The 72,089-nt window shown below is 38.4% G+C and overlaps 1 protein-coding gene and 1 non-coding gene across 3 annotated transcripts; both read right to left on the bottom strand.

Moving 5' to 3' along the window:
• Nucleotides 1-15,035: 15,035 nt before the first annotated feature.
• Nucleotides 15,036-31,823, bottom strand: LOC104609080 (nucleoporin). 2 transcript variants are annotated; one of them, XM_010275294.2, is made up of 10 exons: nucleotides 31,622-31,823; nucleotides 31,279-31,405; nucleotides 30,484-31,110; nucleotides 24,363-30,331; nucleotides 20,167-21,058; nucleotides 19,367-20,049; nucleotides 16,237-16,366; nucleotides 16,018-16,099; nucleotides 15,808-15,922; nucleotides 15,036-15,376 (listed from the first exon to the last, which is right to left on the bottom strand). In XM_010275294.2, the coding sequence occupies exons 4-9, from the start codon at nucleotides 30,324-30,326 to the stop codon at nucleotides 15,820-15,822; spliced, it is 7,854 nt and encodes a 2,617-aa protein (XP_010273596.1). In that variant the 5' UTR covers nucleotides 30,327-30,331; nucleotides 30,484-31,110; nucleotides 31,279-31,405; nucleotides 31,622-31,823; the 3' UTR covers nucleotides 15,036-15,376; nucleotides 15,808-15,819. The 2 variants fall into 2 exon arrangements, with proteins under 2 accessions (XP_010273596.1, XP_010273595.1); XM_010275293.3 differs by having other exon boundaries at nucleotides 24,363-30,320; nucleotides 31,622-31,806.
• An 891-nt stretch (nucleotides 31,824-32,714) lies between these two features.
• Nucleotides 32,715-32,873, bottom strand: LOC148789967 (U1 spliceosomal RNA). The gene has a single exon (XR_016079907.1). It is a non-coding gene; the product is annotated as a U1 spliceosomal RNA (small nuclear RNA).
• Between the last annotated feature and the right edge of the window lie 39,216 nt (nucleotides 32,874-72,089).

The following is a 72,089-nucleotide window of genomic DNA, read 5'->3' as shown; positions in this document are numbered from 1 at the left end:
TATAATAATATTCATATTAGTAATTATTTTATAGTTTTACAAAATTCAACACAAAATTATTTACTAACAATATAAATTATAATTTTATGGGTTATTCAATTTAAATGTTATTCAAATCATAAAGATTTAACATTAAAAAATAAAATATTAATTAAATATTTAAATAACTAAATATCTTAAATAACAAAATATTTTCTATTACGTAATAATTTTAAAATAAATAAATTTAAATAAAAAAATATAAATATTTTAAATATTAGTTAAATATTTAAATAACTAAATATTTTAAATAACAAAATATTTAACATAAATAAATTTTAAATAGTTAAAATAACAAAATTATGTAATAATAGTTGACATTATAATTTTATGGATTCAGTAGATAATTAATATTTTAATATATAAATAACTAAGTAATATTGTAAATAACTAATTTCGCATATATCAATTAATAATTATAGAAAATAACTTTCAAAAAAAATAATATTTATTATTAATAATTTTAAAATCTTAATCTATATTTATTATAAATTTATATATGAAAATTAATATTTATTGTATTTTCAGTAATTATTTATTATTTTTTGTGATAAATATATTTTCAATAATCATGTATAAATCTAATTTTGTTCTATTATTTATTAGAAAAGTTTGAACAATTATTGGAGATTAAACTACTGTTATTTAACTTTTTTAAATTTAATTTGTTGTGCTTATTGTATTTATGGTATTTTTGTTATAATTTATTTTTATTAATTATATGTTTTTGTTATATTTTTTTGATTAATATTTATTAGAGATCAAACTATTATTTGACATTACACTATTTATTGACTAATTTACTATATTTTTAGTATTTATTGTATTTCTATAACTATTGTATTTATTGTATTTTTTATTAGTTATTTGTTGTATTTTCATTATAAATTTATTTTCAATAATTATGTGTTTTTGCTTTAAATTTTCAATAATTATTAGAGATTAAACTATTGTTATTTATTAGAGATTATACTATTAATTTAGATGAAATTATGAGTGTTCATGGGTTGGTTTGATTTGGTTGCAGGCTGTTTTGCCAACCAAATTGACCTGGTTAAGTTGGGGAGTTGGTCACCCAAAATTGACTAACCATTAGTGAAAATTGGCTAACTTAAATTGTATCGGTTTGGGTTGGTTAGTCGATTCAAAAGATTTAAACTTAAAAAATTAAATTTAAATTTAAAAAATTATAGTGGTATTATTAAAAACATAAATTTATGATATAAAATATTTTAGTCTAAGAAATATAGGAATTCTCCTACTTTCCCATATTAAAAGGTTATATTTTAAATATAAAATATTAATATATATCTATGATTGGGTCATTTCGGTTTTGGTCGATTTACAAATGGCCAAACCAAAACTAATCCAACATGATTGGATTGGAAAATTGTTGAACCAAAGCCTATTGGAAATACTAGAAAACTAACCAAGTCGGTTTCATCGATTGATGAACAATCCTAGCTAAAATTAATAATTGCTATTTTGTATTGTAAAAAATTATTAAAAGTAATACATAAAGTATAAATGATTTTTAATTAATTAAAAGGTTAAAACATAAAACATCTGTGTATACTCTTATGTGTTTTTATTGCTTAAAGAAATTTGATTTTATTTGCATAATAGTAATCCCATTTCTCTATGGGAAAGACAGTCAACCCAGAGACCTTAGATTCAAATGGATTTTTAGTGGAAATGAGTTCTCATTTCAGCTTCGGAAATTTGATTTTATTTGCATAATAGTAATCCCATTTCTCTATGGGAAAGACAGTCAACCTAGAGACCTTAGATTCAAATGGATTGGGAGAGGGAAGATATTAGACACCCCTATCTCCAAGTTGTTGTAGCAACCTAATATAAGAGTTGTTTAGGATTAAACTTCAACGAGAATTAGCAAGAAAGACTGCTAAAAATTTCCAAAATTTTGTGGAAAAATGCTTCCAACTTCTAAAACTTGTTTGAGGAGTACACCCAGGCATATCGATATCGGACATGGGGGATATGAGAAATGCTACAATTAAACCCGCATACGTATCGGGCTGTATCATGTTGTATCGGTAGATATATACTAATAATACAGACCTATAGACGTGTGATTCACGTTTCAACACTTTCACTTGTGCGTCTAATTCAAAAAATTGTAGATGGCATCACTTGAACCCAAATTAGCCAACCCACATAAGACTTAAACAGGCCCCTAAACCACTAAGCCACCTATTACTCATGATGATAAGCGAAATAAAATAACTCCTATAAATTTTAAAGTCCACATGTAGTCTTAACAAATAATATATATTTATATTCGACAATTCCAACTAAAGATTAAAAAATATTATTCAAAATTAATATTTTGTAAACAAATGGAATAAATAATTTCTCAAATAAATTTGAAAGTGATAAGTATCTTAAAATTTTTATAAATTATTAATTAATATTTTAATTTTCATTAAATAAAAATATATTTTTATTTACAAAAATAAAAATATTGTTTACAAAATACTTAGGGATATAATATAAATTTAACTTGTCAAATCCACTAATCTAATTTTATATCAACAATTTTTTTTTTCATTTTCTAAGATTTGTAAAAATAAAATATTAATAATGAAACAATTATTTTAGTAATTAAAAATTATGAATTTTCATATGATATGTATCTTAGAGAAATTTTATTATATTTGATATATTTTAAGTTAAGATTATATATTTTTATAAGTTATTAATTGATATTTTAATTACATTTTATAATAACATTTTTACTGTTTACAAAACTAAAAATATTGTTTACCAAATTATGGAGAATTAGTTTTTAGTTGATTGTTTTGTTATTGTTATAAACTAAAAATAAAAAATAAAAAATAAATGATATAATAATTCATATATAATAGTTGCATGTGTTTTGTGACTTGAACTTCGAAAATAATAATAGCTTTGCATATGTATTAATTTGTAAATATTTATAATAATATGTTCTAGGACTCTGGATTGATACATTATCAACAAATTTGTATGATATCTATGGATGCCACTATATTAATTGTAATATATTTATTCATAAATACCATTGGAATATACATTTCTTATGTCTTTATATATTAATTTTGGCTATTTTGACCTTAAATATAATGTTATTAATATATTTATGGAATTTATATTGTTTCCCAGTGTATCGAAGTGTCTCCATACTTTTTCATCCATATCTGTGTATTTTCAAAGTGTATCCATATCCATATTTAAGTGGTCTAATACAATACTTGATACCAATACTTTAATCCTTGAGTGGAATATAGTGAGATGGATTTAAAGCTTAAGGCTCAAGGCTTGGATACTTTTTACAATAAAATGAAAATGGGAACTCTATAGAGGTTGAAAATGCTTTCAGATTCTCTCTTCTCTCTCTAGGTTCGATTGGGTCCCTTTTATAGAGATAAGAGGAAAAACATAGTTTTGAAACTCATCCAATCACATTAGGATTCTAGAAAAAATAGAGATAAATACCACTTGGTCTTTTTTAAGCCCTAAGTAGGGGTACTTTTGGGTTTTTAGATTTTTTAAAGTGTATTAGGATCAATTGTATTGGTTCATGTGGTTTAGGGGTGACATCAATCCCTACCCTCTTGAGATCTTAGATTGGGATTAATGATAGGGAATTTTGATTTAGTGCATCGAAAGAAAATCTTTCTTGTTTAATGGTCAAATAGAGGAATTAGGTTGTAAAACTTGATAGATTGGGGTTTTCTGGGTCTTTAAACATGGTGGTGAGGTCTAATTGGTGAAATGAGGTTTGGATGATAGAGATCTGTGGTTGATAAGTTCTAATTAATGAAATTAACTGAAATGAAATCTTAGCTTGATAGTGAGTCAAATGAGGGAATCTTGGGATGAAATTTGGTAAGTAGACAATTTTTAATGTCCTTAATTTGATGAAAATGACAAATTATTGACCATAGATGTGGACTGAAAGATTTGATCCACATTAAGGTTTTATCTTATGGCTCATTAACCAATAACAAGGCTTGTAACAAAAATTTTGCTTGTTTTAGAAGGAAATGTAGGAGTTTAAGGCTGAAATTGGATAGGTGTGCTATTTTGATGATTTTAGAGTTAATGGGAGGGATTTGATTGCTTGGGTTATAATTTCTTATGTAATTTAATCATAAACATCAAATTAGAGTCTTTGTTAATTAAATGGTTAAATAGAGGAAATTTGAGTTAAAATTTGGTGTATGGACATTAATTAGGATGATGAATTAGATAGAAGGTGCAAATTTGAGAAAGAATTTGTTGATCTTGATTGTGTAGTTTTATTCACTCAAACACTATTGAAATAGAATCTTGGCATTTTTATGATTAATCATTATAGATTTGAGGTGGGATTTAGGGGTGGATTGTATCTTAGTATTTGTAAGGTAATAGATGTGTCAGATTTGATTTTGTGAAGTTAAGGTTCAAATATTGTGTAGGTTGGGATCATCAAAAAGAAAATTGGAATGTTGAACGGTGAATCTTTGGAGTTTGGTTATGAAATTCAATGTGCGACTAAGTTTTAGTTTCCTAAATGTAGGGATTGTGTTTGATCAGGGTACTAAAGCCTATCTAGTGTTAGATGTTGATCTCAATGTTCTCATTAATCAAAGATTAAGTTTATTGGAATAGTTTGATTGAGTGTTCAACGTGCAAAAGAGGGTATAAAGAGGTAGGGTGAAGGGGCCATGCAAAAATTGGGTATTAACACTAGAAATGGAAATTTCTATTAGCGTTTGTTAATGGAAATATATGAATATTTTATCCATCATTTTTCCTTAAATTTTCAAAATGAGACATTTGGCACCTTGATCGATGTGGGGACCAATGAAAGTATGATATATTAACCACACTTTAAATTTTCAAAATGAAAAACTATTTTACCTAAATGAAAGAATGCTATATTTAACAAACTTTTCACTGCCATAAAAATCACATATTGGGATATTTTTTACCTTCCAAAGGGAAAGGACCTTCCTATTTCTCTCCATAAGGGTGTGAGGTCATATACCAAGCACCTAATTGCCTGATTTACTTCTACTTGCTTCGTTGCCTCCTAATTACCATACTTCTATTTTTCTTATTTGTAGCGTGTCTATCCTAAAAGTGTTGTAAAGGCTTTAGAATTACTATAAACGGAAGAATGCTATATTTGAGGAAACTCACATCCTTCATGAAAGTCACAAATGGGATCTTGTTGACCGTCCAAAGGGAAAGAAGTTAATTGGTTATAAAAGGGTGTGTACTATGAAGTATTGCGTAGATGGTTCCATGGAAAGGTATAAGACAAGAATGGTAGCTAAGGGGTTTTCTTATACATATGGTGTGGACTATAATGAAACTTTTGCTCCAATGGCCAATATGAACTCAATTTGAATTCAATCATCTCTAGCTATAAATCTTTAATTGCCTTTTCATCAAGTAAATGTGAAGATATCTTTTTTAATGGTGATCTTAATGAGGAGGAATATATAGTTAAACTTTAAGGAAGTGAAGAGGCTTGTCATCTAAAGAAATCATTGTAGGATTGAACTAGTTCCTCATAGCATAGTTTGAAAGGTTCAACAAGGTAGTTTAACAGGTTGGTATTGTTAGTGTTATGTTGGCCACATATTGTTTGTGAAAAGAATGAGGGATCTTGTCGCTATTTTGATTGTGTATGTAAATGACATCATGATTTCTAGAAATTAGGAAGAAGAGATTCAAAAGTTTAAAGAATTTCTAGCTTCAAGCTTAAGTTAAAGATCTTGAACCTATTAGGTACTTCCATGGTATAGAAGAAGCTTAGTTTGATAAGGATATTTTTACCTCCTAAAGGAAGTACATTCTTAATTTATTGAAAGATACTAGTGTAAGTCAATAGAGGTAATGATGAACTTAGAATCCTAGAAGTGGATAGGAAGATGTCACTAAGGGAACAATAAATGGTGCTTCGTTTGGAATAGAATGAGGTCAGATCTCTTTCATAGAGGATGGTTTCCTTATTTATAGAAGTAAGGGAAAGGGTTACGTTGCATGAAGCAAAAATTTTGGAATATTCTTCACCTTAGGCATTGTCTAGTAATCAATCTCATCTATTCCTCCTCTTAGGCTTCATGTTCCTCAGGACCACAAGGTTATTAGAGCATGATCTTAGGTTTTCTCCAAGGGTGGAATATGTTAGTATGGTACTTAGGTACAACTAATTGTGGTTTCCCAAAGGTATTGGTCACACGTTTGACACCCTCAGAGCCATCTTCGCACTTTATACCCCAGATTTGGTCTCACGAGGTTCAATTAAATTAATGACATTTTATCGACCTTACAGGATTTAACTCATAAGATTAAATTAGTCCTACCTTGTGATGTCAAATTAGTCTTGTCTCGTAAGGTCCAACTTGTGTTATTAAATCAAGAGGTCAAATTGGTTTCACCTTATAAGATTGAATTATCTTTGCCTTACAAGGCTTGGTTCATGAGCATTTGTTGTTTTACTTCTTAGTGCATTGAGTCTCAATTTTGTTGTTTATCATAAGTCTCATTATACATGTTGGCGGGGAATTTTCCTCTTTACCCTTGAATATATATCCACTATCCCACATTATCCGGTCCCTACTTAATGATAGGGGATCTATATGCTAAGTAGAAAAATGGATCAAATTATTCGACTCTTGTTACTAGTCATTGGCCCCCATTTTGGGAGTAAAATTTGAATGATTGAAATATCCAAAATGAATATGCTTGCTAAAGAATTTTCCAAAAGATTAGCTACCAAAAATTTTGAAACAATTAAGCTTAGAAGGATTATTGAAAGATTAGACACCAAAAGTTGAAGGAAATTTATTTAAAAGATTGCCTCGAATATTTGAAGATTTTTTAAAAAGATCATCCCTAAAATCCTCAAGAGACTTATTTGAAAGGTTAGCCCCCAAAATTTTGAATCAATTCAACTTTTAAAGGTTTTTGAATTATTAGCCCCCAAAATTTTGAGGAAATTTATTTGAAAGGTTAGCCCCCAAATATTTGAAGAATTTTTAGAAAGATCAACTACAAAATCATGAGATTTATTTGAAAAGATTAGTCCCCAATTATTTAAAGAGATTTTAGAAAGATCATCTCCCAAAATTATGAGGAGATTTATTTGAAAGATTAGCCCCCAAATATCTAAAGAAACTTTAGAAGGATAAGCCCCTAAAATTTTAATGAGGTTTATTTGAAAGATTATTCCACAAGTATTTGAAGAATTTTTAGAAGGACCGGCCTCTAAAATTCTAATGAGATTTATTTGAAAGATTATTCCACAAGTATTTGAAGAATTTTTAGAAAGATTAACCTCCAAAATTTCGAGGAAGTTCATTTAAAATATTACCCTCCAAGTATTTGAAGTATTTTTGGAAAGATCAACTTCAAAAAAAAGGTTATTATCCAAACTTATGAAGAGATTTTAGAAAGATGTTTGTTCGTACAAGGCTATTAGTTATAACCAATGCATAACTACGAGGATGACTATTATTTTTGGGGCTATTATTAATGATTGAATGCCATTGTAGATCTTAATAGCGCTGAAAGGTTATCAATTATGTTTGTAGAGTTGTGGATTTATGGGAGATGTGTGTTGTTTAAGGGGGAGAATTATTTTTGATAGATGACAAAGGTGAATTTATCTTTGTTAGACAGTGTATGCCGTTAGCTCCAATCAGATTAGTGTATAGATACATTTATTGTAAATGAATAAAAGTACATTATTATTTCATGTTGATATTGGTATGTTTCTGTGTCATTACCCCTTGAACTGAACACTTATGAGACTTGTGTTAGTTTAGAATGTTCTTAGCCATTGTATAGACTTTGGGAGTTTATCCTGCCAAGACTGACACTGATGTGCTGCCAAAGAAGTTGAGGCAGCTTGTCTCAGCTGCTATGGTTAGATCCAAAGCACATGCAGTGTGTGTTTGGATGAAACACTGAACCCAAACCATTTTCCAATCATGCCTTGGACCTTGGAAATTGATGGTAAAACTACAAAGTTACACATAACCCCTAGACTTGATTATGGTACTACACTGAACTCAAACCATTTTACAAAAACACTTTTATAAAAGTACTTTTACAAAAGGACTTCTACAAAAGTACTTTTATAAGTCTATGGAAGTACTTTTCGAAAAGTACATTTATGAAAGTACTTTTATAAAAACACTTCTACGAAAGTACTTTTATAAAAACACTTATACAAAAGCACTTTTACAAAAGTGCTTTTAAAAAAGTACCTAATCATTGTTTTATGTTATGTACCATAGAAATGACTTTTATTTACATTCTATTTCCATTTGTTCATTTATAAGATTTTCCTCTATCTCAGGGACGAAGATATTATTCATATCTCTAGAAATGTGGGAAATCACATAGGTGCATGGGGTCAACTGTTTTAGTTGCATAACCCCATCACTTTTTGTGAAGGATCATGTATCAACCAATCTAATGAGCTTTCCCTTTGGCCCCTATCAGACAAGGTTCATTGCCATTTTAGGTTAAACCTTTCTAATTGTGAAGTGTTGACCTGTTATATTGGAAGCCCTAAGGTATTGTGAAAGAACCTTCCATTTTATGATAGGCCCCTCCCACTAGTCTATGACTCCCCTATCATCTTATGAAGAGATCCCATTGACTGTCTTAGTGAAATGGATAGTCCAATTTTATGGTGGATCTTTGCCCACAAATTCAGTCTGTTTTCATGCTAATGATGAAAGGCCTTTAAAGATATCATCTTATGATATTCCCTATCTTGTTGCACTTATATCAATCATGAGGGAACAAGTATATCTGTCCCTAGGTCAAATTTAGGTCTTACCATAGTGGCTTTCACTGACTTTCATATTGTCATATTCAAATGGGCTCTAAATGGGCTAGGGTTCCCGCGAGGTTCCTCTTTGGAGAGGAAACAAGAGAATGGCCCATTAAAGGGAGATCATATAATGATCCATAGACGTCATGGCAATGATGTACATTCAACCATAATGGGTGTGCAGAGCCACCTAAGTCTTTTCATGGGTCAAGTACTTATGGCCCATGTACGAATCACATTCACATAGTACACCACACATAAATGATCAAAATCAAATTAAATCTTGAAAAACCCTAATCAATTTAGACTAACACATGATCACCTCATTAATGGACCCAATTATCTAATAATAATCTTGGTATAAAAGCCCAACTACAAAAAGCAGCTCGACCCATATAGTTGTTATCAACATCCGATTTTCGCTCGGTCTGCCGCCTAAACCTCCAATTTACCTCAAACACTCCCGATCTCTCTGAAACACACAAAAACCCAAAAAACCCGAATTTCACCCCGAGAGCCCTCAGATCCACCATTAAACATGCCTGATACCTATCCGATTGCCCCGATTAACTCCCACTTGCACCTCAACCATTAGATCAGACACAACCACCAGATCCAGGACCTTCCAAAATACCTACCCATGAAGTTTGAGCCCAAAGAACCTTAATTTACCCTTTAATTACACCAAGATTCCATTTCAAGGTCTCATATTGACTGGATTCTAAATCCACCCAATCTGGGCCTAGTTGGCCCAATATAACCTTACCAATAACCTCAGACTACCTAGAAGTCCTACCATATGAAATTTTATCCAAAACAAACCTTGTTTGCCCCTCGATCACACAAAGATTCTGTTTCGAACCCCTACATTGATTGAATCGAACCCTATTCAGATCTGACCAATCCGAGCTTAGTTGGGCCAATCTGACCCCACCAATCAACTCAGAATGTCCAAAGACCTCCATCCTCATATCTTTAAAAAGATTCCATTTTGGCCAATCTCACTAGCCCATACACGCACGACCCCACTCCTCAGTCAAACCCATTCAACCCTCCATTGTTTGTCCCAAAAATCCCCACCATTGAACCAGAAGACCCGGTTTGACACATTTTCTCAAAATTACGAAAATAGCCCTCAAAACCCCAAAATTACGTAACTACCATTACCACTGTTATAAGTGCAGCCCTAAGTTTTCAATTTATGAGGATCGACTATTCACCTCCCCTTCCTCTCGAAAGAGCGGCATTGAACCAATGGTAATAACTAACCTCCGAGCTTCTCTCCCTCCCCACCTCTCTCTCTTCTTCTTCTTCTTCTTCTTCTTCTTCTTCTTCTTCTATGTTCCACCAGTTGTCGCCCCCTTCTCCCCACTATCATCCCACTCGAACCACCACTGTAGCTCCTAGCAGCGGCAGCGTTCTTCACTACCTCCCTTGAAGATTTGTTGTTCACCTCCCCCAACCTTGTAACACCCGAACGGCAATGACGACAGCCCCCTCCATCACCTCTCTCACTGTTGTCACAAACTGAGCAATCCTCTCTCATTGCTGCAATAAATTGTAGTGGCAGGTTTGAACCCAGTCAACAGCAACTCAGTGTTCCCAGATTGTGTCGTCAAAATGACTTCCCTGCATCACCAAATGAACCAAGAATGTGTAGTCTGATGTAGTTAATCTTAAGTGATTAATTTCCCAGCAACCCAACAGCATTCAACGTTCTAAGGCTACACCGTGGTAACGGCCTTACCTCACACTCAAACATTTACATTTGATTTGGTTCAATTTCTTTTTTAGCTTTCTCTTTTGTTCTTTATCTTCTAATTGCATTTTTTGTATTTTATCCTTGTGAGTGCGAGAACATTCATGCTTTCCGGTGTCATGCTTTCCGGTGTCTGAAGGGATTGACATGCTCCCTCAACACGTCCAACCGGCTAACCAAGTCTGAATGTGAGGGTTATGATAGAAAAGGGGTGGGTTTCCTATCCTTTCTCAGGCCCTTGCGTCCAAAAGGGGTTGGTCTAAAAGTGAGGAGGAGCGTTATTCATATCCTTCTTGGTTGTCATTGCCGAAGAGTATAGATTCTTAGCTCAAGTTTGAATCTAAAATTTGAATCCAGAACAAAGAAGAATTTGGCATTCACACTGACCAGAGAAAGGGGTGCCTAACCCCTTCCCTTTCTCTCTCTCTCTCTCTCTCTCTCAACTTACCCAGATTAGCCTTATCTTGGTTGATTGATATGGAGTCATTAATTCAAAAAGTTATCTGAAATTTAAATCCGAGAGGCCCATCACTCCTAGTAATGTATTCTGATGGGTGGTGACTCCATATATTTGGCCATAAAGTAAACTGGCGAAGGTATTTTCCCGATGTTCACAGTTGTCCATACTAAAATGGACTTATTTTGCTTTAATATAATTCTAATTAGATTTTACAAGAATGAGGCAAATTAGTCCATGTAATGGCCCATCAAACCCATCCATATTTGATCACTTAATCAATGATCCAAGGGGCTATAATCAATTCCCAACCAACCATAGGTTCATCCTATGTAGGTTGGACCAAAACTATGTCAAATCGACCTAGGGTTTGGTGCCCAAAACATGCATCAATCCACCAATTATGATCTAAAAATTCTTAGTTATAATTTACAATAATCTCACCAAATAAATAGTAATTAGTCAAATTAAATAACTAGGGTCGATAGTGTGATGATCCGAATTCATGAATTTAGCATAAATCTTGCCACCATCAAATAATCAAACTGAGCATAAATCTTGCCACCATCAAAGAATTCGATCTCCATCAGACTTTTAGCCCAAGAATTCAAGAATTTAGCATAGAACAATTCTATAATATATCAGAAAAAATAAATATTGATTTTTAGACCATTGGCCCCCAAATCTAATAACCAAATTCTTAGTTTTTCATGTTGATTAGGTCAAATTGGCTTGACTAGTTCTTGCCGATTTGATCTTTCTCTCAAATCCAATTTGGTTCGGTTTAAGAACTGAACCTTTGGCTTTGATACCATTGTTGGAAGGGTTAGAATCCATCTTATGGATGACTAAACCATGAAAAATGATTTGGCAAAATTTCAAAAATTTTCTAACCCTTAGAGGAACCGATTTCTCAGTGTTTTGAAAAACTATATTTTTTTGGATCGATCTTACATTGAATCAGACCAAATTTGAAATCAAATCAAAGAAGGGAAATTGTACCTAATACAAATACCACAAGCACAGATTCTAAGGTGAAAGTTCACGCCCAAATCTGTCCTAAAATCAGCCTCCATTGAAGATAGCGTGTATAGGTGACGTTGGTTCCATAACACTGTTTTCTCCAAAACTGCTATCCAACTTGCCTGGATTGAATGGGGTGAGTGAGCCTGATCTTCTTCAACGTTTTTTCTTATAAAAACTAAAAGAAAAACTTATCAAAAATCAGTTCTTGAAAGCTTAGGTCGAATTAGGGTTTCTTGGAAGATAAGAGAGAAGAAGAGAGAACAAGAGAGTGAAAAGTCATAATCTAGTTCCCCCTCTTCTCTTTTATTTCCTTATAGAGCACTCTCCTAATCTGATTAGGAGATTATCTAAATTTAATTTGGGTCTATACTATTAAGAGATAAGTCTTATCATCTTAAGATGATAGGTGCTCCATACCCAATACCAAACTTAGATTCAACCCAAAGCACATGACAACTTAAGTTGAAATATGACTACTTAATGAATTTTATTAATTATGGGCGTTTGGCCCATTTTCTTTAAAGGCTAAGGACCCAAGGTGTTGTATAGCCACTTTAGGCTTGATATTGTATGGTGTGGGACCCCACAATGACCTTAAACGAGTCTATATGGGTTCGACCGACCCTACCCCTGAAAAGAGCTAGGCCAAATTCATTACTCAAGGCAATGAACCCTTGACCCAATCAGCATTGGTTCAGTTTGGGCCCAACATTTACACCTAAGGATTCAGCTACCCTATGAAGACCCAAGGATAATGGACTCATGTAAGACAAAGCCCATTAGGTAATTAGCCCTGTAATGGTCTCTTACACTTAACCTCTCGATCCATAATGATCAAAACACTCGTTAAGGAAGGACCTCTCCCCTGACTGTAAGGTGCAGTGTCACACTCTCTACTCGGATGGATCCTGGGATTAAAACCTTTTGCAAACCCTTTTTATAATATAATAGTATATAACATATAAATATATTTTGCAAAACCAGATTTCAAATACAAGTGAAATTCACTACTAACAGTTCATGTTTCTATCAGAGAAAGTGTAAACCCTAATATTCACTTTGTCCGGCAAAGGGAGTGATCCTATCACTATGATCACCCACTCAGGTAAATTTTTTGGTTGCCCTAACATACTCAGGTATTTGATCCTTGATAGATCTCATTGGTTGGCATATCAAAGACAACCCAGTCTAACGCCTAGTGCAATACCATAATCAAGTCTAGGGTTATGTGTAACTTTCCAATTTTGCCCATCTATCTCCAAAATCTAGGGCATAACTAGAAATTGGCCTAGGTTCAGTGCTTCTGATAAACACCCACTGGCTGTGCTTAGGGTCTAACCCTAGTAGTTAAGACAATTTACTCCAACTCCTTGGTAGTACACTAGTGTCAACCTTATCAAGATAAACTCCCCAAGTCTATCTAATGGCTGAGAGCATTCTAAACTAAGACGAATCTCTTAAGTGTCCAGTTTAAGAGGTAATACACAAAAACATATCAATATTAACATTAAGCAACAATGTACATATTTATTCATTTACAAATAAATGCTTATATACATCAATCTGATTGGAGCTAAGGACATACACTATCTAACAGAAAAATCCCATGGGTAATTACCACATTATCCAGAATTTGCCTACTAAGGACAAAATGCATTTTGATAGGGAGACACATTTATCTAATAGAGGTTTTAATCCATTTGTCAAAATTTTGGAAATAACTTTGTAGACAACACTACACAAATTTATGGGCTGAAAGTCTTTAACTTAACTGCAATCAAGCCGTTTAGGAATTAGAGTAATGAAAATGTAATTCGGGGATTTAGCAAAACACCCATTCTTGAAGAATTTCTAGACCCGATCCACCAAATCTTCTCTTATTACTTCCCAAAAAGTTAAAAAAAATACAGTCGGGTAACCATCCAGTCCAGGAGCCTTGAGGCTCTTAATGCTGCAAAGGACATCCTTTATTTCCTCTTCTGGGGAGATTATTATGAGGTCTGCAATCTCCTAATCAGAAATAACTGGGGTTAACAACTCTTGGAGATACAATAAAGAACCCAAACTAGAGCCCTACAACTTAGCATTCAGCAAGCCATCTGAGATATGTCAGTGGTTCAATCGTCGTCTAGGTCTAATGAATTAATCCATGATATTATAAAATATACGAAATATACAAAGAAAGTATAAAAATCAGATATTTCTCTAATATTATATATTAATCACATTAAACAAAAAATGTTAACTAAAAAAAATAAATACATAACCCATTCATCAAAGTTGTAAAACAGTTCAACAGTTCAACAGTTCAACTGATCACGTCATTGTGCCATTGACCAAAAACTGTTCCACACTCTAGTTGACCGAACTAATGCTGGCTAATAATATCATTGGACCGGTTTTAGAATGGACCCCGTCCAATCCAAATTGAATTTGGACAGATTGGATGGACCAACAAGACATATTGGATGTCCAAATTATGTATTAGATTGGATTGGACCTGGTCAATTTATATTAGATTAGGTTAGATTAAGTCAATATCTGGTCCATTGCTATAAGATAAGAATATAGATGTCAATGGACTGGATTTGGGTTGAAACCAATCTAAATTAAAATGAATTTGAACAGATTGGACGGTCTAGACATTGAATTGAACCAGTCCAAAATGGTCCAAAATATTCATTGGATTGAATTGAACCTGGTCCACTTATAATGGACTCACATTAGACTGGATTGGATTGGACCAAATCCAGTCTAATTGACACACCTGATTATGCGGTTATTCTTCAGTTAGGTCAGTTTAGAAACTTCAAAAAAAAAAAAATCATATTCAGGCATCAACATTTACAAGGAGAACGAGGCAACAGAATCGAGAGGATAACTCGAACACTACTAGTACAATGCCAAGATTCAAAAGTAAATTGAGTCCTTTGTAATAAAAAGAATCCATTGTAAGATATATCGTAAATATACAACTTCTGATTGTGATGAACTAACGAAGGCTTAAATTTTTCATTCTATCTGTGATGGTAATATGATTTTATTGAATTCAACCAGAACAGACTGAGATTTGTAATGGACAAAAAAAAGGGACAATCACAGCTGCATGGTTGAGCTAGCAAAAATAAATCAATCAACCCGATCCATCCTAAATCTAGAAAGAATCAATGTTATACAGATTAGTATGAATTCCCTTTAGAAGCATAATTTTGACTTGAAACTGCACTTGTTCATGTAAACAACTAGGTAGCTGCAAAATCACAAAGCACAGGGCTTCAGTATCCACAAAATGATAAGGTGTCAAATTAAATGAGACTAAACTTAAGGATTGAGAGGAAGTCAAGAATCCAAGAGAAAAGACGTGCAGTCTATTCAATCAGATGCTTGATGAACAGCATTTTCTTTTTTAAATTCCCCCAAGGCAAAATGCCAAGGAAACTTGTGTTATCAGGTGGGCATTTTCATCAATGCATCTATGGAACCACAGCAGAGGAATTAGGTGTCCGCTGTTTAGTCATTTTTCCGAGGTGGTATTACTGCTCAAGTGGTAACTTACTCAAGTTTCAGTGGCACTCCCCAGATGGAGAAATAATTAAATGTTTGCTTATACATAAGAATGTACGTGACAAACCAGAAATTTAGTTATTTACTTATTAAGAATGGGAAAGAAAAGTCACTAACCAATGAAAACCCTTAAACTATGAATGTTGCGAGTAGTGTATGCATTACAGCCCAATAGATTATAATTCCAAGACGTAGAGCAGGTTGCCTCATTAATGCTCTGTCGCATGAAACCCTGTACATTACAAACAAGAAATACTTGAACTCAGGTCACAAATCCAAATTAAAGTTCTACTGAAGATTAAGTTGGGACAATTAAGTTGTGCCTACCATAAGCCATCAATCATATCAGTTACAGGCCTTGTAAACCTTGGGACAATCTTTGATGTGGAAAGTGACTTGAAACCATGCACTTCAGGCAGAACCAACCAAAGAAGAAAAGAGAATTAGTAAAGAAAAAACATGTACTGTTATCGATCATCCTACAATATTAGTGATTCATGCGAACCAGAATTGGTGCAAAATATAAAAGAACAAAGGGAAGCTAACCTTTGTCATCATCTTCATCATTTAGAACACCATCAGCAGGATCCATGTCTATTCCAATGGCAACTTGATCATTATTAACCTTGCGCAGACTGCGAACATGAGATGCCCCAGTAACTGTCCTTTTGTTTATCTGCAACAAAAGTACAACAGATGTTACTTTATAGAAATAACTACAGTTTATAAATCAGTCTTGAAGTTGGTCAATTTGAAATGAAGGGAAAAGAATTGAGGAAGACAAATCCTCTAGGAACCAAAGAATGGATACCCAATTGCATCATCAAAAACAAATTGCACTAGACTAGACCTGTTCACAGGCTGGGTTTCGGGCTCAGCCCATGAACATTTTACACTACTTCAGGCTAGTGCTTCAGGCCAGACCCATTCAGATTTTAGCAGAGGTTCAACCTGAGCCCGGCCAATCTAATTGTAAATATAGTCTTCATCATACTACTGTTTTCTATTCATCAACCATTCTGCATCGTAATAGTCAATACATATAAAATACATTTTTATGTGAAGTAATGCCTGGAAGACCACAAACTAGATGTGCATATGCTTATTCAATTCTTCTCATATAAGCCTCATTCTTACACAATTCAAGAATAAAGTTACGGATGAATTCGGTGGATCAGTAGATAACATATGGTCAAGACACCTCAAGGAGGATTGGCAAAGGACATGGCTGGTCTCCTATGCACTAGGGCAATTGCCCAGTGAATGAGATAAACATGGGAATTTAAGAAGTTGGGTATTTTCCTCATTCATGTGTTAATTAAAGCAAAATATTTCTCCATCATGTAATACTTTGACAGAGTGAATATATGCAATATTCTACATTTCTGTGAATTGAAATTAGGTGCAACTATGAAATCATATAACTATTCATTTTCAGCCACCTAAATTCATGTTGAGGGATCCAACAGCTGACTAAGTTCACCTAGAACACCAGTAAGTGAAAAAAGGCATGGTGATCTACACAGCCATGCATTTATAAGGAGTCAGGATTCCTATAAGGATCATCTCAAGGTATTATTACTAACATCTTTACTATATAATGCTGATGCTTGTCTTTATTAATTATTATTATTATTATTATTATTATTATTATTTTAAAAATTTGCGTGACTTGGCTGGGCTGGTCAGCATAGCTTGTGGATATCAATTGACCTGCCATGAGGCAGGGGGCCAATGCCAGGGCCATGATTTATAAAACTTGGCCCATTGCTAATATAGGTGATACAGGAGCTGTGTAAGAGTTTAGATAGCCACATTTCACATGAATATAACACCTGCATTTGTATCAACCCAAGACAATCATAATGTCATGTAGAAAACTAGAAATAAATGGTTATGCCAAAAGTTCATAAACCGTACCCTTTAGCTTTATTTTCTTTTTATTTGAAAAAGTGGTGAGGTATTCTATTCATATGAAAGATCATCACCCATGTACAACATGGGACTTACATTCGGGAATATATATACAAAAAGAGAAAAAATCTAAATGGGACATCTAATTACAAAACAGGTCAGGATCAAAAAAGGAGTTGTAGTCTCTTCCTTTGACAAGTTATGTGTGCACAACCAAGAATAATAGCATTTCTTTGATTTTCTCAACAACCATTATCTCCTCACTTGCTTTTCTTTTTTCAAAAATCCACAAATTTCTTTCTTCCCAGATGGTCCAACAAATAGCAGTCAGTATCATTCCCCAAACCACATATGTTTGGAGGATTTATAAATATAGAATCCAAAAGTCTGATTGAAACCTGGCTTATATTTTGAAGCTACGATCATTGTCTGAATAATTATTGGATTAAGCCTAAACAGGTTAAATGATCTGCTGCCTAGCTTCAGTCTAATGTGTAGACCTGTCAGGTGGAATCCTGCCTAAAGTCACAATTGCAGAACTAGCTTGTACTAAAGTCATTTTATCCACTTTTAACTTTAAATAAGAGTTCAATATTTTTCCTTTGAATCCTAGTTTGAAGGCTAAGGTAGAAGTATCTGGATAATTGAGTTTGCTGAGGAAATTTACGGTTTCTCATCATTTTGAGAAAAACATTAGACCCTTAAGTGGGTTGAGATATATTATTTTGAGCTATTCTGGCCCATGGGGTGGAGGAAACTGCTCATGTGCCAAACTTCTATCCCTTTTTACAAGGGCTTCAACTAGTTATATCAATAAGTTGGTAGGGAGCTTTGATAGAAGGTTATTTATTGCAGGGTAGAATCAGTTGGATGGCTTCAAATAATTATAGCCCTTCAGCATTCTTTATATTCAAGAAGCAAAGCCATTGGTATCTGGACTGAACATCTCATTCAATTAGATCCTAGGTTCCTAGATCTGCTAACAACCTAGCTTATCCAATGGAAAGAGATGGGTCAAGTATGGAATGGGGTACTCCAGCACCTGGGGCTGATGAATATGAACTCTTTTTGAGAGTCAGCACATATCTTTGTTTCATCTCCTGTCTTTAGTCACTTTAAACAGAAGGAATTTCGACATTGGATTATGACATGATTGTATTTTCATTTCTTATCTGATCAACAAAGCTCTCTTTTTGTACTTAAAAAAAAAAAAAAAAAAACGAAGAATGTCTTTCACAGCAAGGAAGATGAATTCCTGAAGATTAATCTCAAAATGCACGATGTTCTTCTATGATCATGTCAAGATAAGAAGTCAAACTGATAGGCATAGTTTTATACTTCTTCTGAAGGTTCATTCACAATTCCACATATTCAATGTTTGCTTTGTGCAATGGCAGAACAAGATTTTGTAAATAAGGCTTTATTTAGTTAAATAGAAATGAATTGGGGTGACAAGGTTATTCAAAAGAAACTGGTGTTGTCTTACTAAAAAAGCACAGTTTGATCTCAAACTTTCAGCTCTAACATATATGCGGGAATATTTCATCTTTTTAAGAACACATCACACATGAAAGCTCAGTTCTACTAGTAACATAATTAATAAGTAACTTCCATCTAAAATATGGAGGGAGCAAAAACAACATACATGCAAGTCTTTTTTTTTTTTATCAGTGACATACATGCAAGTCTTCTTACACAAGTCCCTGAAAAGCACTTCATTTGGTATAAGAAAAAGAAAATAGTGCATGAGGAGATGACTTACAAATGGTTCAACCTCCAAAATCTCAGTGGTGGTCATATTGTTTGATGGGCCAGAAACTCCTGAACCTTGAAGCAAAGCCAGTTGGGTTTCCTTCTCTTGTAAAGACCTCTCAAGAGTTTCTTCTTTGTGCAAAAGTTCTTCTATCCTACTCTTTTCTTCTTGTAACAGAGCTTCTTTGCTTTGAGCCATTACCCGTAGATTTTCAGATTCTGACATGATAGACGTGATCTGCTTATCAATAATATCTTTGTATGCATGCATCCGGTTGCAATCGCTATCACCAAGATGTAAATCATGCACCCCAAGACGTGAAATGATCATGTCCAACCATGTCATCACCTCATTGATCTCATCCGAATTTTTCTTGTTATGTGATGAAGCTAGAAGATTATCAGTCAACTTTGTATTCTCTTGACGTAGGAATGATATCTCTGCATCTCGACCTTGCAATTGCGATTGAAGACTCTCAACCTCAGAGAGGAGGCTTTTAAATAGATGATGAAGGTCATCAAACTTGGTCACAGTGATAGAAAGATTTTCCATAGCCTTCGCATGAGAAGCTTCAAGGTTCTCCAAATCTAGATTCTTTTGTTGCACTACTTTCTCCAACTCCTCTATCCTTTTTGTCAATTCTTCCATCTGTAATTCCTCTTCATCAAGTGCTTGCATGAGTGCCTCATTTTCTGCCATGCAACAAATTGTGACCGTCAAAAGATTGCATTGATAAACATCATATATGTATATGTTGTGTGTGTGCAAGACAGACAGACAGACAGACAGACAGAGTGTCATAAACATACCTTGTTCTTTGGAAGTTAGCTTATCTGCTAATAATTTGTTTCTCTCCTGCAATTCCATTGAGGAGGCTTCCTCATGCCGTAGCTCTTTTATCCTCAACTCTAATAAGTTTCGCTGTTCCTCCAGCATCTCTAACTGCTTCTCCAATTTATGCACCTGGTCTTTAGCAGATTCAAGATCTAGTGAGTACCTCCTAGCAACAGCTTCAGCTTCCTTGATTTGACTTACAAGCTCCCCACAGACCATATTACTCTGGATGTCCTTCTCCTGAAGTTCTTTCTGCAGATTAAATATGGTGGATTTCAGATCCTTTTGTCTGTCCTCTAACATACTTGTCAAACCCCTAACTGCTGTTAATAAGCTTTCTGCTATTTTCTTAATGCATTCTTCTGTTGTAACAAGAACTTGTTCATCAACAGGGTCTCGTCCATTGATGTATGTTGGCAATTTCAAGTCCATCCCCATGTTTGCTAACACATTTACTTTAGATTCCAAAACATTTCCAACCATTTGGGTTTTCTGATTCTCAATTTCAAAAATTGAGGTAGTGAATGCTTCATAAAGCAAGGCAACACCTCGACGCATCACAAAAATTTCAGTATCTTGTCCCTTTTTCATCAACTCTGAACAAGTGACGTCTTTCTTCAGGTGTTCCAAGGATTCTTTCTGAGAAACTATTTCCCCATGAAGAGTCTCCATGACTTTAGACAGGCTTACAGCTTGTTGGTCAGCAGAGATGGAGTGTTTGTGAATTTTTTCTTTCAGAGAATCAATTTCTCTATTGCATTCACGCAATCCGTTACCAACATGATGAAGCACTTCATTTATAATGCTCTCATCAAAATGATCCTGCATCTTCATCTCTGAGAAAGTACCAGTAGTAGGAAATTTCCCCTGAACAAGCAAATCAAGATCAGAAAGGCAGATTTTCTATTACTTTGTAGCTTACATATGGAAGCATGTCAGGATTGAGAAGTTGGTACGAACACATCTCATCTACTTCAGTCTATCCAACCAAAAGAAGATTAACATCCAGAGAAAAGAGAGATCCTATACCACACAAAAATAAGTAATAACACTATAAATTTATAGCAAGATGTGGAAAAGCCCATATCAAACAAATGCCAAATTTTACAATGCAACCCTAATAATTAATCTTTCATTAATTTTGTTTTGCTTCAAATTCATGCAGAAGAGATTGAAATGGAATTTTCGACTTTGACAAATAAATACAAATACATATAATAAGCCACATACAATGGTCAAGGAGAATACATTTTTAATTGTACAGAGTGGTGAGAATAGCTTGGTTCTCCGGTGCAGTTTAATGTTTGCACTTAAGAACATTGGGTGTCAGGTAAGAAAGGCAAAAGATTAAAGAGGAGCATTCTACTTAAAACTAAAAAATCAGCTAAAAAGTTGTCTACAGAGTAGAACCTACTCAAATTAATTGGGTAATAAAGGGGAACAAGGTACGAGTTATTTAGTTACTTTATAATACAGAATGCATCTTTATAAACCTAAAGATCCTTCAATAGGAGAATTCCTGTTTCCCAGAAAACCAGAACATAAATGCACATCTAAGTTCAACAAAGCAATGAAGTTGGTGTGTATATGTGTACACCATGTAGTTAACACCAAACAGTTGAATAAAGCTTTGTCGAGTTGGGGTTAGTGGGTATACATTTGGACACTGGGCAGGAATAAAAGGTTTCCTAATAGGGTCAATCTCACTAGACAACCCAAGGTGGAGAAACTATTGTCAATATGAAACCATCCAATAAATAAAGGGGCCCTCTAGATTGTCTGTGTATTAAAATTTTTCCCTAAGCCAAACCAGGAGTTCAAAATTTCATGTGTTAAAATACCGCTAAAAACAATATCCTATTTAGTCAAAGTCAAATTTCTTTACAAATGAAAGATTGAGGGTTGGGGGGTACACAACTAGGAAAAGAAGGAAGAACACAAAAAGATACCTAAAGAGTTGGGAGTCCAATTTCTGGCATCAAGCTTGGAGTTGGAGTGGTCTAAACAAACCAGGTCAAGGGTTTTAAGAAACAGAGCAGCTTGGTCTAGCTCAGAGACTCTCAGATCCCTTCTAAAACCCAGATTCCAACTTAATCCAGAAGACTGGGAGAAAGACAGAAACCTCTGAATGGGTTCATTTTTAAGAAGGGAGAGGGAATACAAGGAGGGAAAGAGGTCCAAGGGTGGAATTTCCAATCCAGGTGTCTTCCCAAAAGAGAACCCTTTCTCCAATACAAGCATCATACCTGATAAGGCTCAGAAAAGGGGGAAGAATGCCATTAATAGCCTTCCACTGAGAGTTCAGAGTAGCCCGCCAAGACACTCCAGCATCCCAACCATTCTCTGCGTGTCCATGAATACTCCCTATAACCTTGTGCCACAGCCTATCCATCTCTAATGGCCATCTCCACAATATTATATTACTATAGAAAAACACTAATACAAGCAAGGGTACAGGGCAGATTTAGACTAGAGGACTGAACAGGTGGCACATAGAGAGGTCCTTTATGTGGTGGGTAATTCAGATCAGTACATCTATCCACACAGCAAAAATAGAGCAGGCTTTATAGGAAAGCCCCCTAATCAACCTAATAGATAACATTTCTCCTATTTACTATATATGACATATGAGAGTGGACTGGCTAGTCTGGTCATTAAAGAAGTCAAAATGGTCCAGGATGACAAGAAGGTTGGAGCCTGAAAAGGGCCTCACATATCCCACTTATGACACTATAGTTCATTGGAAAATTTCAGCCCAAATACCCTTTAACATATAACCTGAATAAGCACTTTCCTACACTTAATTAAAAATTAGGAACTTTGGTTGGCTAATCAATCTGTATGGCTCCGCTTGAGAAGGGCGTAAATACAAATATGTTCAGTTCAAATACAAATTGTCATTTTCATGAACCTTGCACATTTGTATTTGCACTGAACATATTTCTATTTAAACTCTTTCCAAATGGAGCCTATAGGAAAGCCTCCTAATCAACCCAATTCGGGAACTTTTTCCTATTTAGTATATAAGACATATATGAGACTGGACCGGATTGTCTGGTCATTAAAGAAATCCAAATGGCTCAGGATGATAAAAAGGTTGTGGTGTGAAAACAGCATCATGTATCCCTCTTAAGACACCTTATTCAAGGGAAAATTTCAGCCCAGACAACCTTACATAATAGACAGAATAGGCTCTTCCTGCACACTCCATTTATTAATGTTAAATTAAAAATTAGAAACTCCAGCTGAGCATGATGGATGGATACAGCAGGCTGAATAGGAAATCCCCCCAAGTGATATATAGAAAGATATGGATGCAACAGTTCATGATATAAATAAATTCTTCCATTTGCTTTGCTAACCCTTTCTCAAGTACAGCAGTCAGATTAGCGCTCATTTTTGCTCTTTTCTTTCTCCCCCATAATAATAATTCCATTACTTATTCAAAAATAAAGGAAAAAGAAAAGGAACTTTATTCTTTCAGAATCAATGTTGATCCTTATAAGGATGGACAAAATCTTAAGCCCCTGATAAAGACAGAGCAAATCCAACTGCATACACAAAAAGCACCCAAATTTGATAGGAACCACTTGTCGTAGGCTACTAAATAGGATGGAGAATCACCCATAGGCATCCAAAGTAGTCTTTCTAATTTTTCTTCTTTTACTGAACAAAGGTAAAGTATATTGTATTAAATCAAAAAAGTATATGGTCCTCTGTACAATGAGTTTCTGTACATGTATAACAGAAAAAGAATTCCTCATGCTTGATCATAGAACCGCATTTTGTGTTATATGTCCCATGTCAAAAAAAGAAAATATATGTATATCAAGACCATGATTTTGTATTACAATTTCAGACTAGGCCTTATAATCAATCCTATTTCATCTCTATCCCAATTTTATATTGTATTGCCCCTTAAATCCTACCTATTTCTGGCCATTTTTTTATTATTTGATCAATGCCAAAATTAGCACGCCATATTATTCACATACCAATGAGGTCTGAAACCAAAATGGAATTACAATATTTATGAAATTCCATCAGATCTTTAACTCTTGAACTGATGCAAAACAAAAAAAAAGACAGTCCAATAAAACACATCAAAAGACAAGCAAGGTAGACAACAATACAACAAACTGAAAAATGTGCAGGCAAGAATGGAAATTACCTCTTCCATTGAGTTGCTGGAAAGAAATCCATGAGATGACTTGAGAGGAGAGAAAAGCACATTATTGCTATTCATTTGTTTCAACAATGTGCTCATACTAGCATCTACATCATTTAAAAGCCCCAACTCCTTGATAAGAACATCTTCTACCAATTTTTTAACACCAAAGCATCCATTCCTGAGTTGATCAATGGCAGCTTTCAACTCCATAGCTTCTGAATACTGGTTCTTTCTTTCTTCTGAATGAAGAGTAATCAACTTTTCAAGATGTGAAAGGGCTTCATCTCTTTGAGAAACCATCACATCTCTTTCCTTGGAAACTTCTGCAAGAAAAGCCTCTGCCTTTGCTAACTCCTCATGTAGGCCATCAGCCCTTTCATTGACCTCATTCAGCTCTGCTAGAAGCAGTTCAGTTGCCCTTTTAGACTTCTTTGCTTCATGCTCTGTTGATGCTAAAGCTGCATGCAAATCATGATACAGTTTCCCTATTCCTTCCAGCTTCTGTACAGGATCAATGACACTAAAGTCACCCTCAACAGAAATTCCATGTAAAGTATTTAATAACCTGTTCAAGGTCCGATTGCTATCCTCCAAATTGTGCTCAGTCTCTGACAGACGATTCCTTAAGAACAAACTCTCAGATTCTAGAGTCTGTACCTTCTCTGCATAGGCAGACAATTCTTTTATTCTCTGTTCATAATGCACAAGAACATCTCCCCGATGGTTAAGCTCACTCTTTAAGTGTTCCATCTCAGTGTTCATCGCTTCAATGGTTTGTTTTAGACTGTCCCTCTGTTGCACCAACCCCTTCCCTTTCCTAACTGCAACATTTAACTTCTCTCTTGTGGAAATCAACTTCTGTTCCTCCTGATTAAGTCTCTCTTTCAGGTCATCTCTTTGTGCATTTAGCACATCAACTTCAGAAATCAAAGATTGAAGCTTCTCCATAGTTTTGTCCCTCTCCTCCTTCACATGAGACAGATTACTCAAAGCCTCCTCAAGTTCTTTCTTATAAACTGTCATATTCAGCTCTGCGGAATCTAATACATCTTTACCTCTCCTTTCATAGTTTGATGCATCAACTTCTTTCGGAACAATTTCCTTCACTGTGCCTTCAAGTGCTGATTTATCCATGGAGAGGGCTCTATAGTTGTCTATAAGCTTCCTCAGAAATCCTTCTAGACATTCAGTATTACTACTGCCAGGCACCATGTGTTCTGTACCATAATCCTGCAGTACATCACTAATTAAAACCTGCAATCTCCTAATCTCATCCTCCATATGGCGATGATACTCCTCAATCTCAAGCTTCTGAACCAACTTCTCTTGCAAACCAGTTAGTTCATTCATCAAATTATATTTCTCAAGTTCATATTGAGTCGCTTTCTTGGAGACATTTTCAAGTTCAAGAGTGAGAATTTCCAGATTTTCAGAAAGGAGGCCCTTTTCATGAGTAACCGCTTGAAGTGTCACTTCAAGCTCAGATATTTTCCTTTGCAACTCTTCCAAGTCAGCTGTGACTGACCCACAATGACTTTCAAGGTTCCCAATCTTCCTCTGGAGAAGATCCTTATCTTGGTAAACCTCAGAGAGTGCACCTCCTAACCACTCAATCCTATCTTCTGGCTCCATCGACCGCAACTGCAAGGGCATATTTATCCTGTCCAAGATTTCTTCCCACCTTTGCACAAGGTTGTTCCTTTCCATTAATGACTGTTCCAGCATCTCATTTTGCTCAGCCAAGCCATAGAACTTATTCTGAAGCTCCTCATATTTTATTCTCAATTCATCAGCTGGATTTGAGCTCTGCTGTACATCTTCTTTCCAGGCATCCATAACAACAAAACCTGCATCAGAATAAGACCCACCACCTACAGAACTTTTCTGATCCCAGTCAGCCAGAGGCAATGAGTTCCCCATTACTGATCTTACCAGCCACTCAATCTTCTCAATTATATCTCTGGAGTGAAAATGCTCTGGAAGATCAAGGTCTTCCAATAGCTCTTCTATCCTCTGAAGAATGGAATCTTTAACGAGAAAAGATTCTCTTAATGCAGTAGCCGAGTTCCGAATGTACGAGAGTTCAGATTCTAGAGCTTCGACACGCTCACCTGCCTCAGAATAAGCCTTAAGTTTTATCTCAGCCTCATGAAGCCGAGTGTCTTTCAACTGTAATTCCTGTGAGCACCTCTCAAGTTCACTGGATGTCTCTGCCAATGACTGTTTTAGACCGTCTCGCTGTGTGATCAAGCCTTTGCCTTTTGCAACAGCTATACTAAGTTTCTCTCTAAGAGAAGATACCCTCTGCTCTGACTGCTCTAGTTCAGTTACTTTTGCTTGTAAATCAGTACATACAGCTTGAAGGGCCTCCTCTGTCTTGCTTAAACTTCCCTTTAGAAGGTGAATTTCATCTTCTTGTTGAAGATTCAAGGAGCTTATTTCAAGCATCCTTCCCTTCAGTTCATTCAGTTCTGTTACCTTAGACTCGAAACTGTCCTTTGACAAGCTGACCTGCTCACTAGCTTGTCTGTACTTTTGGATAAGAACAGCAATTGAAGACCCCAGGAGTGAAACCGGTGACTTATCTGAGTCAATCTCCCTGGCTTCCGCCTTAATTATGCCCTCAACATCTTCAACCAACTCAAGAACAGCTTTTGTGTCAAGGTTGCTTTTATTCATATCTTCAAGTTCTTGTGTTCGCTTTGTCAATTCCAACTCGAGCTCATTCTTTGCATTCTCCAGTTGTAGCCTCTCATCTAGCAACTTGCCCAACTGTTCTATGAGGTTGCTTTTATTCATATCTTCAACTTCTTGTGTTCGCTTTGTCAATTCCAACTCGAGCTCACTCTTTGCATTCTCCAGTTGTAGCCTCTCATCTAGCAACTTGCCCAACTGTTCTATGAGGGCTTCATAGTGATTTGGTTGTAAAGGATCAAGCAATATTACATCATTCATATCCATATCATTTTCTTCTACATCTCCATGTGAGGCATTAATAAGTTCTCTTAGATCTCCATAAATTCTATTTAATAGCACTACAGCCAATTCGTTTCTTCTATGCAAATCAGAAAACTTTTCACTTAATTCTTCATGTAAGCAACGTGTCACTTCATGATCTGTGCAAGCTGATTGAAGTTTCATATGCAGATCCTCAATAACTTTGATCGCAGCATTTACAGAAGCAGAAATACGGGAATCTACATCAAAACCATCAGAAAGGAACATCGAACCATGGGGAGGACAGAATCTTCCAATAGATGCATCAAGCTCCTCAACTGTCTTGTAAATTACAGCAACAATAGAGTTCCATTCTTGATCAACAATGGATGCTTTCTCATCCACCTCCTTCTGCAGATTTTCTACTTGACTGAACATCATGGCTGCCATCTCATCTAAACTTTGCTTTACTTCATGCAACTGGCTCTGCAAATCACCAATTCTTGATTGATATACAGCTAACTTTTCATCCACCACATTTTCCAGGTTTACTACTTGACTGAACATTGTGGCTGCTGTCTCATCTGAACTTCGCTGTATTTCATGCAACTGGTTCTGTAAATGACAAATTCTTGATTGATACACAGTCAGCTTATCAACAAGCTCACTGTTTTTTGCTTCAAGATCCCCGACTTGTTGCTTTAAAGCATTGCAGAGAACCTTAAGTTCACTGTTCTTTGTTCCAAGATTATTGCTTTGTTGCGTTGAAGCTTCATATAGTGCCTTCAGCTCCTTGTAAGCAACAGCAGATAGTTTCTTATTGTTTTGCTCTTCCTTGAATAGTTCATCAACCTTGATAAAATTAAGATTCAACTCCTTGAGCACATCTCTCATGTGGCCAATTTGCACCTTTGCCAATTGAAATGGATCTGGTGCTGATCGTTCTCCTTCAAGCAGAGGTACCTCTTCTGGTTCACTGTCATCTTGGTGAACTTTCAACTCAAATGCTTGAATCAATTTTGATACTCCAGCGGACGACGCTATACCACCTGATCTACTTAAGGATGTTGACTGAGAGTGCAACCCTTCAATCGCCTTTTCAAGTTGCATAATTATTCCCTCAGCCTCCTCCACCAGCTTCAAGTGATCCATCAATTCTATAGTTCCAACAGAAACATCAACCACTTCCTTTTCCATAATGCTCAAGTCTGCAGATTTCCCCATGACACCAGAAGCAATCTCTCCATCACATTTTTCCTGAATTTGCTGAGAAGTTTCATCTAAAGTTGAATTATAATGACCCATGCTTAGCATATCAGAACTGTCTAGCCGATTTCTACGTTCTCCAGCCTGACTGATTGGTTGCATAGCATTAATTTCTTTCGTCTTAGCTTTATGCATCTCTAGGCTGCTTGAAAGAAACACATTTTCTTCAGTGAGTTGTTCAAGACGTCCAATTGCTTCTTTATGATCAACCTCAAGCTGCTTGTATTTACCACATTCCTTAGCTAGCTGATCTTGATAAAGAGCAAGCTCAGCTAAAAATTTCTCATGTTCATGTGCAAAATACCCTTTCTCCTGCTCAAGCTTCTTGTTCTTCTCTGTCAGTGATGTGAGACTCCCATTTAAGTTGGCATTTTCAACAGTGAGTTGTTCAAGGTGCACTATTGCCTCTTCATGGTCAACCTCAAGTTGCAAATATTTACCAGATTCCTTATCTAACTGTTCCCGATGATCAGCAAGCATGGCTAGGAGTTTCTCATTATCATGTGAAAAATACCCTTTCTCCTCTTCATACTTATTTTTCTCCTCCATAAGTGACATAAGGCTCCCATTTAAGTTGGTATTTTCCACAGTAACTTGTTCAAGACGTGCAATTGCTTCTTTAAGGTCAACCTCAAGTTGCATATATTTACCACGTTCCTTCACCAACTGTTCCTGATGATCAACAAGATCGGCTGAAAGTTTCTCATTCTCATGGACAACATGCATTTTACCCTCCTGAAGCTTCTCGTTCTCCTCTTTCAGCGATGTGACACTCCCATTTAAGTTGGTATTTTCCTTTTGTAAAGATGCCACTAAGCTTTTGAGTTCATCCAACTCTGCCAATAGAACCCCATAATCCTCCTGTGATCTTTCCAGTTTAGCCTGCAAATCATGAGCCCTGGAAGCAGTTTCCTCAATCCCTCCTCTTGCAGTGAAAAGTTGTGTTTCAAACTGCTCCTTCTCCTCTACTCTCACAGCCTGAATATCAGATTTATACTCTACAAGTTCGTTATTGAGACTTAGGTTGGCTTTCTGAGTTTCTTTGAGTAGAGCATTGAGCCTGCAAACTTCGTCAACCAACTGACAATTATGCTGATCAAATTCAAGTTGTAGCTCGATCTGTTCTGCCAGTTGCAATTGGAGGAGTTCTTTTGCAACATATGTGAAGTAAAATTCCTCCTTAAAACTCTCTAAAACATCAGCAGAGCCACCTCTCAGCACAATGAAATTACTCACATCCCCTTGATCTGAATCCCTCCCTATTACTTCCAAGGGCTTTTGATGAATTTTAGTAGCATGTAAACCAGCTCCACCAGGAAAAGCCAGTTGTTCATTTACTTCATGCATTTTCATTCCTCGTTCCATATCAGGTTGAACCCCTTCTTTCCATTCACACACTAGATCACATGATGCTGATAAACTTCCCAAATTATTTTTGTGAGAAGAAGCTGCAACTAGATCTTCCTTCTGCACTTCTGATATCAATAGAAGATCAGAAGCTCGGGTACCTTCTTGCTTGTGAGTTGTCTCAGTGGAAATAGAAATACCACCCATCCCATGGATTGGCTTTCTCGTGTCTTCCCCATCTGGAACTGCCATTGCAAGATTTTCACCACTTCCCTCATACTTGGTTTCAAGAACTCCCCCATCTATTTCATGCTCTACCTTCACGTATCCAACTTCTGAACTCTCATCATCATGTAAATATTTTTCATCATTCCCATCATATTGATTTGAACCCGAACCAGCAGCTTCCTGCATTGCCCCTACCCAGCAACAAATGAGAATTTAATTATACATCAAATTCAAAAATTACATTTTCTAATCTGACCAACTTATCCTGCTTACTTTTAATAGAAACAAAAAATAAGACATTGATGAACAATAAAAGAAATCGAGCAAAACCTATTTCCCTTACCTGATCTTCCCTTGAATTAATCATCGACGAATAGGTTTCTGCCATTTTGACTGCAACAGCAACACCCTCAGTAGTTTCCACTGTAGCAGGTGAAGTCAGCAACTCAACAGACACCAGCTTTGCATCATTGACAGACTCCCCTCCCACCACCATTTCCACGGGTGGAGTCCCTGGTGAATTAACCCATGATGCATCAGCCTCAAAAGAATTAAGTTTACCCGTAACAAGTGCAGATGATGGATCAACTCCAGGTTGTATTTTAGCATCAAGGGTTGGCAAAGTTTCTTCCTTTCGCAAATCAACAGATGCCAATACAGAACCACTAGCTGATAAACTTTCCCCTCTGTTCAACTCTGCTCCAACAGATGAACCCGATGACTCAAGTGTTGACATATCAGTATCAAGAACAACTGAACTCCCCACAGAAAGTGACAACGACGAATCAACAGAGTCCACATCAGCATCTTGAGGTGACAACGGATCCCCATCAGCCAAGGCCGAGGCTGACGGTTTATCAGCAGCTGATGCGAGTTCAGCATGCACCTCACGTTCGGACTTACTACTCTTACGAGTAGATTTTCCTTGGCCACTCCCTTTAGTCCCCTTCGTCTGCCTATATTGTTGGAACTGATACACAAAATCAGAGAGAAGGTTAAATTCTGATCTCCCTTAATTCACAGGCTCCCCAGCTACTAAAACCAAAGCTTAATTGAATTAAAACAAAACCTAGGTTTTCCAATTCAGAAAATCTTCAGATATTACACAGATCCAGAGTTCAAAAATATCGACAGTAACCTTTTTCATCCCCGCGGCGAGCATATCGTTCTTCTTTTTATTCTTCTCCATCTGATCTACTCCGTAATCAATCCCTCGTCCACACCACGTATCAATAACAACTCATCCTCCCCATCAAATCTCCACTCTTAAGCACAAAAAACAATAAAAACACTTCATATTATCAAAAATGTAATCGAACAAGGAAATCAAACAAAACCCTAATTCAATTCAAGGGCTTCTTCAACAGTTTCAAAATAAACATTCACACTCCTAATCCTTCTCGAACACTACGAAAATTTTGAAAAAAATATATATAAAAACTAAAAAATGCAAATAAAAATAACAAGGAAAGACACCATACCTCGATCCAATACAGAGTAGAACGAGGGAAGAAACCCTAATTTTCCTTCTTTTTCTTCTTCTTCCTCGTCGTCGTCGTCGTCGTTATTCTTTTGTTCTTGCCTTCGCTGTGTCGGTTGATTATACTCTGTGAAAGCTCTCTTCCTCTCTTAGATCTGACGCAAGCCTTCTGGTGAGATTTTGTTTGTTTTTTTCCATCGAACAGAGGCAAAACCATGGTCGTTATTTTTTTTTTATCCGGTTCGGGTAACGGTTAAATTAGGGATCAAACCCATGAAGGCATGAAGCGACGGTTGGGATTGTTATCATTCGTCAACGTCAATAAAGAAGAATAGATGCGGTGGGTTTGGGCTTTGGGTTGTTGGGCTTGAAAAGTAAGGGCAATGGGCTAAAATATTTGAGCCCAGATGATGAATCCACTATGTATTTGTTTGTATTCATAGTGGGCTACAATTGTGAGCCTACAAATACCACTCAATTAAACATATTGATTAAAGTTTGACTTGATTAGTGAAGATTACAGATTTTGATCTATCACATCTTGATAGAGGTGAGCATTTGATTTATTTGGTAAAAAATTGAACCGAATAAATCAAAATAGAATAAATTAAAATCAAAATAACTAAATCAAAAACGGATTTTTATATATTGATATAAAACCAAATTTTATTTATTTATTATTATTATAAATGAAATTTGGTTTTTCCAATTAACTGAATTAACCGAACCGAAATTCCCTAAAATTGGAAATTTTAGTTCGGTTTTAACCAAATGATACTCACCCCTATCTTGAGGGAGTTTCAACTTGTACCTAATTAAGAAGCTCACAACCTACTTAATGACTTATTCGCTATAAATAGATATCTGAATCCAATTCAATAGAAATTCGAGAAATCCAAACTCATCTCATATTTTGATGGATATGTAAAATATATATTTGAGTTTGATATATTTACATATCCAGAATTGTAGATATATTTGATTTGATTAAGTATCAATTAATTTATGAAAAGTTAGCATAAATTTATAAAATTAAATATCTATATTATATAAAATAAATACTTGTCTTGGTTTCCATGCAGGTCATCCAATTGATAGGGGCTGCACAAACGCATATCCCTACTACCACAAATTATGACGTACACTCTCCCACTTGGGGAGATGTTAGGCGGGCACCCCTCCCTTGTGCAATGGAGGTTGGCAACCTAAGTCATAGGCCTTCTTGATCACCCATTGACTCCGCCTCTATCTATCTATCTATCTATTTATCTATCTATCTATATATATATATATATTGGATTACATGGTTTGTTTATTTTTCATTTTATAAACATATATTATCAAAGAAAATGGCATTTTGTTTACATTAGACATAATATGTTCAGTTGCTTAAATCACTATTTACTACTTATATTTGTAGTTAGCTATTTGCATCCATTAGGTTTTGGCAATGGGTCCCAATAGGTTTTGGTTGAATTTGTGATGCAGCTTCTAGGTATTATTTGCTTCAAAGTCAAATGTTTCAAGCAGTATTATTTTTCTACTGAATATCATTTTGGTTCAACTAGGACAGTTTGCTGAACTGAATGACTTATTAATTTTTGTTTTAGCTGATAAAATAGTAATGTAACAAAATGTTAAAGGGCATGGTAATTGACCCCACGTATCATTCAGCCATTAAGGAGATCATAACCTACTTAATAGCTTATCCACTAAAAGACAATGTATACAACCATTCAATTTAAGAACTTCAACCATTATCAACATTAACAATATTGTAACTGTAGAAAAAAGTTTTCTATTAGGTTAATATAAAAAACACACAAAGAAGAAAAGGAAAAAGTCATTTCTCTACACCAAGATAACATACAAGTTTAAAAAACAAGCATTATGCACATGGATTTATATGAAAACCATCAGCTGGAATCAATACTAGCAATTGAACAATACTTCTCTTTTTTATACTGGTTGCCATTTAGATCAAGTTAATTGATGGAAATTGGTAATCTATTCAGATGTGAAAACTTAAAACCAAACAAAAAAAGTAAGTAAAATCTAAGGGCCCATTCATCTTTTGTATTTTGAGAGGGGGGAAAGTTGGTTAATGGGATTTTGGTTCCCATTGATCAAGATATTCATGTTCTTTTTTCATATTTATGTGGGGTCTATGGAAAATTTATTTTCCCTGGGTATCACTTACTAAATTTTCCATGGTATCCATCTCCCAAGTGGATAAGTAACTTTCCCACCTTGTCAGGAGAGGGGGGTGAATTTTCCAACACTTGGACGGGACAAAATTGCCCCTTTTAATAATGGATTTTTATGGCTAAAATAGTCATCGTCTTATTTACCTAGGAAATATAGCATGTAAGTAACTTCCAGAAAGTGAACATGGCCTAAATTTCTAGTTCATACAAAGTTCTTGATGGTCAAATTTATTTTATGTTATTTTCAATGACAAAATCAATTTAGAATTTTATTAAGCAAAAAAAAAAAACTACTTAAAAAAACAACTTTAAGACTTGAAAGGACAGATGAAATTTACAATCTTAAATCCCATGGCATAGAATATGAAAACTTTTGCACTAACTAAACATGCAAATAAAAAAAGAAATATTTTTGCATTCCTACAAAAATGCCCAAAGGCATTGATCCAAAAGAAAAAGAAAAACCTAGAAGGCAATAAGAAATTACAAAAGGTGATCATGAAAATAAATACCGATTTCTTTAAAAAGGTGGGGTATCCAATATATGTAATGATAAAATGGAGAGTATAGATTTTTCAGCCACATGGTTTGGTTAATAATGTGAGGCCATGTGATGCAGCCCAATTGCCAAGAGAGTGATTGTTTAAGCTACTATCAATGTTTATTGATTCGGTTTGCACCTAAGGCTGCGTTTGGAAGGAATGCAAATGCAGAACCATTGCAAATTTGGGCTCCGGTTCAGCTTTGCATCTGTTTAGTAAAGGTTCAAATATCCTTCGCTTTTTCGATGTAAAAATGCATATGGGCCAGGTTTGTATCGAAAATAATTGCAATTTCCGCTTTCATAAAAGCAAAGCAACCTTTGTTATCATTCTCGGTCGAACCAAATAGCATGTTGTCTGCATTTCTAAAGATCTAACAAGAGAGAGAGAGAGAGAGAAGGGGGGGAAGGACAACTCTGAACTAGAACTCCACTATAAGATCTTCTGAAAAAGCTTGTGATCGAACAACTCCAAATTGGAACTCCACCATTCAGATCTTCTGAAAAAGCTTATGACCGAACTACTCCAAGTTGGAACTCGACCATTCCGATCTTCTGAAAAAACTTGTGATCAAACTATTGCCTTTGATCTCTAAGAGAGGCAACTTTGTTCTCGCTCAATATGGCATTTGATTTTATTTTTGGTTTCTCATTTTATTTTATTTTTTCTTCTTTTTCAAGTCACCTACCTTGTCAGAAGAGAGGTTCAACCTTGTTTTGAAAATCCATTGGAGTAATTGAAGTATCTCAAGCAAAACCCTCGTTAGGAGCTGAAATCAGCCCCCCACAAGATAGTTTCCCACGTCCCACAGCACATCCCCGCCATGTATTGGGAACATCTCCTGGTGATGTCTCATCATTTCTGATATTATCATTGGGAGATATTCCCAATATACAGTAGGGATGTGCAGTGGGAAACTATCTATCTTGTGGAGGGCTGATTTGAACTCCCTCGTTAGTCATAAACCTAAGAAGATTTTTCTATGTTTGTGTATTTCCCTTTTCCCAACCTAATAGAAAAAGGAAGGAGAGGGTGATACAGTAGTGAACATGTGGGGATAAAAGTCATTGAACTATTCTAGTTAATCATTCCATGTTGTAGAGAACTTCCTATACAAAAAAAAAAAAATGCATTTGAATATATGATCCTAACAAATAATTAATATTTATTGATGCCCAAAGATTACAAAAATTTTTGTGCCCAAATACACCAAAAAGGAAAATCTTGGTGAAATATGCCCCAATACCAAAAAAAAAAAAAAAAAATCCTAGTTATCAAATGCTTTGAGAAACAAGTCAGACATTTATCAAAAAAAAAAAAAAAAAGGCCAGACTCCCATTAGCAAATTTTTGGATCCAATCATAGCGCAAAGTTGTACTGACCAAATTGATTGGTTGATGCTCTATTCTAGCTAGACAAGAAAAAGAAAGAATGGAGTAGTGGAGGCTAATTAGTAGGAATGGCAACGGAGCGGGGTGGGGACAGGGAGCCTCTCCCCACCCCCGTCTCCGGGGACAAGGTTATCCCCATCCCCACAGGGATCTCATCCCCGCAAGGATTCCTATTCCCCGTAATTTCCTACTAATTAGTTTTGTAGGGGTGCTTGGCACATATACAAACTAAATGCTATTATTTACTAGAATTAATAGAATCACTACTTAGTTATTAATAAAAAAAAAAAGGAACTCTAATCCCTGATCAACCATGATTTCCTATCAAATATTAGGCTTTCTAGCATGATAGACAAGGAGAGAGGACCCAAGGAATAAATGTTTGCATTCATGATGATACTCCTTTTTTTTCCATTTTTGGTCAATAATGAGATGATAGGTTTCATTAAATACAAATCTATGAAATGTTTACATTGGAGAACAAGGTGACATCCAACTGTAATGTATAATACCATACAAAATACAGAGATATTTCATCAGTTCGTCATAATTTCCACCTAATTCTTGTAGAAGTTTGCTTGCATCATATCTTGAACTCTTTATGTGTGGATGCCCAAAATTTAATAAGAGAATATTATTAGAGAATTTGGTAAAATAGTGTCATTGAGAAATCTTCAAAAATTCTTTTATTTTGTTCATCCAAAATACCTAGAATATAACAAACTAATTCTCCATTTCGTGGTTAGTTGAATATACTATTTGAAGGAGAAGTGTGTGTTCATTCTATGGCATATATGGAAGAAGAGAAATAGGAAAATGTTTAAAAATAAAGAGGATGATCCATTTCTTATTGCTGCGAAGGCGGGTAAGGCATTCTCAGAGTATCAAAAGCTTATTGATAAGACAGGTCCCACCATAGAAAGGAAAAAATGTAATCTTATTGCATGGATCCCCCCAAGTATGGTGAAATTAAGATCAATTTTGATGCCTCTCGATTAAGGGATGGTTTTGGTTCCGTTGTGGAAATTGTTAGAGACCATTTGGGGAAGGTCTTGGATTTCAAATGCTCAACTATTGGCACTACTTCCATTAATGCGGCTGAGGCTTGAGCTGCGTGGGAAGCTCACAATCTGCCCTTTAACTTTAATGACCATCCAATTACGTTTGAGGGGGACTCGAAGAATGTTATTGATTGTTTAAAAGGACAGATTTCTCCCTCGTGGAATCTTAGGAACATCATCTTGGGTTGCTTGAAGATGGAGTGGCTAGAGAGAGGTGTATGATATAGGCACGTGTTTAGAGAGGCAAACCAGGCCACGAATTGGCTCACTCACAAGGCAATGTCTTCTTTTTCTGCTTTTTCTTTTAACTATTGTAATCTTCCTAGAGACCTATATACTGTCATCCATCCAAGCATCTCTTATGCATCATCATGTTATGCATTTTTATTTGTCATGTTATAATTTGTTTTATTTTTTCTTCTTTTATTGTTGATGTTTGTTTGGGCATCTAAATTAAACATAAGTCACTTGCATGATTGGAAATCAATATTTATTGTCCAACATACGATGTCTATATATTAGTAATAGTAGGTAGATTAATTTCAGATGGTCCTCATATCCCAACAATTTTGACGTCAATTGGATTTAACTCCTAGAAACATACCTAGTCCATGTAAATAGATCCTTCTAGAACAAAGAAAAGCAAAGAATTGCAGAACTTCCATATCATATTGTCTCAAAAAGAACTCTAATTCCTAAACTATTGAATCAATGACTATGAAATTTCAAACACAACTAAACTATGACTAGACAAATTAGAAAACTGGACCCCATAGAAACCATGCAAAATAATCAAAATATACTTACTATCTAAAACTACAAAATACATGAAAATTCAGGAATTCCATTTATGACTTATTGCTCTTACATCAATACTCAATAGCATTGCCAAGGGAAAGGGATTAATGGAGAGCAGATGACAAAGAACAGAAAAGGAGGTTTTGTGTCTATGTGTGTAGGTTGGATTTATAAGTTGTTCTCTGATGAGGGGTAATTTGGCCTCACCTATCAACACCCAGACACGTGGAAGCGACCTACTGATTGGATGATGACTCGACATTCCCTACCACCTCAGCAAGCCAGGTCAGCTTGGGTATCTCCGGCACCTTGGCCATGACTGAGGTCCGAGCAGCTCGTGATGGCCCAACCTGCCGAAATGACACGTAGCCAACTTCTAGAAGCTAGCTAGCTGTCTTTGAGCTCTCCGAGATCACGCCGCACATTTGCAAACCTTATCCTTATCCCACCCGGACTGAACGGACTCGATAAGCCTTATCGGCTAACACGAAGTCCACCTCCTGGTGAAGAATGGATTCCTAGTAGCACGGGTTGGGGATCTCGGAGATGTTTCGTAAGGCTTACGGTAGCTCACCTATATAAGGGCACCAACCCCAACGGCACAAGGTACGTACGATTATTTGTTCAATAGCTTTCTAGCATTAAAGTTTCTAGCTTGCACACAGAGTATTAACTTAAGCATCAGAGCACCCACACCGGGTAAGCCACCCTGGGTCCTCTAAGTCTTCTTCTTTTGCAGTTCAACCAGCTAGCAAAGCAGGCTGACATCCGAGCTACCCTCTAGCTAAGAACATCCAGATCACACACTATCATTCTCCAAAGCCTAAGATACTGCAGTCAATTACCAAAACCCTACTTTCAAACCAGAAATTGAAAGATCACATACAACTACACCTGTCTCAAAAACACCCACAAGTACTTTGTCACCCACTGAGCACCATATTCACTCACAATGTAGTCTACGTGGTTAGTTGGCATCCCTCTCATTGACAAACTATGTGGCTGTGTTGGCAGTACCTCGTTAGAGGCTTTTCTTAGGTGGTCCTATCTCCCAAATATACATTTACAGTTCACAACACTATTATTCATTGAATGGTTTAGAAAACAGTTCGTAGCATAGAAATAGACAAAACTTGCACTACTTGTAAAACTATTAATTGCAACAAACCCCAATTAATGTTTTTAGTGCAAAAACAGGCTAACATAGAAACCCAGATCATCACTCTAAAGGAGAAGCACAAACAAAGAAACCTAAGCCAAAACTTGGCAAAATCTTGGGTGGGGTCAACACCCTAACCATCCTCTGGGGCAGGGTAATTGCTTAGAATTGTTATCCTAGCTCTCATGAAGTGCATGAATTCTAAAAGAAATCTAAGTTCTCATTTTCTTCTTCCCAACTAGTTTATTTTTCTATTTTGTGGTTGTTTTGTTGCTTTTCAATTAATTTTCACTTTACAACAATTGTAAGATTTTTACAAGACAAGCAATGATTCAGTGACATTTAGAAGGATCCAAATTGTCAACGGCATTCAGGTCCTCTGACAATATGGGTTGTCCTAAGTAGGGGTGTCAATTGGACTGGATTTGGTCCAATTTGATCCAGTCCAATATGAGTCTATTATAAATGGACCAGGTCCAATCCAATCCAATCCAATGAATGTTTTGGTCCAATTTGGACCAGTCCAATTCAATGTCTGAACTGTCTAATCTATTCAAATTCATTTTGATTTAGATTGGTTTCAACCCAAATCCGGTCCATTGACACATATATTCTTATCTTATATTAATGGACCAAATATTGACTTAATCCAACCCAATCTAATATGAATTTGTTATGAATAGATCAGGTCAAATCCAATCTAATAAATATTTTGAACCGGATTGGTCCAATCCAATATATCTTGTTGGTCCATCCAATCCATTTAAATTGATTTTGGATTAGACGGGGTCCAATCCAAAACTGGTCCATTGACACCCTTAGTCCTGAGATCATTCACCCCTCTGTTTGTAGTAAAAGCATGTCGTCAGCATTCTTTCTTAAACCCAAGTCATTAAAGTAGTAATTTACAGGTTGAACCATCTATGAGTTGAGGGAAAATACTCATATTTAAATATTAAGGTAGTTGAGTTGTAATTTGCATATTGAAGTGTGAGTAACGCTCAAGTGTTTGGTGTATGTTAGCGACGGTCAAGTGAATTGAGGATGGTGATCAAGTGTTTTGTATCAGCCGAGACAAATGCTGACAAATATGTATTTGGTATTTGCACTGACTGTGCCAAACAAGATCCAAACATTTCATACATGTAAAACCAAGCCAATTTTGCATTCCACTAAACCGGACAACTTTGCATTATACTGTTCATTTTTGTATTTGTACTCTTTGCAAACGTAGCCTAAGGCTCAGTTTGGAAGGAATACAAATACAAATATGTACAGTGCAAATACATACGAAATAATATAAAATGTAAGGTTTTGCACTCTACATATCTGTACTTGTACTCGGTTTGAAAAGAGTACAAATACAAATATGTAGAGTGCAAAACCTTACATTTTGTATTATTTTGTATGTATTTGCACTGTACATATTTGTATTTGTACTCCTTCCAAACTGAGCCTAAACAAGCAATTCATAGCTATGCACTAGGCTTTGCAACATTTGATGGTTGGACCAAAACACCACTCTAGTAGTTAACTAGGATTTACTTGTTCTTTGCAACTCTAAATAGGTATTTTTGGTAATCTAACTCTAAATAGTTTGAGACAAAGAGATAGAGAAAATGCAATTGTGCACAAACAAAGATTATTCCATTCAACAATCAATTAAGAGCCCATTACAAAGGGTGAGAGTTAAATTAAATTATTGCTAATTGAGTTTCCCATACCAAACCCTAATTCAGCCCATTATTCGTACCCAAAACTTACTATAATAGCTTAATATAGGAAGAGAAAATTTCTAAGAAAAAGATAAAATCAAGTAATATCTACCACCAAGAGGAGATTGAATATGTGTTGTGTCTTCCTAGATGAACTCAATCTTCTTGCCCAAGATTTGAGAATGTACCATCTAGACTTTCCTTATTTGTTTGGTTTATTTTTAATCTACCTACCATATTCTTCATATCTCCTATTTGTTTGATAGAAAAAAAAGGTGCTGCTCAGATATTGAACCAAGGAGGTGTAATTAATTAGGTTCTTTCACATAAATTTCGCCTAAAGTCTCCCTAAAACACTATGAGTGTGTGTGATGGTTGGTGGAAGTGTTGTGTCAAGAAATCAATATAACGCAATGGAAATAACAAATCAATGCAAGAAAGTAGAGCACAAGGCACAAGAAATTTATAGAAGTCAGTAATCCCAGCCTACATCCTCTCCCTAGGCACACCACCTACAATCCATTATAATCAACTGAGTTTATACAAGATGCCAACAAGACCACTGTAACCATCTAGGCATATAAGGGTTCCAACAAGACCACTCCAATTAGCTGGGCTTATACAGGTGCCAACAAGACCACTTCAACCGAATAGTTTACTAGGTGCTATCGAAACTTTCAACCAATGTTCACACATTAAACACCAAATAGCTAGCCAACTGATAGCTTGAATGTGCTATCAACCCTTTCACAAATAATAATAGATACATTAATGAAGGCCAAAGATCATATGAAACTTCAAGGCAGATAAGAAACTCAGATCAATGGGCTCCTTGGGATTCAATCACACACTTTAAACTCTTTAGCTTTGAGAAATCTCTCCATTTAAATCAAGGGAATTTCAAAGGATAAATCTCTTGGTTTCCTCATGTTTCCCTCTAACTTTTCAAGTTCTAGCTCAAGATATTTCTTTAAGTTCTTGTCTTCTATCTTTTATTGAGAGATTTTATAACTAGGATTCAAGCAACCACAAATATGACTGTTGTAACCAATTAGCTCACTATGTTTCCTCATTAGAAGAAGTTCATCGAAAGAACCATTGAAGATCAAAACTAACCATTATACATGAGGTCTCAAAGACATTTTTTGCGTGAAGTAGTCAACTATTAAGTTAACTAGTCAACTATTAAGTTAACTAGTCAACTATTTGATTGTAGGAATGGCAATGGGGTGGGTTCGGGGCAGGGATCATATTCCCCATCCCCGATCCCCGTTGGAGATAAAATTTGTCCTCCATCCCTGATCCTGACGAGGATGGGTTCCCCGTGGGGACTCGAATCCCCAAAATGTTTTCAAATAATATTGTTTTTTAAATAAATTTACTTAAAATAAATAAAAAATTTAAATTATAAATAAAATTTTAAATATGTTTTGATATATATAATATAAATAATATAATAGTATATTTAATATAGATAATATTTAATGTATATTTAATATAAATAACTTTTAATGTATATATAATCGGGGTCGAGGTGAGGTGAGGACCTCAATCCCCGACCCTGACCCCGACCAGGGATTCCTATTAATCCCTGCCCCCATCCCCACCCTGCCAAAACAATCCCCATCCCCGGCCCCATCTGGTCGGGGAAATCAGGTCCCCGTCGGGGATGGGGAAAATTGCCATCCTATTTGATTGTTCATGTCTAGCAATTTAAACAACTAGTCGACTATATAGCATAAGTAGTCGATACTTAGACAAGGCTAGAATCTTTAGATTTAACTAGTCAACTATTTGTCATAACTAGTCAACTATATAAGCATTATTCACTTGGTTAAGTTGTATGTAGTTGACTCCTTAAGTTTCAAGAATTGATATTTTTAAATATTTTGATTTCTAACCTTTAGGAAATGAGTTCTTAGCCTCCTAAAAGGTCCAATCAACTTTTAAGCCCAACAAGATCTAGAAATATTCCTAAGTCTAGCTAAGCTAACCATTGGTCTCTAAGGTATTGGTTTAACTATGGTTGGTCAAGTTTGAGCCCAAGTTATGATACTTGTTGTAGATTACATCATGTCCCTAAAGATATGGCCTTTTCACATTCTTGAACTTAATATTCTTTCATGGGGGGTGCCTTGCATTTCTTTTTCCAACTTTTCAGCTTAATTTGTAGGAGATTAATAAGAATGCTTGCACACATGGATTCAAACACATTAGTAGCTTTAATGCATTTGTTATCATCAACACCCATAAGGTCAACAAAAGGGATAGAGCACTAACAAAATCTAATGGTATTGCAGCCCCCCAAGTCCTCTAAATTGATGGAATAGATTATCATTAGGTGCATGGGAGTGATCTCTAAACCATCCACTACATGCCCTAGATTGGCTACATAAGTTGCAAGCTGATTAGAATTGTGCAAGACATGTTGTATGTGGATTCTTTGCCCACTATTCAAGCATTTCTTGGATATCCATTATTATTTCACTATTTTTCCAAGGCAGGTTCTACTCCTTGTTTATGCTTTTCACCATGAGTAGGGGATCTCCTATTATTATGTTATCTTGATTCATCTTAGGGGGGCATTCCTTTTTTAGATTTTGAGAGGGGGAAAAGTTGGTCAATGGGATTTTGATTCCCATTAACCAACAAACTCATGTTTTTTTTTTAGATTTATGTGGGGACTAGGGAAAATTTATTTTCGTGGTGATCACTTATCTAGGTAAGTGATACCCATCTCCTAGGTGGGTAAATAACTTTCCCACCTGGGGGAAAGTTACTAATACTTGAATGGAATAGAAATGCCCCTTTTAATAATGAAATTTTATGGCTAGAATGATCATTGCCTTATTTACTTGGGAAATAAAAGAACATGGGTATATGCACTTACCTGGGTAAGTGGGGACTAGGGAAAATTTATTTTCGTGGTGATCACTTATCCAGGTAAGTGATACCCATCTCCTAGGTGGGTAAATAACTTTCCCACCTGGGGGAAAGTTACTAATACTTGAATGGGACAGAAATGCCCCTTTTAATAATGAAATTTTATGGCTAGAATGATCATTGCCTTATTTACTTGGGAAATAAAAGAACATGGGTATATGCACTTACCTGGGTAAGCCTTTTTTGAGAAACACTTACCCAAGTAAGTGCATTTACCCAAATAAATAACTTATCAAAAAGCGAACGGGCCTTAAAAGTTGTTGAGACTAATTCCTTTCCACCATAACCTCTACCACGAATATGGAGCATGCCCAATCTTCATGGTGTTCAACTTTATATTTTCTCCTCAAAAATCTCTTGCTACCCAATCTATGGTTGCCTCCTCCTTCTTCGACAGAAGATGCATCAAAGTTTATTTTCATTTGGTTGTATCATGGGGGATGCCACCTAATGTATTGCACTTGTTTAACAACTTGGTTAGTTAAAAGAAGATTTTGGATTGTATGATATTCAATCAGGTCCACTATTTCCTTCTTGATTAATCTAGTTGGGTTCATTTAGATTCCTTCAAAATAACACCGATTCCTATGAATCTAAATATTCCAAATTATATTTGCAATTCATCCCCTAATTTGAGCTTCATCACTTTTCTTATCTTCTTAAACCATTAGGTTTTTTCATTATTCTTTACTAGGCCTAAGGCCATCTAATCTACTAATCCTCATATTTGGTTTATTACAAGGCATTGCACAGAAAAGGTGAACAATGTTCTCTTCTTCTTGGTGACAAACCAGGCATGTAGGATCAATTCTCTACACATTTTGGATTAAGCATTTCCTAGAAGGGCCTTTCATTGCTAAGAGTTAGAGAAAAATTTTGATTTTGGGTTGAATTTTTAGTTTCATTATGAAATTTTTCAAATTAATTACAACCCTTCCAACTTAAGCTAATTCCCCATCTTAGCCTGTCTTCACCATGGCTTAGAATGTAGATACCTTTTATTTTTGTTGATATATATGTTATTAGGACCAACAATTGAATGTCCTGCATTCTCCATGATTTTGAATCTTAGTTTATGACATCCCCAACCCTTAGATTGAAATTTTTGGAAGGGTTAGGATCCACTATATGGACGGTCAAACCATACTATATGGTTGAGCAAAATTTCAAAAATTTATTAATCCTTCTAAAAATCGAATTCCTTATATTTTGAAAAACTACATTTTTCAGGATCGGTCTTATACTGAATTGGACCAAATTTGAAACCAAATAGGAAGGAGATTTATACTTGATACAGATACCACAAACACAGATCCCAAGGTGGAAGTTCACACCTAAATCAGTCCTAAAACCAGCCTCCACTGAATATGGCACAGTGTATAGGTGAAGCTAATTCAGCAACACGGTTTTTAGTAAAACTGCAACCCAACTGCTTTGATCAAACTAGGGAAGGTAAACCTAAAATTCTTGTGATTTTTTTTTTTTTTTTGCAAAAATCAGAAGAAAACTGATCTCTATCAGTCCTTGAAAGCCTAAGTCATGATAGGGTTTCTTGGAGGACAAAAGAGAAGAAGAGAGAACAAGAGAGAGTGGCCTTCTTGTCTGGTTCATCATCTTTTTCTTTATCTCCTTATGGAGCACTCTCCTAATCAAATTTGGAGATTATCCAAATCTAATTTGGATCTGGATTCTATTAAGAGATAAGCCCTATCCTCTTAAGAGGATAGGTGCTCCATATCCATTTTCAAACCCAGATTTGACCCAAAACACATGACAACTTAAGTTGTCATGTGACAAATTACTTAATCTTATTAATTATGGGCCTTAGGCCCATTTCTTTCAAGGGCTCATGACCCAAGCTATTGCATTGCCAACTTAGGCATGATTTGTATGAAGTGGGACCCCACAATGACTTCACATAAATCCACATGGATTTCACCTAGCCTCTATGAAAAAGCTTAGTTGAATTTACTACTAAACACAATGAACCCCTGAGAACATCACTATGGGCTCAATATGGATCCACCATTTACACCTAAATGATCCCCGAATTCGGTCATCCTATGAAAATCCAAAGATAATGGACTTAAGTAAGATAAAGTCCATTAGGTAATCAGTCTTGTAAGGGTCTCTTACACTTAACCTCTCAACCCATAATGATCACAACACTAACTGACAGGGAAAGACCTCTCCCCTGGCTGCAAAGTACAGTGTCACACTCTTTTCTCTGATGGATCCTGGGAATTAAAACATTTTACAAACATTTTTCTTAAAACATAATGTATGTATCATATAAATATATTTTGCAAAACCAAATGTCAAACATATTTGAAATCCTTCCATCAAAGAGAATGTAAGCCCTATCATATACTTTGTCCGACAAAAGGGTTGATCCTCTCACTATGATCACCCATTCAAGTGAATTCTCAGATTATCCCAACATACCCAAGTTTTGAACCTTGATGGATCTCATTGATTGGCACACTTAATGTAGTACCACAATCAAGTCTAAAGGTTATGTATAACTTTCTACTTTTGCTCATCAATCTCCAAGGTCCAGGCATAATGGGAAAATGGTCCGGGTTCAGTGTTTCATCCAAACACACACTGCATGTGCTTCGGGTCTAACCCTATCAACTAAGACAAACTGCCCAAACTTCTTTGGTAGCACATCAGCGTCAACCTTGACAGGATACACTCCCCAAGTCCATCAAACGGTTGAGAACATTCTAAACTAACACGAGTCTCATAAATGTATAGTTTAAGGGGTAATTACACAGAAATATACCAATATTAACATGAAACAATAATGTACTTTCATTCATTTATAACAAATGTATCTGTACATCAATCAGTAAGGACATACACTGTCTAATAGAAATTTAGGTTATCTCTCAAATTTTAATCAATTTGTTCTTAGATTGGAACTTCCCCAAGCCAATTGTCCAAGTAGAATTTGATTTTTCTTCCATCACCCACCCTCCAAATGGACCCTTTTTAAGTAGATCCCTTATTCCTTCTAGCACTCCTTCCAAGCTAAGGACAACCCTTATTCCCTTTTATTGGTTTAGCTTGCCATAGCTATTCTTTTTTTAAGTATTTAAGTATTTTTCCTTTACTACCTTTGCCCATAGGTTGCTATCGACATTTACAATTCTCCATCCTAGACTTCCATGAAAGGTATGCTAATATCCTTTGTTTTTTAGGTTTCTAGTCCTCTTACTTTGATTGGCTTGCATGTATTGTTCCAACTTTTTTTAAACCCCAAAATTTATTCCAGATGGAGGGGTGGCTTCCTTAGCATTTTATTAATTATCTTACATTAAAAGGAAAATAAGGTATAGAGGACATAGCCCACCTTGCCCCAACACCTAAAGAAAGATCACATAATCTTTTGCACTCAACCTTGTCGGAAAGCATTACAAGAAAAATAAAAAACCAATAAATGAAGAAGCACAACAACATTAGTCAATACGTATCAGAGGGGGTCTCATACAATCCTCCTTCAAAAGGTTCTTAAGCTCCCATGGTAGGTCATGAAAGGAGTTGAAAAAAATGGAACCTTTGATCGAAGAAGCCCATATTGGCTTGTCAATTTATGCATATATTCCTTTCATGAAGAGTACGGTTGAAATTAATCCTCATGCAATCAGTCAACATCGTTACATCCCTCAAAATATAATAGATATGCCAAGTCAAGCCTAAATTTCTCTCCAAAATGTCTATGAGTCATTTATTATCACTTACCACTTTTAGCTCCATCACACCATTTTGATAGCATAAATAAAGCTCATTATGGAGTGTTTTACATTCTACTAAAAGAAAAGATCATCACCATAAAAATTAGTGAAAGCATAGTGAAAAAATCCATTACCATCTCTAAGAATACCTCCACCCAAGGTTTTAAAAACCAACCCAGAAATGGAACCGCTTTGGCCACCGATTTCTGGGTTAGTGGTTTGACTGTCCAGGTCGAACAATTTAGATAGTCTTTTCTTATAAAACACTGATGCCACCGCTTTGGCCTCAGTGTTTTATAAGAAAAGAGAGACAAATATGTGGTTGTTGGATGAGAGAGAAAGAAGAAAGAAAGAAAGAAAGAAAGAAAAAAATGAAGGAAAGGAAGGAGAGAAAAAAGAAAAGAAAGAAAGGAAGGAATGGAGAGAAGGAGGAGGAGATGGAAATATTCACAAGTGATGGCAACGACAACAACAAAAATGCAGTGGTAAGGGGAAACCTTTGTGCTTGTCTCAGATCTTAGATCTAAGAAGTGAAATATCAATTTTGAGACATGAGATTTGATTTTTCTCTCTCTTTGGGATCCCAGTGATCTCAGATTTGAGATCATTTTATCTCAACCCTTCTACCTCTCTCAATCTCCTGCTTCCTTATTAACTGTGAACTACTGCTCAGGTCAAAACGGGTCAACGGTTCAAGCGCCTGGGTCATCAGTTTTATGACTAAGTCAACGGTTTTTGGACTAGGACGGGTTAAGGGTGAAACAGAACTGGTTGCTTGGACGGTTCACAATCCATGCTTGGCCTAGGTCTAATCCCAACCCAAGTGCATATAATTACAATGTGAGTTGGGCTCAGGTTATGAAGGTCGGGCTTAACATTGGGTTTGGGTCCAAGCTTGGGCCTTAGGCCCAAATCTTAGGGTTAGGCTTGGATTGACCATAAACCTATCGTAACCCACCCAACTTGCACCCCTACTTACAACACAAAGCAAAATTGCGAAGATATGACCACAAATTCCTTCTTTCTAAGTAACAAAAACTCCTATATATATGACAAAATAACAAGAAATTGATGTATCCAAATTTTTTGGTAGGACTACTACGCATTGGTTGGATGTATCTATTAGATCAACATGGAAATTAAAATCCCAAAATAACTAGAGTTTTCAATCAAAATCATCTCCTATTAAATATCCTTCCATTTTTAACCTTTTTGCCACATCGGCTCCCTTACTACCTTAAACAAACAACTCCATAATGCCAACAATAGAGATGTTATGCATTTGAAAGATCTTCTTTAAACTTGGACCATTTTTTTGTTTCTAATTCTTCTTAAATTCCAAAATAAGGCTAATATCATTGTTGAAAGGTAAGAGAGTTTAGAGGATCCATATCCTTATCTTTACTAGTAAATGTGCATGTGCGTGTGTGTTAGCACCAGATTTTTGTTTGGTTCCTCCTCCAGCCCACTTTACACTTTTAATAGTAGTAAAGATATAGATATATATTTGTATTTGTTTACTTAATCATTTCCCATTAGGTTTAAGCTATATATTCCAATCCCATCATTAATAAAATTATGTTTATTTTATCATACTTACTTTTTTTAATATAACAAATATATAACAATAGAAACATGTTCAAAATATTCAAAATTTCTTTATTTTTTATATTTTTATATTTTTATATTTGTATTATTTATTTATTTTTTGGTAATGTATTATCTATGAAACTATCCATTTGACCCAAATGGTTGAACTACTTACCCAGCACTTGGATGGAAAATATGATTTCATTTCTAGGTTTATTTTAAAAATATAAAACTTTCATTCTATTAATAATTAGGGTTAATGACTTATATATGCTCTATATATTTGATAAACTACTTTTGTATACCCTCAACTTTTAAAAACAACTTATTTTTAAGTCCATCTATTTTGTTTTTCTTTTAAGTTTATCTTGTTCTAAATCTATGACTGCGTCCTTTGATTTATTCCTGTCAGATCTTGTTGTTGGTTGAGCTTGGGTCTAATTAGGAAAGGTTGGGTTAAAATGGGTTTTAGATAGTTAAGATACAAAAAGGAAATGAAATATAGTTATGATATCTCTCTTTATTGAAATTGCTTGGTAACTCTAGCTGGCACCAAATGATTTGAAGTTAGTAGGACTGCAAAGGAATCTGATTTGAATCTGATATACCTAGATGCAAATTTCATCTATTTATATTTGGAGTTGAATTGGATCTTTTTTTATACTATTTAGATCACACTTAGGTTGGATCCAGATTGTGTACATCATTAATACATGGGAACTTAAAAATTTATAAATTGGAGGACATTTGGCATCTAACTTGAAGTTGACATCTAACTTGGGCTATATTAGGAAGTATTGATTTTATTAGCAATTTTTGTTGGCAACAATATTCCACTCTTTTCTGTTAAATTTTCTTATGCTTGAAGTTGACAAGTTTTAATATAATAATGTAAAACATTTAACTCTTCTAAACCATTTAAAGTTTATCTATTGCTTTCTCTTTGTTAGAACAAGGATTTTTTTTTTCTACCATTTCATTGTGTTCTTTCTATACTTCATGCATCTAGGAAATATAATCTAGCCATAAAGAAGGTACTTGCTATCATTCAAAATGGATTAAAATACCTGTTCTATTCTGTTCTTGTAGGTCAGCAGATCCTACAAGTTTGGGCGCAGTTAGAGTTGACATCTCAGGAATTGGAATGAACTTGTGAGAAAGGAATTTCAGAGCTCTTTGATTATTGTTCCTGAGCCCACACAAGCACAATGCCATGATGTTTCTCATGTATTAATTTGTATTAGAGAATTTGTATTCATTTGAAATTTAACATGTATTAATTTATGATTTGAATGTATTAATTTTTTTGGTAAGAAAATATTTGAATGGAAATAGATCTTTTAAATTGCATTTATTTTGTTTTTTGTACTGTTTTTATGTTAATTGGATAATTTAATTAAAAGTTTTTTTATTTAAATTGATTTTTATGCATTATCTATCATGGGATTTGTATTTAACAGGTTCCAAAAAAATGTTGAAATCAAATTGATATAAATAATAAAAAAGAATCAAAGCCGGCGGTCATACAACCGCCGCCTTAGACATAAAAGAGCAGGTCCGCCGCCTAAAAATGCTCGACACACCTAAGGCGGCGGTTCAAAGAACTCTAAGGCGACGGTCCTAACCGCCACCTAAAAAGGGAAGCAACGTTTCGAAAGACCTAAGCTGGCGGTCCAAAGAACTCTAAGGCGGTGGTCCTGACCGCCACCTAGAAAAGGGAAGCAATGTTTCGATAGACCTAAGCTGGTGGTCCAAGGAGCTCTAAGTTGGCAGTCTTGACTGTCACCTTTATTAACTCTAAGCTGACGGTCTTGACATACCGTCGGCTTAGGAATGACTGAACCACGTCAGACCGGTCCTCAAAGGTGGCGGTCTTTTTTGTCTAAGCCGGCGGTCTTGACCTAGGCCGGCAGTGGTTTAGGGGGCAGATTCATGACCGCCGCCTTAGACCGATTTTCTTGTAGTGCATGACACATTGTTGGCCACGTGCATCCAATTATATATCGGAAATATCAGTAATGTAAACTACAACCAATGTTCCCGATTTGTGACAAGATGTGCATGATGAGCAATGTATCGTGGATTCGTGGTCAGCAGATCTGAACTCGAAGGAGAGGGGTACTGAGATTATCCGCATATGTTTGGTTCAATCCTCATTCTTTCTCATTTATACCTAAGATGAAATTCTGAAGGAAGAATGACGGTTCAGCCCAGGGTCAGAATTTGCAGGCCCAAAGTACTGTTAGGGTAGGTGCCAGCTCGGAATTGATGCCAATTCATGGGCGGGCATTGATGCATAGAGTGTGGGTTGTTGACATTTTGAATGTTTATAGCTCTGTAGTGGAAATCAGAAATCTGCATTGGGCCTGTTCATACTTTTCTAAATTCTAAAATGGACAAGAATGAGTACTTTGATAAAATGGGCAAGATGAAGTTCTTTCTCATTTAGGAAATTACTTTCATAAAAGCACTTTCGTAAAAGTGTTTTCATAAAAGTACTTCCATAAAAGTGCTCTTATAAAAGTACTTTCATATAAATGATTTTACAAAAATATTTTCATAAATGTACTTTTGTAAAAGTGCATTTATAAAAGTTCCTTTTATGTATTAAAGTGCTTTCATGTAAAAGTACTTTTTAAAAGTTCTTTCTTAAAAGTACTTCCACAATAGTCTGCTAGTAAACATCTATATCAATAGTTTTGTAGGCATATTTTCCTCAAGAATGAAAATGGGCAAGATGGGGCATGATTATTTTTCATGATGCAGGCTACTCAACTTTTATGCTATAGGCTGATTTTTCATTTTAAAAAGGATGTGGCCTATGACAAAAAATTTGTAACCAAACACTTAATGATGAAGAAAGATTTGGCCCGACCTCGTAATCACCCAACACGTGGCAAAGGCGAACTGCACAACAGCGCGCCCGAGGCGCGAGCTTCGAAAGGAGGAACCAGCGGTCCGAACTCCCTGCAAGGAGCCCGAACTCCCCGCAAGGAGCCCGAGCTCTCCCTTAGGCCCCGAGCCTTACAAACACAAAGGGCGACAACCCGAACTGGCCTGCCCCATGGCAGTTCGGGATACACCTCTATCCGAACTCAAGACCACCTCGCTCGCCACTCCAGCACTTCGCCTCCAGGACGCCGAACTGAACAACCGTACCATGCCTGACACCGAGGAAGTCCGTGTCCAGGGGCGGCGCACCTGACTAACTTAGGATCTGACGCTTGACATCCGCACTTCAACGGCCACCTACCACCGCCACCTACCACTGCCATCTCCAATTGCAGAGACGGCTCCGACAAAGAGAGCAGTGGCGGTTCTGCCTCAGCAGAGGTGGTGACACCCGAACTGGCCGGAGCGCAGAGATAATCATACCCGACCTGAAAAAAGCTTAGGAGTGAGTGCGCGAAGTGGTTATAAAAGGCTCCCTACCCCCCAAGAACAAGGTATGTGAACTTTGCACCATCTGGTTTTATCTTGCCTTTGAGGGAATTCTAACTTGAACTTCGGAGCATTCATACCGGGTTCCCCCCGGAGCTTCCTCATCTTCTCCATTTCAGGCTCCCCGTATCTCCGCCCAGAGGCAGAATCGTTGACAGCTAGGACCAGCCGGATTTCATACCATCAATTGGTGCCATCTATGGGAACGCTTCTAAAAGCCTCCCTCTAAACTCTCATAACCTCTTTTCTCCAAAAGCTCCAACACTCATGGCCTCTTCCAGCAACGCCGGACATGGCACAGAGACAAACATCACCGGGGAACAACATCAAGTTCCCGTGGTGTGCATCGGGCAGTTCACCATCCCCTTCCGGTGGATGGGATCCCTAGCTTGAATGCACCACAAACAGTGGCGCCCGTAAACCTTCCTGCCATGAGCATCCCCCTTCCACTCTCTATCGAAACAACCTTTATTGAACCAACTGCTGTCCCCCTAGTGACCCGCCAAAACCAGTTTAACGACCTGATGCAATGCATGCGGGCAATGCAAGCCCAAATGCAACAATTCCAGCAACATTAACTCCAGCAGCACCAAGTACTGCACCACCTCTCTCAACATCACTATCAACATTATTTCCCCCAACTGCCCCTGAACCAGTCACTGCTTCCACCTCGGCACCCCGTTCCGAAGCCAGTTAAGGCTTCCCCTCAGGGTGGACGCCCTCGCCGAGGAGAAGCCTCCCAACCCCAGAACCCCCCCAACAGCCAGGCCTCATCCCCAGGCCGAAGGGAAATAATCACCCCCGCCTCGTAGCTCGCAGGCGGGTCGGGAACCTCACCCACAAAGTCAGCACCTCGGCGCTCCAAGCCTGAGTTCCCGCTCACAGAGAACCGATTCAGCGCCCTAGCAGCAGACTACCAACATTCTGGACCCATCGAGCTCAGCAACACAGAGGCCAGCAGCGCCAGTACCAGGCCCACTCAACAACGAAGGCACCGGCGAAGTCGCCGAACTGCCACCCGTGTCCTGCCCGAACTCAGAGGCAAGGAAGAGACGAGCTCGGGCGAAGTAAAAGCTGCCCCGATTCTCTCAATTCCTTCCCCCCTCGCATCAGAACTCCTAGCAGACCCCATGCCCAGAGACTTCAAGCTCCCACCATTGGACAAGTATGACGGGTCCTTTGATCCCAACGACCATGTCGATTCTTTCCAGTCCCAAATGCACCTCGCTAGGGCCAGTGAATCATGCATGTGCGTGGCCTTCACCACTACCTTCAGGGGGGTGGCCCGCACATGGTATAGGAACCTAGCCCCAGGGTCAATAAGAAGCTGGACCCAGTTCGTGCAGGTCTTCACCGCACACTTCGTAACCAGCAAGCGGTGCCCCAAAACTGAGGAAAGCATCTTCGGAGTAGTCCAGAGAGGAGAATCCATCCGAGGCTACATCAAGCAGTTCAATGAAGCGTGCTTGTAGATACCACGATTAGACCCCGCAGTTCAGCTCGCGGCGGCCAAGAGAGGAGTAGCACACAAGGAGTTTAAATGGCACATGGTAGCCAGCCAGCCCGCAACCGTGGCCGAATTCCTCAAGCTCGCAGACAAGTTCATGAGAACAGAGGAAGAGATCAACCAAAGGACCGAAGGCGGGGTCGAGAAAAGGAAAAGAGAAGGGGAACCCTCCAACCCAAGCGACAGAAGAAACCCGGCCCGGGAGGTGAAGCCGAGCCAACCGTCCCGAGCACCATTAGCAGTTCAGACAGATTATACGCCGTTAAACACGAGGCGGACTGAGATCTTGATGACGATCAAAGACACCCCATACATCAAGTGGCCACCTCACCTAAAAGGGAATCCAAACGAGAGAAACAAAAATTTGTACTATAGTTTTCATAGAGATCACGGTCACAGTACCGAACAGTGTAATAATCTCCGGGACGAGATAGAGGGACTCATCCATCGTGGATACTTAAGAAATTTTGTACAGCATAATAACAATAATAACAATAAGGCGAGTCGACAATGGGAGCACGGAAAGGATGCCCCCGAATCCAACAGCAAACCAGCCGAAGCGTTGCCACAGCCTCCGAAAGAAAGGCCAGTTCGGGGAACCATCCATGTGATAGTAGGAGGTTCGGTGGTAGCAGGGTGTACTTCGGCAGCAGCCTGGACGTCAGTTCGCGAGGCAGCCCGAGAAGAACAAAACCCTCCAAAGAGGCCGAAGACAGAAGAAACAATCTTCTTAACGGAAGACGATGCGTGAGGTGTCCACTACCCCCACGATGATGCGCTCGTCATAAAACTAAGGATCAGCGACTTCGAAGTCAGGTGCGTACTTGTGGATTCGGGTAGTTTGACGGACATCCTCTTCAAGTCGGCATTTGACCAGCTACAATTGCGGAGAAGCGAGTTGAAGCCTGCAAGCACTCCTCTGGTGGGCTTCAGCGGAGAAGAAGTCAGGCCCATCGGAAAGATAACAGTACCTGTGGAAGTCGACACATGGCCTTGTGCGGTCAGACTCAACCACGATTTCCTAGTGGTCGCAACCCCCTCCCCATACAATGCCACAATAGAGCGGCTAATTATGCATATCCTGCGGGCAGTGGTCTCCACATACTATTTGGCAATGAAGTTCCCTACAAACTTCGGTGTGGGGGTAGTGCGGGGCGACCAGCTTGAGTCCCGCAAGTGTTATGTTGCCGCCCTGAAGGGAAAAACCAAGGTGGCCGATGACCTTGAACTGGAGCGGCCTATGGAGCAAGGTGAGGAACGAGCTTCGCTCACAGAAGAAACGGTCGCAGTCTCGACTTCAGCTACAGACCCAGCTCGCACACCATAGATCGGTGCTTCCGTCGAGGAACCACTACGAACCGAACTGGTGAGTTTCTTACTTCAAAATTTAGATATTTTTGCCTGGCCCACGGCCGACATGCCCGGTATTGACCCCAGCCTTATAACTCACAAACTTAATACTGACCCTATAGTCAGACCCGTTAGACAGAAGAAACGCAACTTAGCCCCAGAACGCTGGAGGGCGGTCGACGAGGAGATCAAAAAGCTCCTCGTAGCAGGTTTCATAAGGGAAGTTCATTACCCGAGCTGGGTAGCCAACCAAGTGCTGGTGAAAAAGGCAAACGGCAAGTGGCGCATGTGCGTCGACTACACCGACCTGAACCAAGCTTGCCCAAAAGATTGCTTCCCCCTCCCCAGAATTGACCGCCTAGTGGACGCGACCTCGGGACATGAGTTGCTAAGCTTCCTGGACACCTACTCGGGCTACAACCAAATCAGGATGGATCAGTCCGATGAGGAAAAAACCAGCTTCATAACCGAGTTCGGCCTGTACTGCTAAAAGGTCATGCCCTTCAGATTAAAAAATGCCGGGGCGACCTTCCAAAGACTTGTAAATAAGTTGTTTCGGCCCTTAATTGGCACAAAAATAGAGTGTTATGTAGACGACATGGTCATCAAGACACAATTTTCACATGAATTAATACAAGACTTAGATTCTGTCTTCCAAATCCTGCGTCGATTTAGCATGAAACTGAACCCTAACAAATGTGTCTTCGGTGTCACCTCGGGCAAGTTCCTAGGGTATATTGTTAACCGGCACGGTATTGAGGCCAACCCAGACAAGATAAAGGCCATCCTAGATATGAGACCACCCCGGAAAGTAAAAGAAGTTCAGAGGCTAAACGGCCGTATAGCCGCTCTGAGCCGCTTCATGTCCAAGTCAGCAGACCGCTGCTTGCCTTTCTTCAAAGCAATCAAAGGCAAAGGGTTCGAGAGGACCCGAGACTGCCAACTCACGTTCGACGAGCTAAAAGGCTACCTCGCTAGTGTGCCAACCTTAGCCCAGCCCGAGGAGGGCGAAGTCTTGGAACTGTACCTCTCGGCAAGCGACGAGGTGGTCAGTTCGGTACTAATAAAAGAAGATCATGTCCAACGACCCATCTATTATGTTAGTAAAATCTTGCAGGGAGCAGAGACAAGGTACCCACAGATAGAAAAGCTAGCATACGCACTAGTGATAGCAGCCCAGAAACTCCGCCCATACATCCAGGCTCACACTGTCATTGTCCTGACTAACAAACCTCTGAGGCAAGTTTTACTCAAGCCCGAGGTTTCCGGTCGACTGACGAAATGGGCCATCGAACTCAGCGAGTACGACCTCCAGTACAAGCCAAAAACTGCTATTAAGGCCCAAGCCTTAGCAGATTTTATCGTCGAGTGCACGTTTAGCCTCGAAGCCCCTAGGCCGGCCGAGCCCAAGGTCCCCAGTTCGGGCGAGCCCGGAGCTTCCAATCCAATAGAGTCTGAACCTCGTGAAGTAGCAGCCAGTATGGCATCTCTCCTGGTTAGGCCAAACGCGAACTGGGATGAGGAGCCCTGGATCCTTCACGTAGATGGCTCCTCGAACCAGCAAGGCAGCGGGGCTGGAATAGTGCTACGCGGCCCGAGTGGCACGAAATTGGAATACGCACTACACTTTGAGTTCGCGGTATCCAACAACGAGGCGGAGTACGAGGCACTGATAGCCGGGCTGAACCTAGCGCACAGGGTAAGAGCAAAGCACGTAGTTATCTGTAGTGATTTCCAGCTCGTGGTCAACCAGGTTACGGGCAAATACGAAGCACGCGATCTCACTATGATTGCATACTTGGCAATAGTAAAGGAGGCTCTGCTCAACTTCTAGTCACACTTCATCAGGCAAATCCCGAGGTCAGAGAACACTGAGGCCGACGCCCTGTCCTGGTTAGCCAACACGAGTCACAACACCATGAGAACCGTGTACATAGAGGACTTACCTCGGCCTAGCATTCTCGGTGGGGCAGAGGAGGTCGCTCCCGTCCTTGAAGCAGAGCCGAGCTGGATCGACCCACTCACGAGCTTCTTGCTAGATGGAACCCTCCCTGCGGACCGCAATGTAGCCAAGAGGGTGCAGCGCCAGGCAGCCAAATATGTCATGATAGACGAATGGTTGTACCGACGGTCCTACACGCTTCCCTACCTGCGCTGCTTGCGACCTGCCAAAGCCGAGCTCGTACTCCGCGACACTCATGAAGGTTTGTGTGGCAGACACCTGGGGGGCAGAGCCCTCGCCCAAAAAGCACTTCGACAAGGTTACTACTGGCCAACGATGAAGGCAGAAGCCGTCGAACTCGTCAGAAAATGCGACAAATGTCAGAAGCATGCCAGTATCCACCATCAGCCTGCTGTCGACCTCAAGTACCTCACCAGTCCATGGCCCTTTGCACAATGGGGCATTGACCTCCTAGGGCCATTCCCGCCAGCAACAGGTGGGAGAAAGTTCCTAGTGGTGGCAGTAGATTACTTCACAAAGTGGATAAAAGCTGAACCTCTGGCAACAGTCACAGCCCGAAACATACAGAACTTCTTTTGGAAGAACATAGTATGTCGCTTCGGGCTACCTCGGGTACTGATCTTCGACAACGCCAAACAGTTCGAGGATATCAAGTTCCAAGAATGGTGCCAAGATATGGGAATTCGTCAGAACTTCACATCGGTCGCACACCCGCAGGCAAATGGTCAGACATAAGTAATGAACAGAGCCATCCTCTGTGGATTGAAAGCACGACTAGACCGAGCTAAAGGGTTGTGGGCGGACGAGCTACCAAGTGTTCTATGGACTCACTGAACCACGGAAAAAACCGCCACAGGAGAGACCCCCTTTAACCTCACCTGTGGCACCGAAGCGGTAATCCCCGCGGAAATCGAAATACCTACATTGTGACTAGAAGCATATGACGATCAGACAAACGGAGATGAGTTGCGCACCAACCTCGACCTACTGGATGAAGTAAGAGACCTCGCGCACATCCGAACAACGGCCTACCAGCAAAAAGTAGCTCGATACTACAACGCCAGAGTAAAGAAGCGGAGCTTCCACGTTGGCGACCTAGTTCTCCGTAAGATCATGGTACCCGAACCCGGTGTGGGCAAACTCGGACCAAATTGGGAAGGACCCTACAGAGTAAAGAAAGTACTCGGGGGGGCATACGAGCTCAAAACCTTAGAGGGTAAGCAAGTACCCCGAGCATGGAACATCGTCAACTTAAGGCGATACTACCTATAGACCACCAAGCGAAGTGGATAAAATCGCCACCAAAGTCTAAGGGCTAGGATGCCGAGCTAACGAAGGAACCTCGGCATAGGCAAGCCAAGAAAAGTCAGCCAAAGGCAAAACGGAGATAACAAACTAATAGGGACATTGGCATCTCAGAGCACCAAAACAGGCCGCGCAAGTGCGGTAACCCGGGCAGGAAACAGACCGGACGTATGGTCAGTTCGCCAAATACGTTCAGTTTGTGAGAAAGAACAACCAACACTTAACCTAAAAGAAAGTCATTCCATTTCAAAATAAGGGAGTACATTTCAAAAAAAAAAATTTACAGGCCCGGAGCTACTTCCTCATTATCAGAAGGCACTTCAACAATACCCGAAGGTCCCGCCTCGCCCTCGGAATCTGGCTCACCATCTGCAGCATTGGCCATCTCCTGAGTTATGCGCGAAGTGGATATGGCACTGATATCAAGCTCGGGGTATGTATTCTGGATCATCCACCGGCTTAGCTTGAAACCCCTTTGGTACGAATCCACCATCAGGTCGTCAAAACCCGGCGAGGCGATGTACTCATCGACGGCCTTCTTCTTGGCATCTTCAATACCTTGAGAGAAGATCTGCGTCCTCTCCCTAATGTCCTCCTGAAGATATTCGACCTGATGCTGCAAATCCAGCCTCAAGTCCGCCATATGTTTCACTACGACTCCCATGGCCTCGGCATCTCTCTGAGACCTCGCCTGCCTGGACTGTGCAACGTGAGCAGCCGCCTCAGCAGCACGAAGAGCCTCTTTTGTAGCTCACGCCTGCCTCGAGCTCCTTTCCACCTGGGCCGCCAAGGCGTGAATAGAAGAGTTCACCTACCAAAAGGAAAGAACAAGTGATTAAAAGAACGACATCAAGAAGGATAAAAGCAGAAGAGCTCAATAAAAAGTCTGACTTACCACCATGGCATGAGTAACAGCACGACAGGCCACCTGGTGCAGAGAGAGATCAGTCCACGCCGCGACCTCCTCGGGAAAAATGGCCTCCTTACTCTTCTGAAGAGCGTGGGTCAGCGACAACACACTCCTGAATTACCCTAGGGCCCCCGAGCCCGAGGGCCCAGCTCGCGTATAAGCAGACCCAGAGTAGGTGGGAGCCCCCATGTAAGTAGTTTCAGCATACGGGCCCCCTACCGCTTCTTGCATTGGAGGAGCCATCTCAGGCTCCCTGGGCAGATCCTCTGACGGGTAGTCTGGAACCTCGGGCTCCGCAACCCGGGGCAGCTCGGCGCGAGTTCACTTAGCGACTCGCTTCCTCCTCTTCATGCCTTGAAACAAGTGCCCACCACGGGTCCCTCCTGAGTCCATCACACTTGCAAAAAAGAGTTTGGTATCAGAAGAAAGCAAGAGACAGAGCAAAATAGAACCTCTAAGTAAGGAACCTACCCGAACTCAGGCCGGCCGCAATGAGCTTGGCCTCCGTCAGGTACTGTTGGCACTTTAGCCCAAGCCGCACCCATTGCCGGAGGCCCTTCGCCGTCTCCTTGTCAAGCGTAACCCCGGAGTCAGGGGCGGCCATCCCCCACCCGGTCTGAAACGGCCACCCCAGCACACTTCGCACCCCGAAGTAGTCCCACTTCCACGCCGGGACCTTATTAGGAAGCTCATGTAAAAGCTTAAAACCCGGGCGAGGAGACAGGTAGTACGCTCGCCTATGCCTGGGGAGGAGACCCGCTTGCTTTTTAAGCATTAAGTTGGAAGAGAAGATCTCCAAGTCTAAAGGAAAGCCCTGTTCGCAAAATAGGGAGATTGTCCCCACCAAATTACAAATGAAGTTCGGGTGAAGCTGGCCAACCGTAACGTCGAAGTGATTCAAGACCTCGACAAGGAAGGGATAGAAAGGCAATCGCAGCCCCGCAGCGAGCTGCTCCCGGAATATCACGATCTCATCAGGACCGTGTTCCCAAGGAAAGCTACCCGAAGGTATGAAATAAGCATACTCCCCAGGCAAATTATAATAGGTAATAAGGGATTGGAGCCCCTCGGGGGTCATGGTCGAGGGGTCAAACTTGTCTAACGACCGACCCCGACGAGAGGTGGATGCCAAACTACCCGAGGTGACTCGACCAACGGGTTCAAACTCTTCATCGAGCTCTACCTCCGGCTCGCTAGAACTATCAGGGGATGCAATTCGGTTCGTGGAACCTGCATCTGACTCACCGGACGAACCGCCTGATCTATCCGAGCTAGACATCGAGGAAAGAAGGTGGATTCCAAGAAGGTACTCACCCAGATAAGAGCTTGAACGAGACTATGAGAACTTGAACGAGCAAAAAACCTTGAACGCGAATTGAAAGCCTGGACGCGAGTTGAAACCTGGATGCGAGCTCAAGAGGCAGCGCAGAAGTGACAGCGACTGGGGTCCCTCACTATTTATAACAACAGTGACCGAGAAGCAACGACGCAGATCAAAGCCGATCCGACTGCCCGCAGTCACGCTGACCGCACGTCCCCTGAGACCGAGACGTGATTGGCGCACGTCTTTCTGAAACTGACATGCGCCGGCGCACGTCTTTTTGAAACTGATAGAACGCCAGCGCACGTCTCCTCACGTTAAAGGCGGCAGCGGCACGTTTTCAAATTTGAAAAGACGTCTGCTGTCACGTCTCCCAGCGTGCGCTTTTTCAATTTTTAAAATAAAGAGCGCGCTGCCACATCTGTCAGCATTTTCGGCGCATTTCCCACGCTATCAGTCAACCAAGATTCGAGGTACGGGACAAATCCACTAACCAGCTTGTGAACTCCCCGCGCAAGGGCAAGGCCCTTAGCACAAGGAGTGGGGGGTAATTGATGAAGGAAGATTTGGCCCGACCTCGTAATCACCCAACACGTGGCAAAGGCAAACTGCACAATAGCGCGCCCGAGGTGCGAGCTTCGAAAGGAGGAACCAGTGGTCCGAACTCCCTGCAAGGAGCCCGAACTCCCCGCAAGGAGCCCAAGCTCCCCGCAAGGAGCCCGAGCTCTCCCTTAGGCCCCGAGCCTTACAAACACAAAGGGCGACAACCCGAACTGGCCTGCCCCATGGCAGTTCGGGATACACCTCTATCCGAACTCAAGACCACCTTGCTCGCCACTCCAGCACTTCGCCTCCAGGACGCCGAACTGAACAACCGTACCATGCCTGACACCGAGGAAGTCCGTGTCCAGGGGCGACGCACCTGACTGACTTAGGATCTGATGCTTGACAGCCGCACTTCAACGGCCACCTACCACCGCCACCTGCCACTGCCATCTTCAGTTGCAGAGACGGCTCCGACAAAGAGAGCAGTGGCGGTTCTGCCCCAGCAAAGGTGATGACACCCGAACTGGTAGGAGCGCAGAGATAATCATACCCGACCTGACAAAAGCTTAGGAGTGAGTGCTCGAAGTGGTTATAAAAAGCTCCCTACCCCCCCCAAGAACAAGGTATGTGAACTTTGCGCCATCTGGTTTTATCTTGCCTTCGAGGGAATTCTAACTTGAACTTCGGAGCACTCATACCGGATTCCCCCCGGAGCTTCCTCATCTTCTCCGTTTCAGGCTCCTCGTATCTCTGCCCAAAGGCAGGATCGTTGATAGCTAGGACCAACCGGATTGCATACCATCACTTAATGTTATTAATTCTTATTTATTCTTATATAGAATCAGCAAGAATTAAAAGAATGAGACCCACAACAATGAACCAAACATAACCTAAATCACCATTCGAGATTTTTGTCATGCATTTATCAGGCTGACCTCACTAAACCCAACCCTGTTATGAAAATCAAGTTACTTGCGTTGGGTTGGGGGAACATTCTAAGATCGGCGTTGCACATGAAATTGTGCAACATATACAAAATGCCAGAACCAAAATCTGCGTATTCAGAATATCGATATTTTGAAACTTGTGCCTCATCCCTAGTGGTAGCTCTGTAAAATGTCATTACATATTTTTGGTAGATCAATTCTGAGATGTTTGGTCTTATCATTTCAGACATTTTGCTATTTATATATGCAATACGTGCCTTAACCATCAAAGTGTTACAAAAAGAAAGAAAAAGAAAAAAAATACTTGTGATTTTTCCTTTAATTTTCTGAAAAAAAGGTATAGAAAGGATAGGCTGGGCTATATTAATTGTTTCTTTATCAACCGAACCATAGTGGCCCAAGCACCAAGGTGAATGTAACAAGGGCTGCAAGTCGAATTGCCAAATTTGAAGAATTTTTAATTTTTAATTCCATCAGGCTCGGCTCGGATTAGGGTTTGGGCCATTCAAAATTTAACAAATTTCTAACCCGGCACTTGATTGCAAGATATAGAGGAATTCCCAACTGAAGCCATCTTGTCTCAGGTCCAACTTAAGACCTGATGCATTGATGTCAGTACTGTCAAATGGGGTCTGGGTCTGTAATCATCGAAACCAATCGGGTCTGACATCTGATAAGACCCTGTTATAACTGACAGGTATCCTTATAAAATATTTGGGAAAAAGTCGTTGATAAAGTTTTTTTTTTTTTTTTTTGTGGAATTTGTTGACAACGAGAAGGCAATAGCCACTATTTGGTACAACATCGGCAGAATAGTGAATAAATGTGTTTATTCCTTTCAACGGACTTGTAGATAAATCAAGATAAATTTTTATCAATATTTATACGTACGAATCAGCATGATGGGAATATGACATAAATGTTGATTTGGTTATCAAATACCAAACACCGCCAATATTATATCATGAGAAGAATAGACATTATGTCAAGACTATTTGTTTTGAAAGAAAATATAGGGAAAAGAAGGAAAAGATGGAAAAACCTAAGAATTTAAGGGAAAGGTAGTGAAACCTGCTCAATTTTCATATTTTCCTATCTTTCCTTTCCTTTCTTTACATTTTTTTTCAAGCGTTTCAGCCAAACAAACCTAAGGATTTTTAATTTTATTATTGCCAGAGGAATGGGTTGTATCAAGTTTACTAGGTTCCACTTCCATGGTTGTATCAAGAGTAGGAGTGTAATTCAAGTAGGCTTGGTCAAGTTGAAGATATCAACCCATGCCCAACCCTAAAAGGTGCAAACCTCGGATGCAGGCCTCGTCCAACCCAAGGTTAAGCCCGACAATCTGAGCTTAAACCAACACAACTTAGGTTGTACTTGAGCTTGAGCTGGGCCAGGTCAGATTAGTTGGGCTTGGGCAAGTTGGTCAAGCTTGAAAGAATTTATGTATCTATTGACTGAAAATATGTACAAATTTCATTTACAAATGTACATATGTATTTATACATACCTTTTATATATAATTCGATAAAAATATATATTTTTATATAAATATAATACCGTGTATGGATTTTTTTGGTGGGCTCGACTTAGGTTGGGCTTGAGCTATCTGAGGCCTCAACCCAAGTCTAACCCAAGTTTCCTTGCCTAGGCCCAATTGGCAGTCCGAAAACTTAGGCCTGACCTATGCAAACCCATGCAAAAACTCAAGTTGGGTTGGGTCAGGCTTGGGTTGAACCAGTCCAAGTTGCACTCTTAACCAAGAGGGATTGGAAAATCAACACATCAAACGATGGGTCAAAGTAGAGCCAAAAAATAAAAATAAAATTAATTTACTATTATTCAGCAATAATTCATTGTTAATTAACTATAATTAGAATTATTTTCGAGTTCAATTAACATTAATTTAATATTAATAAAATGAACTTTATTTGTTAGTTTAGGATTGTTTTCTGTTAAATTATCATTATTGTTAAATTTCAATAAATTTAATATTAATGTAAATGACAACTAATTATTCCTTAATGATTGTAAAATAATAATTAATTATGATTACTCATATCACAAAATTATATGGGTTAGATTTGGGTTGGTTTGTAGTATAAATCTGATCCGTATTTATCATCTTCTTAACCCAAAAAGGAGATTTGTTGTTCACTTGATATAGCGAACGTAACAACGATGTAAACCCACCCTTAGACACGCAAAGAATGTATGGTCACCGACAAGCCTCCTATAATCCTCTCTCTAGCTCTCTCTCTCGTAGAAATTGAATCCAAAAACCAATAACACTTTCTTCTTCATCTCTCTATAACTCTGAGTGTGACAACGATATCATAGTCAACCCCTCTCCCCTCGTAGATGATAATCGCATATTAACAAGGGAGAATGATGGTTCAGCACAGGGTCAGAATTTTTAGGTTTAAAGTACAGTTGGGGTAGGTGTCAGCTTGGAATTGATGTTAATTCATGGGCGAGTATTGGTGTATAAAAGTGGGGGTATTTAACATTTTGAATATTTATAAGTCTGTAGTGAAATTCAGAAATCTGCAATGGATCTATCCATACTTTTCCGTATTAACGAAGCTATGTATTCCTTAAGGTTGTATTTGGTTTGAAGGACACAGGTTGCATACGGGTTTCGGGCTTCTAAGCAACCTGTGTTGGAGCACTGCTACTGTTCTTCTGATATGAGAGTAAAAGAAGGGAAAGGGATACATTGCGTTTGGAATTAATGTAAAACATTATCAATGTAAAAATACACTTATGATGTTTTACACTGAATTAGAAATTAACTGTTGCTTTTTTAGAAATAGTGATGGGTGGAAGAGTGTAAAGTTTTACATTGATAAAATCGATGTAGTTTTTACGTTGATTATCAATGTAAAACCTTACAGCTGATGAGGTTTTACATCTATTATCGACGTAAAACTACACTCCATTCAAATGCATGCAAAATTGAATCGAGTATAGTTTTATGTCGATAATAATTACACCTTCTTTCCAAACGCATACAAAACTGTTTCATCAATCCTTAATTTACATCGCATCCAAATGCAGCCTAAAGAAAGAAATAAAAAAATGAGACAGTTCATATCCATAGCCACTTTGAATCTGCTATCCACAAACTCTAAGAAAAAAAACAAAATGGGAGAAAAACAGTTTGGTGATATTGATGAAGGAAGATTTGGCCCGACCTCGTAACCACTTAACACGTGGCAAAGGCAACAACTCTGCACAATAGTACGTCCAAGGCGCGAGCTCCGAAAGGAGAAATCGGCGATCCGAACTCCCCACAAGGGGCCCAAACTCTCCCTTTGACCCCGGGCCTTACGAGCACAAAGGGCAACAACCAGAACTAGCCCGCCCTAGGGCAGTTCGGGCCACGCCCCAATTCGAACTCAAGGCTTCACCTCGCACACCACTCCAGCACTTCGCCCCCAGGACGCCGAACTGAACAACCGTACTGTACCTGACACCAAAGGAGTCCGTATCCTGAGGCGGCGCACCTGATTGACTTGGGATCTGACGCTTGACAACCGCACTTCAACGGCCACCTGCCACCGCCATCTCCAATTACAGAGATGACTCCGACAAGGAGAGCAGTGGCGGTTCTGCCCCAGCAGAGGTGATGACACCCGAACTGGCAGAAGCGCAGAGGTAATCATACCCGACCTGACAGGAGCTTGGGAATGAGTGTGCGAGGTGGTAATAAAAGGCCCCCTTCCCCCCAAGAAGAGAGGTACGTGATAACTTTGCGCTATCTGGTTTTGATCTTGTCTTTGAGAGAATACTGACTTGAGCTTCGGAGCAATCTCACCGGGTTCTTCCCCGGAGATTCCTCACCTTCTTCTCCGTTTCAGACACCTGTTGCTTCAGTCAAAGGCAGGATCGTTGATAGATAGGATCGGCCGAATTATGCACCATCAGTTGTCGCAAAGAAAATTGTATTTACTGGGGATTAATGGAAACAATAGGAAAATTACATCAAATGAGAACAAGATCCAAAGCCTCACCTAATTTGTAGAAAGATGCATTGGTGGTAAATACATGACTGACCATTTTAGTAATTTACCTCTACAGTCCACACAATTACGTGTATTCTCCAAAATTTAAAATAAAAAAAAAGAAAAAAAAGATAAAGAAATAAGGAGAAAGAAGTGAGTTCCTAATCTATCATGGTTCTTACGAATTGAGAAGTGGGCCGAGCATCTAATGTGGCCTCTATCTATTTATAAATATATAATAAATTAAAAAATCAAATTAATAAAAAACAAAACCGCTGGTACCCGTTCAGCGTACCAAACTCCGTCATCCCTCCACACAACTACACAAATAAATCTCCCCTCCAGATTTTCCAAATTCCGCCATCCCCACAAAGATAATCAGCATAATCGCTGTCCGTTTTAGACTTTTGTCAGGCATTTATCAGGCTGACCTCACTCAACCCAATCAGCCTAAGGTCGGTGTTGCACATTAAATTGTGCAACATATACAAAATGCCAGAACAAAAACGAAAAGCATGTGTTTGTTTTGAATGATTTTTTTTTTTTTTTTTGCGTATTCAGAATATCGATATTTTGAACTTGTGCCCAGGCACCCATATTGATGCCAACCCTAATGGTAGTTCTATAAAATGTCATTACATATTTTTGATAGGTCATAATACTGAAAGGATTTTGAGATGTTTGTCTGAATTCCATTGCAACTTTACATAATTCAAAATAACAAATATTTCCACCCTAAAATATCAATATTTACTCGTGTATTGATATCAATTTCAAGCTGACACCAATTCTAAATGTACTGTAGGGTTAAGAATTCTTAAGGTATGCTAAACAGTCATTCTCCATAGAATTTAAAATTAAAGATAAACTGGATTATACTGTTTCTTTATCAACGGAATCATAGTGGCCCATGCACCAAGTTGAATGCAATAAGGGCTGCAAGTCAAATTGCCAAATTTGAAGAATTTTTAAGTTTTAATTCCATTAGGCTCCGAATAGGGTTTGGGCCATTCAAAATTTAATAAATTTCCAACCCAGCACTTCATTGCAAGATATAGAGGAATTAGCAAACTGAAGCCATTTACTTGTCTCAGGTCCAACTTGAGAGCTGATGCATTGCGGGTTAGTAATCGAGGGGAGTACCTTACCGTCAAATGGTCAGTTCCAAACCAGACCTGCAGGGTCTTTAATCGAGGGGAGAATGATGGTTCAGTCCAGGGTCAGAATTTGTAGGCCTAAATTACTGTTAGGGTAGGTACTAGTTTGGAATTGATGTTAATTCACGGGTGGACATTGATTGATAGAATATGGGCATTTGACATTTTGAATGTTTATAGATTTGCAGTGGAATTCAGAAATCTGCATTAGGCCTGCCAATACTTTTCTGTAAATTGAGACAGATATATTTTAATTTATAAAAACCTACTTATTTTTGAACAATACTATTATATCATGAGAAGAATAGACATCACATTAAAGTTGTATTTGGCAAGGTTTTTAAAACTGACCCAGGGAACAAACCGGCCAGGGGTCCGGTTCCCAGATCAAACGGTCGGCCCGCTCTGTCAAAAAAATATAAAATGGTCAAAACCGTTGATTGGTTCGAACGCCCGGGTCAATGGTTTGCTAACCAAATCAATATTTTTTGGCCAAAATCCGATTTCGACAAAAATGGAACCGATCACTTGACCGGTTCATGATTTTTTTGGTCCGACCGTCCAGTCCAATCCGGTTTTGAAAACCATGGTATTTGATTTGAAAGAAAAGATAAGAAAAAGGAGGGAAAGATAAAACAAAAAAGATAGCGAAACCTGCTCAATTTTCAGATTTCCCTATTTTTTCCTTCCTTTCCTTAACATTTTTTCAAACCAAACAAACCCTAATGGTGTGCCGCCATTACTTGTGTAATGATAAAATATGGGACTGGCAAGTTTGAGTAGATAGATTTGAGGCAGTCTGAGAGCAGGCCACTCTGCGGAAAAGATGCCAAAGTTAGATCCATATCCAGACTAGAGACTACCCCTCCCAAGACCCTAGATAGTTGAGACCAACATTAGTAACTTTATCATATGTCAATATACAACCTTATCATCCTTGAGAATTGATCCAATGCACGAGTTTCCTACCAATGGGGGGAGGGACAGATGTGTGCAGCTTTACCCTTTAAAACTAATCCAGGCCCAACAGCACACAGATCATATATAAATTGGATCAGTTCGATTTAGGTCAGTTGGGTCTGCCCTACATATTGACAGCCATGTGGGAGAGTGCCTCAACAACCCACACAGGCACAAACAAATGGATTGGCTTGAAGTGTATTGTTATACTAGAGTTGAGATTTCTCCTGTGTTATAACAAACAAAACTAATTCAGGCCCAGCAGTCACCGACCATATGTAATTGGATCAGTTTGATTTGGGTCAGTTGGGTCTGCCCTACATAATGACAGTTCTGTGGGAGTAAGTGCCTCAACCACCCACACAGGCACACACAAATGGATTGGCTTCAAGTGTGTTGTTGAACTAGGGTTAGGATCTCTCCAACTGTGTTTTTCATATATATAATCCAACACCAATCGAAAATTAGGAAAATTGTTCATTTTCCCATTGAAGATTATTTCTCAACACTACAAGATGTCATGGCAGCTTTTGGCCCTTGGTCAAAAAAGAACCACTGACAGATAATAAATAAGACTACATGGAGATCATACAACTGTGCCTACAGATGAATAACAGCTCAAATTTGGATCTACGCATACACAAATCAAATCTGATCTGTTTGTAGCATTACAGGACTAGTTGGTTGATTGAAAATTGGCAATTTATTCTATAAGATTAAAGTGTAAGCTTTAATATTTATGAATGTATGTTAATAGACTGCAAAAAAAAGAAAAGAAAAATCGCACCTAAATCCTAATTGGGTCTTATATATGGAGACAAATTGAACCTTATTATGATCAGATCTAATGATTTTGGAATCAAGTTTCAAAGCATTGTCTTAATTACGGACCCAAAAATGAAACCGATTTTGCCTCTGATTTCTGGGTCAGTGGTACAACCATCTGGTCCGAACAGATCGACCTGTGACGGTATTAAATATTTAAAAACGAAAAGTAAATTAAGAATATAATTGACATGGAAGTCCTTTTTTGGGTTGAACAGTTTAACGATTCAACCGTCAGGATATAGGTGATCGGTTCTCAGATTGAATGGTCCAACTGCCTGGGTCAAAGATGATTCTAAATCAATGATTTAAAGTGTGGGTATCAGAATAATATCCAAAAAAACAATATTTAAATTAGGGGTGCAAGTTGGACCCACTTGAGGATCCTAACCTGATATATATATATATTAAATCTTGATTGATTTAATCAAGATTTGGATACACATGGACATGGTGAAGCTTCTAAACGCAATTAATATACTTGGAAAATTATGAACTACTCGTAATTCAGGAAATGTTGACAAACAAGAATTAAAATACGCTTGTGGGCAATTTGAAATTGCATTTTTGGTAAAAGCTTTACAAGTTTAATAGGTTTAACTAGAGAAGATAAAATATTGGCAAAAAAGAGTTAATAAGGGAGATATTGAGCTAATTCGTGAGAGTTAAGAAGAGAGTTACAGAGCGTATTTCATAGGGGAGAGTTAAGGTGTTTGAGGGCGATTTGAATTTTATTGGGAAAACACCTTGCCACGTGGCAAACTTCTCTACAAAAAAACAATAGGTATGCCAACCTTGTTTGTAACCGACGATAAAGGTTGGGCACGCCACTCATCTTGGAAATCAAATATACCTAATTAATCAATTACACCCACAATAAATTCAAAGATATACGGAATCTTAACAGTTGCAAACTTACCACTTTTGCCTTCTCTACTTTGTATAAATACATGTAGAATTCTCAGCAGTTTGTATCGGCAACCAAATCATAGCAATGAAAGGAATGAAGGCTATAATAGTTACATTCCTTTTTGCATTGGCCATTAATGGTGCTGCAGCAATTAGAGCTCTCGATGCTACGCTAGATATCTCACAGAGTGCAGAGACGAGGCAAGCCCAAAGGTTTGATGCGCTTGGAGGATTTGGCTATCTTCCTAAGTGGACACCAATTCCTCCATCTGGTCCAAGCCGTCCTCCTCCTACCCGAAGTGTTAATAATGAAGAAACAGGGTTTGGCTATCTTCATACTGGTCCGTCCACAAAACCTCCGCCTCCTTCAAAATTAAGTAGTGTTGGCCAGGAAGAAACAGGGTTTGGCTATCTTCCTAAGTGGACACCAATTCCTCCATCTGGTCCAAGCCGTCCTCCTTCTACCCGAAGTGTTAATAATGAAGAAACAGGGTTTGGCTATCTTCATACTGGTCCGTCCACAAAACCTCCGCCTCCTTCAAAATTAAGTAGTGTTGGCCAGGAAGAAACAAGGTTTGGCTATCTTCCTAAGTGGACACCAATTCCTCCATCTGGTCCAAGCCGTCCTCCTTCTACCCGAAGTGTTAATAATGAAGAAACAGGGTTTGGCTATCTTCATACTGGTCCGTCCACAAAACCTCCGCCTCATTCAAAATTAAGTAGTGTTGGCCAGGCAGAAACAGGGTTTGGCTATCTTCCTAAGTGGACACCAATTCCTCCATCTGGTCCAAGCCGTCCTCCTTCTACCCGAAGTGTTAATAATGAAGAAACAGGGTTTGGCTATCTTCATACTGGTCCGTCCACAAAACCTCCGCCTCCTTCAACATTAAGTAGTGTTGGCCAGGAAGAAACAAGGTTTGGCTATCTTCCCAAGTGGACACCAATTCCTCCATCTGGTCCAAGCCGTCCTCCTTCTACCCGAAGTGTTAATAATGAAGAAACAGGGTTTGGCTATCTTCATACTGGTCCGTCCACAAAACCTCCGCTTCATTCAAAATTAAGTAGTGTTGGCCAGGCAGAAACAGGGTTTGGCTATCTTCCTAAGTGGACACCAATTCCTCCATCTGGTCCAAGCCGTCCTCCTTCTACCCGAAGTGTTAATAATGAAGAAACAGGGTTTGGCTATCTTCATACTGGTCCGTCCACAAAACCTCCGCCTCCTTCAAAATTAAGCAGTGTTGGCCAGGAAGAAACGGGGTTTGGCTATCTTCCTAAGTGGACACCAATTCCTCCATCTGGTCCAAGCCGTCCTCCTTCTACCTGAAGTGTTGGTAATGAGAAAATAAACTTTGGCTACCTTCCTAGAGGACCAGTTCCTCCATCTGGTCGTGGCAATCCTCCTCCCTTTTAATCCTTTGTTATCTTGTATGGCATAAAGCAGGTGGCTCTGTAAAACCATCTAATCTAGTGTTCGAATTATATATATCATCTATGATGTTTCTTTTAGCTACTTGATTAAAATAAAGGTGGGCATCCTTAATATGTGATAACTTCTCTTTAATCACATTTTAAGGACACATCTAAGGCATGCAATTTCTTAAACAAAGCAAACTTTCCAAAGACAAAATCGATCCATTGATTTTCATGGTCCTCAGTTCAGTTCTCTAAGTAGGAGACTATTTCCATTGTTGATAAATTAATAGAGCTTAATCGATTGGTCAGAGGGTTTCTTTCTTTTTTCTTCAATTGCTGTTCTTAGGGATGCCAGTGTGTTGGGTTTTAAGTGGTAATAAACCTGCCATGAATCCATGACCCGACCCAATTGGGGTTTGAATGGTGTTTGGGTGGGGTCAGATTGAGGATGGCCCATGCCAAACGCAACTCATTATTTATAGTGGCATTAAAATATAGTCCTATTCCAATTTGTTGAATTGGATTGAGCCGAATCCGACCCTGCTGACATCCCTAGCCAGAGCAAAACCAAACAAACAAAACCAGATCAAGTAAAGTGGCCCAAAAGTAAGTCATAAAGCAACATTTTTCACTTTTTTGCTGTGTGATTACGTGATTTTTATCATTGTTTTTCTTGAATGTACAATCTGTTTGGTATAAATAAACATCACGTAAGAGAGCCGTTGGAAGCATTTGCTCACTGATGCAGCAAACATCAAATTT

This window comes from Nelumbo nucifera, chromosome 8, assembly GCF_055504915.1.
Source record: "Nelumbo nucifera cultivar China Antique chromosome 8, China Antique-T2T, whole genome shotgun sequence".
NCBI lineage: Eukaryota > Viridiplantae > Streptophyta > Magnoliopsida > Proteales > Nelumbonaceae > Nelumbo > Nelumbo nucifera.
The sequence above is the reverse complement of the archived record's forward strand: the minus strand, read 5'-3'. Positions and strand labels throughout refer to the sequence as shown.

Bases quoted from the DNA above. Each gene is read 5' to 3' on its own strand.
- LOC104609080 (XM_010275293.3), bottom strand. From the start codon at position 31,329: ATGGAGAAGAATAAAAAGAAGAACGATATGCTCGCCGCGGGGATGAAA. The intron at 30,321-30,483 runs GTAAGGGAAATA...GGGGCAATGCAG, and splicing joins TTAATTCAAGGGAAGATCAG to GAAGCTGCTGGTTCGGGTTC. The intron at 16,100-16,236 runs GTTAGCTTCCCT...TTCTGCCTGAAG, and splicing joins TGATGAAGATGATGACAAAG to TGCATGGTTTCAAGTCACTT.